Consider the following 72089-nt stretch of genomic DNA (forward strand, 5'->3'; position numbering starts at 1 on the left):
TTTCAGGGAAAGAGAGAATTCAGAGTAGATTGTCGTAGGTGTTTTAAAGCCATTAGAGGGTGTTATAAGAAGGTCATCATGGTGGTGTGCTGCAACAAGAAAGCAGAGTGTGAAATGCCTTGCAGTACTACTTCCTCTGTCATGTACTGTGGAGTTTAGTATTAATAATTGATGTAAATAATTTTAATCCTTCAGTTTAATTAAAGGTGAAGTGGACTTTCATATAGACCTTTTTCTGTACAGTAAAGAATATCTCGCAAACAATACCTAATTTTGACAAACTGCCTAACAAATGAATTTAGCTACACTAGAAGCAAAGCAGAGCCTGCTAGACGTAGCTGAGCTGTAGTCCCTCCACAAGGACACTCAAATCTCACATAGGTTGTTAACCCATTCCCAAAGGAAATTTAGAACATTTACAGCTAACTAGTGTTATTACTTATGCCGTTAGCAAGCAACTTAATGGGCGATAGCTTGTGGAGAATGAGCAGCCCAGTTCCCTGAATAGCTGAAGAGAGAGTGCTGCCACTGTGTGTCTCATGCTTTTTTAAACTGTGCTATCTTAAGTTGTCATAGATAAACCAGTACTATACTGTAACAGCACCTTCATTCAGCTGCAGGGAGACACCCTTCAGTAAATGGTAAGCACCACCTCTTTTCCAGAAGTAAAAAGCTTTGTAAAAAGCTTTAAATAGCAAAGACCGTTCCTAGATTTCTGCTTGTTTTGACACATTCTCTGTCTATATTCCTCTCTGATACTGAATTCAGAAATTATCTTTCCTATGGAGAATCAAAACCTTCTACAAAGGCTACAATTTCTTCAATAAAGTAGTTGTTCACTAGTGTTGTCACTAGTGTTATGCGAAGATGCCTCAGCAGTCATTCTCAAGTGGCTGGTGGTCTCAGCATTATAAACCAGGGGACTGAGCATCCTGATTCCTTAAATTGTTAGAAATGCCACTTCCCTTTGCAGCATTAGAGAAAAAAATAAATTGGTAGACCTAAGTATTCACTGAGTAGCATTTCCTACCACTATGAGCCTTGAACTCTGCCTTACTCAAACTCAAACAGAAAAACTGCTGTCTCCAAAACTCCTTGTATCCTTAAGGTCTGTAGCTAAAGAAGTGAACAGAGTTCCTAAAAATGCAAGGAGCCAGTAAGGTTTATCAATCATTCTCAATACCATTCTCAGCTGATTTTTGGGTATCTGTTGAAGATGCACTGGAGTAAAAGCTGCGCAGTGTAGGCATTGAGCCACGTTCTGGTTGATTAGAAGTGCCAGTACACGAGGCAAATGCAGACACTATGACTGTGTCAGTATTATTTTAAACCATATATTTTTTGAATACCCATAGGTCCATTTGTTCCCAAGAGATACTTAATTACTGAATTAATTTCTTCTATCAGTTAGGATTATATTACAAGCTATCTAGGTAATGTAAACCTTGCAAAATGGAAACGGAATAACTACATTTTGGCTTATGCTCGCAGTAATCACCATCCGTGATGGTTTTAACAGGCTGGCCATCACGAAATAGATTGTATATCCCAGTAAAAAAGCCCCAGATAAAGATTTTAAGATATAAGATTTCTTATATATTTTCCAAGTATTTCAATAACCTTGTTCACTGTTTGATTCTTCTCTCAAGTACACAGATTGGTGATGTTGATGATGATGATGACAATTGTTCTGCAGCTTAGCTGTTGCAGTTGTGTTTTTCTTGGCATAACCAGGAGGACAGCAGAGAACCAGGATAAATTCCCTCCTCTGTTTTACTCCTTTATCAGTGAGACTGCTGGTGAAGTTGTCCTTAGCTCTTGGCAAAGGGGAGAGAAGATTCAATGCTTCTTCATTTTCAGTAGCATCTTCTGCCAGCTCTGTAGTATCCAGGTACACTCTTGTTCCAGGTCCTGGTAACATTTCTTTTGAAGTAACTGGATCACCAAAGAAAGCACAAAAAGAAGTTAGGTATGAGAAATTGACAGTGTTTGATAAACAGTGGGATACAAAGCTCTGCATATGTCTCATGGTCTTTAGCTAGTGGCCTGCTTAAATTCTCTCTCAGCATTGGTATTTTCCATCACACATTTTAAATCATATTTCCTGAAGTTAATACTTTATAGCTCCTAATGCTGAAGAATTACAGAACATCATCTGAGAAGATGAAAACTGAATAGCCAAATGAGGAGGGAAAAAGGTATTTTTATTCCTGGCCAGTTCCTTACAACCATGGATAATATTAGAACTGAAGAATCTCTGGCAGGTTTAATTGATTTAGTATTGTGCAATGGAGGGACTCTGTAATCTATACTTCAAAAATCTGGTGAAGTTTGTATTAAAGTGTGGTGGTTTAGCTTGATGTCCATCCAGTCATAAAATTACTCCCCCTCCTAAACTGGACAGGAGAGAGAGAGAAATATAACAAACGGCTTGTGAATTGAGATAAGGACAGAGAGATCACTCAGAAATTAGTGTCACAGCCAAAACAGACTCAATTTGGGGAGAAAAAGGTTTGATTTATTAAATAAACAAAAAGAGCAGGGAGATGAGAAATAAAGCTGTCTTAAAAACACCTCCTCCCACCCCTCCTCTTCCCGGGACTCCCTTTCCTTCCCCCTCAGTGGTGCAAGGGATGGGGCATGGGGTTTGTAGTCAGTTCATTACAGATGGACTTTGCCATTGCTCCTTCTCAGGGGGAGGCCTCCTCACACTTTCCACTGCTACACTGTGGGGTTTCTCCCCATGGGAGACAGTCCCTCATTAACTTCTCCAGTGTGAGTCCCTCCCATGGGCTGCAGCTCCTCACAAACTGCTCTGGCATGGGGCCTCCCACTGGGGCAGCTCCTCACACCCTGCCCCTACCTGAGTCATCCAGCAGGAGAACAGTCCTTCAGGGACAGACTGCTCAGCCTGTGGTCCTCACAGGACCACAAGTCCTGACAGCAAACCTGCTCCAGTATGGGCACCTCCCCCACAGACTCTAAGGTCCTGCCAGGAACTTGCTCCAGGATTAACTTCTTACAGAGTCACAATCTTCTTCAGGCATCCACTCGCTCTGGCGTGGGCTCCTCAACAGGCTGTGGGTGGATCTCTGCTCCCCAGTGGCCTCCATGGACTGCAGGGGGACAACCTGCTTCACCATGGTCCTCACCACATATCACAGGGGAGCCTTTTCAGTGTCTAAGCACCCTCCTCCCTCTCCTTCTCCACTGACCTTGGTGTCTGTGGAGATGTTTTCACATTCTCACTCCCTGTTGCTGCTGCAGTTTTGCAACGGCACAACCACTTTTTCTCCTTCTCAAATATGTTTTCCACAGAGGCATTACCACCATCACTAATTGGCCAGGCCTGGGTCAGGTGCAGGGTCCGGCTTAGAACTGAGTGGCCCTATGAGCTACATGGGAAGATTCTAGCAACTCTGTTTGTTTAAAGAAGCCACTCCTGTAGACCCCTGCTACCAAAAAACCTGGCCCAGGCAAAACCACTATATAAAGCCTAAGCTATTTGTTTTACAGTGCTTTCAGTCTCTGTTGTTAGTCCTCTGCTGTTCTTTGAAGGCTATTTGGATAGAGGGTCCTCACACATCCTCAGCAGCTGTTAAGTAGGAAAGAAATGATTGCTCTGATTGTAGAGTCTCCTCTCATCTGAGGACAAGGAAGTCCAGTTTGAGAAACTAGGAAGGTGCAGTCTGGAGTTGCATGATGACACTGTTATTTTATAGCATACCACACTTTGAAACATACAGGCTGTGTCTTACATCACCTAATGGATAAGCCACATTTTCCTTCAGTTCTAAAAGCGATATGTGCCATTAGCATAGGTGTTTTAAACACTTAGGTGTGACTGCTGCTTGTTAGATCGTCTCCACTGTCAGTCCAGCTACCTCTCTTATAAAGCACAGATTTTTGTTCTGCTACCATCAGCATGGCTAATAATGGTCCTCAAAAAAATTTGACATAGCAATTTCAGATAAACGAAGGCTACAGCACACTGTGCGTAACAGCTGTCTCAACTTCATCAAGAAAATAAAATAGCATATCCACATTGTGAAGTTTTGTTTAGAAGTGATGATGATAATGGTGGCAGTAATAACAACAACAATGGCTGATGTGAGATAAGCAAAGATTGAGCCAAGAGAAGAGAGTTTTTGAAATATCTGTCCTGGAAACAAGGGTTGTGAAGTCAACTCATCTTCTTTCTTAGCTGAGACTGACAGTATTAGACATTTATTATAATGAGTAATGTCTTAAGACTATAGATTAAATAATATTTTTAAAATCTTGGCTTCTGCTTCCCTTTGAGATATTAGAAGCTATTAAGGTATTTTAACATCAGTTGCCAAATTTTATAATCTGTTGCAAACAGGTTTCTGAAATTACATGAGGCAATGCCCACAACAGTGGATGCACTAAGAGTGTATGCACCTGCTGAAATTCCAAGAAGTATTCATACTTCTTGGAAGTAAGACACAGAATCAAGTTGGAGGCCTGTGGCCAATGGGGTTCCACAGGGATGGGTTCTGGGACTAGTCTTGTTCAACATCTTCATCAACAACCTGGATGAGGGGACAGAGTTACCCTCAGCAAGTTGGCTGATGACACCAAACTGGGAGGACTGGCTGATTCCCCAGAAGGCTGTGCTGCCATTCAGCGGCATCTCAACCAGCTTGAGAGTTGGGCAGAGAGGAACCTCATGAGGTTCAACAAGGCCAAGTGCAGAGTCCTGCATCTGGGAAGGAACAACCCCATGCACCAGTACAGGCTGGGAGTTGAACTGCTGAAGAGTAGCTCTGCAGAGAGAGACCTGGGAATCTTGGTTGACAATAAATTAAACATGAGCCAGCAATGTGCCCTCATGGCCAAGAAGGCCAATGGCATCCTGGGATGCATCAAGAAGTGAGGGCAGCAGGTCAAGGGAGGTTCTACTCCCCCTCCCCTCTGCCCTGGTAAGGCCTCATCTGGAGTACCAGTTGATATGTTGCTGAATGGCAGCACAGCCTTCTGGGGAATCAGCGAGTCCTCCCAGTTTGGTGTCATCAGCCAACTTGCTGAGGGTACACTCTGTACCCTCATCCAGATCATTGATGAAGATGTTGAACAAGACTGGCCCCAGAACCCATCCCTGCGGAACTCCACTGGCCACAGGCCTCCAACTCGATTCTGTGCCATTGATCACCACCCTCTGGGCTCTGTCATTCAGCCAGCTCTTGATCCACCTCACCATCCACTCATCCAACCCACATTGGCTGAGATTTTTGATGAGGATGTAATGGCAGACGGTGTCAAAAGCCTTGTTGAAGTCAAGGTACCTGACGTCCCCTGCTCTCCCCCCATTTAGATAGTCAGTTATGCCCTCACAGAAGGCTTATCATGTTGGTCAAGCATAGATTCCCCTTGGTGAATCCATGTTGACTCCCCCTGATAACTGTCTCCTCCTTTGTGTGTTTAGAGATGGCATTCAGAATGAGGTGTTCATTACCTTTCCAGGGATGGAGGTGAGGATGACTGGCCTAAAGTTTCCCACGTCCTCATTCTTGATCTTTTTGAAGACTGGACTGATATTGGCCTTTTCCTGCTCTGTTGTTCCCTGAAGAGGCTCCTTAGCTCTTGAACTGACTCCAACCTTCCTTGCTGAGCTGAGATTTTGACACTAACATAGGCTTCACATCCACCAGGGAGAGGGGTTACTTCTTCACAATTCTTTCAAAATAGGACAGAGGTCATGTATCTGAGCTTATGCAAAAACAGAACAAACAGGCTTATTTTGAGAAATGTCACGTTTTCTAGCTCTTAAATCCTCTCTATATATGAAAGAGGGGCAAAAGAAAATTTAAATTTACCCCAATAATAAATAAATATACCAGAAGCTTAATGCTATTATTGATTACTATGCAGTATGTAACCATTCTTCTTTCTTTTTACTTCCATCATACAATCTAGTCTGAAAAACCCAGTGTGTCAAAGATTTTGAAGCTCAGTATTACATAGTACCAGAAACTCTTTACCAGGGCATGCAAAAGAAGCAAAAGATGGAGTTCCTTCATCACTGACAGGGCTGCTGTGCAATCCAATTTTGTACAGTAGAATCAGCTAGAAATGGAAGCTACAGATAGAGTAGGAATTGAAGGAGATCAGTACTAGGAGAAAGAAGAAATAAATAGCCATTAAACAGAGAATGAAAATGGAGAAGGGGCATTTGAGAAATCCTAGCAGGAAACATATTTGTATCACTGGCAATTCAATCAAGCAAGGTGTTAGAAATGGAGAAGGTGCAGAAAGCAATAGCATGCCCTGATAAATTAGTAAGTTCATGTACCCTTCTGTCTGATGAACTTTTGACTGGTTCTCTTTCCTCATCCAGAACAGAAGATGAAGGACATTGTAAATACAGGCCTACCATTCCAATTAACTTGTCTTTTTCTTGCTCTCCCAGTATAAGCCAAAGCAAAATACAATGCTCACAAAGGCTGTAGAACATAATATCCCACAAAAAAAGAGAAAAGCTTAATTCTCACAACACAGCCATGTAGCTGCTAATGCTAGCACAAAAGAGGTGGCACAAATGTACGGTCCGGGAGTTAAGACTACTGTGAACTTGCACACTGCTTGTGAAGAGGCCCATTGTACTGTCACTCCAGGAATACTGTGTAAACAGATAAATGCATGAGTGGTTTTTTGAGAAGCCATGATTTTTCATTTGCCAAAGGTTTGCTCTAACCTAGTCTTCCTCTTTGCTCCCCCAAGAACACATGAAGTGGTGTAAATCGTAAGAAAAGGAGATGGGGTTCATTTCTGTACAATTATTGGTTATATAAATCTGTCTCCCAGTAGGACAGGACTTGGTGGAAATTCATTTTATGGTTTTGGAGTATTTTGCAAATAAGATGGTCTGCTCTTTTTCTTTCATCCAAATGAGTGAGGACATACAAGTATTTAACAATACACAATGTCAGAAGTACAAAAGCTACCTATAAAAATGTTATTAAATAGATCATTCAACGGTATAGGGGCATGCAAAAACCTAACTTTATGACTGCTTAAATGTTGTGGCAAAGGTGATGAATTTGACTAGATGTAAAAGTAGACTACCTCATGTGCTGGTTAACCTATTGTTACTAAGAGGTTATAAAAGTATCGGAAACCTTTGACAAACAAGGTTTAGGATGGAAAAGTTATGAGCCTCAGTTCATACAGCATTTTGGGTAACTGCAGTCTTTTTATGTGGAAATCATAAGCAAAGACTGCAATGTCTTAAAATTCATAGGTGTTCAGATATATATTTGTATATGTGTGTATAGGTACATATATATATGTATATATATATATAGGTATACATAGGTACACCTACATATGCCAATATACATATATAGAGAGAAATATCTGTGGTGATTGCTGTAAAGCTGTTCTCTTAGGCATAGACTAGAAATAAAATAGGAAGTCTAAGGATCTGAGTTAGGTCATGTCACTAAATATCTTCGATGAAGATCAAAGTAGCTGAGGAAGGTGTCATGTGCCACCTGTTTTTACCATATAGTACAGCTGATTTATAAGATGGTACATTTCCCTAAGTTTTATCACCTCTTTGTGACAAAACAGATCCTTGGATCACCCTAGCTGAAGCAACATCACAACTAAATAACTTTGGAGATCTTTCATATGAGGAAAGACTGTGGGAACTGGGGCTGTTTAGTCTGGAGAAGAGGAAATTGAGGGGTGATCTTATTAACATTTATAAATATCTAAAGCGTGGGTGTCAGGAGATTGGGACATCCCTCTTTTCTATAGTAGATAGCAACAGGACAAGGGGTAATGGGATGAAGATGGAACACAAAAAGTTCCACTTAAACATAAGAAAAACTATTTCACTGTGAGGGTGAGGGAGCAGTGGCACAGGCTGCCCAGAGGGGTTGTGGAGTCTCCTTCCTTGGAGGTCTTCAAGACCCGCCTGGCCATGTTCCTATGCGACCTGATCTAGGTGATCCTGCTTCTGCAGGGGGCTTGGACTAGATGATCTCTAAAGGTCCCTTCCAACCCCTACGATTCTACGATTCTATGATTTGTTTCACCATTCTTAATGGAGGATAAGGAGACAAAAAAGTACATCTTCCTGGGCAGCTCGAGTGTCTGAAGGTCACATAGAAAGGTGCATCCATTCACATGCTTAAAGGTCTCTTCCAGATGAAATGATTCTATGATTCTGTGATTCTACGATCTGCACTGCCTGGCTTAGACATACTCTCATACAGCTCCATTTATGGATAAACTCTTAAACTAGAGGTCTTTGCTTACTGCGTAGGCTTTGGTGGTCTGGCTTCAGGCACAGGCTCTATGCTACACTTCAAAATCTGAAAAAGTTGTCTCCTTGAATTACAGCATATCAAAACAGTGGAATACTTACACCTTGATTCAGAGACAGTTACATGCTGTGGCAGAAAGCATCTGTTAGGCCATGGTTTTAGGTAGAGCTTTCTGTTCTTTCACATTTATAGCCTCAGGGGAAACAACTGCTAGAAACTGTTCTCAGTACTGTGTGAACTTCCAGTGCAAATGAAAACTGGGGAAAAAAGGACATTGTGAAATGACATCCCAGACTTCAAGTTTACATTAAAAAAAACAAAACAAAACAAAAACACCATAAACTAAGAAATATTTTAACCAGGTCTAGAACCTGACCATGTTTTCTCAATCTTTGTCTGGAAATGTCTCATTGACTAAAAAACTGAAACAGTACCTCTTGACCTGACTTCACAAAAAGTAGATTTGGTAGTTTTAGACTTTTGAAAAAAAATTTGATTTCAAGCTTTTGTGTTGCTTGCACACTAGCTGCTAAATCATTGTAAAAGGTAGCTTACAAGAACAACAAAATCCTGCTAGATATAAACAAACCATCTCTTTCCTTATTTTCTTCCCTATTAAGACTTTTTAAAATTATTTTTGGCCAGAGGAACAATGCTACTGCTGAAAAGAAAATTAGTCATGCAAGAAAAACATCTCCTTACCCATTACACCTATAAAATTTTTCATTCTTACAATAAATTCTTCTCAGGGAGCTAATTAGAAATAGAAAGTTCTTTAATTGATGAGCATCTGACCATCAGGGCATTTTCAATTTCTCACAGCATCCCAGATGACACTGTTATAGAAAGGCATAACTGAAAAGAAAGAGAGACTAATTGAACAACTAATTGAAACAACATACAGTTAATTTCAATTATAAGAATCCTGACTGCTCCCTCATCCCTTCTTGTGTGGCCTGCTGAACTGGGGTGATGTTCCTACAGGCTCCTCAGCAAAAGCTGCATGAGGATCTCATCTGTTGCTGATTATTCCTGTATTTACTATTTGTATTATCCTAACACACATCAGCTCTGCTCCTGCACACAGTTCTCAGTGTAAGGTGCTCCATAAAAGCAGAATAGGAAGATTCATGACTGTAGACATGAGCATGGCTTTGAATGCTTGAAATGCCCCTTCAGCCAGGAAAAAAGTTCAGTCAGTCACTTGAATGCTTTGGTTTTTAGATGTCTTTAATGCAGATTCCCTCAAGAAATGTCAAAGAATGCTTCTAAGCAAAAAGTATCTTTCCAGCTAAATTTCCAGCTTTGATACTTACCAGTATCTCTTGGGAAAAGTTCCAGAATGTGCTTTTTACAGGCAAAGTTTTCATGCCCTGATTTGGAGACTCACAAACAGAGAGCTGCAAAATCTTATCACCTGCTGATCATAAAGCAGGAGGTTGCTTGCTGTCATTTTACTGCACATCACCATTTGTGGTACCCTGCAGAAGTTGGGTTTGTACTGACTAATACAGTACAGAACCCTGTAGGCTGATCTCAAAGGGACGCTGCTCCATGTCTCCACCAGCTTCTGCTAGCCATAGTGATTAATAAAGTTACGATCCCATCAAATGCATGGCAAGGTTTCCGCTTGATCCTGTGAGGCTAGGATTTCATGCTGTAACTTTTGGTCAACGCAGTAGCTTTTGTGGAGTGTGCACTGATGCCATATTCATCTGTAGAAATTATCCCAGTTCTAGCTTGAAATAGCGCATGACTCTTGCATCTACATGCAGCATCTCTTGGTCTCAAGACTTTAGCTGTGCTTTTTATGGGAGAAACTGATTTTTTATACTAGCATTCATTTCCTATACCATGACTCTCAAGTCTGCTGCAGGGATGTTATATAAACAGCCTATTCAACAAGTCTGTGCTGACTTTGGGACATGACTAATTATAATTTAATATGGTTGAATGAATCAAGACCATAATATTCAAGAAAGGGCTGTCTGGAGAGTTGTGTTTATTCATAACATCCACCAATGCTTTACCTTGACTTTTCATGCATTATTTTCCCTGTAATAAATGAGAGATACTGTTCCTTACTCACCTCTGTCATGGTTTAGGCCCATCAGGGAACAAAGACCACGATTAGCCTCGAGTACCTGGAGTGGCTGAGAATTGCTCAAGGGCAGGGAGAGCTTAATTGCCACTTAAGGTTCAGGACAAAACAGACCAGGCCACTCGGTTTGGGGAAGAAAACAGAAAAATAATTTAATGCAATGTCAACTAAAACATACCCCCAAAAACCCAAAACATAACCAAAATGAAACAACACAGAGTAACACATCAATGAAGAGTCCAACCAGCCTTTTTAAGAACACCTTCTTGCCACACCTCCCCTCTTCCCGGGCTCAGAGCCCTGATCCCGGTGTTTTTACCCTGTCCCCCCCGAACGGTTCGGGTGGGCAGGCAGTGGGGGTCTCAGTTAGTCTGTTCCCGATAGCTTCTGCCATTTGTCCCTCCTCAGGACGGGTGAACTCCACGCCAGTCCTCCCTGCGAGTCCGTGGGGTAACTCACACGCATGGCAGCCCTGCACGGGCTGCTCCGACACACACTTATTCCAAAGGCTGCAGCTCGTCTCTGCCTCTCGTGTGGGGCTGCTCTGCCGCGTGCAGGCTCTCCAGCACGGCCTGGGCCATGGCCGTCTCCCCACACAGTCCCTCGCCCATCCGGGCTCACTCACACGGAGCTGCTGGTGGCTCTCAGTCCTGCCATGGACCTCCATAGATTGCAGGGGCACAGCTTGTATTCTCGCCACGGCTTGCAGAGGGGTCTCTGGTCTATTGCTTCTCCTTCCTTCCTCCTTCTCTGGCTGAAGGGTCCGCGTGGTTGCCTCCATCTTGTATCACTCTTACACCTCCTCCCTCGCATTCCAATTCCCGTCCCTAAATAGTGATGGCAGAGGCGCCAGATTGGCCCAGGCGGGCCGGAGGTGGGTGTGAACCCAGGAGCCGGGGGAGAGTCCACAAACTCTTTACCGGGTCTTCACTGCAACCCACTCCCCCTGTTACTAAGCCAAAAGCTGCTCCTTGCTAAACCAGAACAACCTCATACTAATTTTTCCCTCTGCATAGTTCCCCATAACCTTCTCATGTAGACTTTCACAGTTTTCTACTTCTAATCCTTTGCAGGAAATAAAATCTGAAGCTGAGTTTCATGTTGGCATAATCTCAGCTGCTGGTAGTAGAGTGAGCAATCCTCCTGATTATCAACTTTGTTAGCAGTTCCTGGGCTTTTAAGTCACTGTGAGGATATGATCTGTGGATGTGAAAAATATAAAGCTTGAATAATTATACTGTCTTTAAAGTATGTCAAAGCCTTAATCTTTTATTTTGAAAACCATGGATCACCACCTATTGGAAAAGTAACATTTCTTTGTAAATACATTCTATGTAAGTAGGCTTCACATTGAGATAATCCTATTCAGGTATTGATTATCTGAGTGTACAAAAGCTACCCTAATGCCCAAGTACCTACATCAGGAGGATAATCTGAACTTTCTACAATTAAATGTGTGAAATATATTTATTGAGATTGGTCTAATCTTAAAATAGTCTTAATTAAGACAATTGTGGTGAAGTGACCTTGATTAGCTGCCAGACTCAGATGATCTTTCACTCCACCCGCTCAATAGGAAAGATAGCCAAAGTAAGATGGAAAAGTTCCTAGGTTGAAACAAAAGCAGTTTAATAAGTAAAGCAAAAGCTGCTCATGCAAGCAAAGCAAGAGAAATTTACTAATTCCCATCAGCAGACAGATGGGAAGCAGAGTCTCAGCACCCATAATGATTGTCTGGGAAGACAAAAGCCTTAATAAAGAATGTTCCTTCACCTTCTTCCTTTCTTTCAACTTTTGTCACTAAGGATGGCGTCATATAGTAGGGAATGTCCCTTTGATCAGTTTGGGTCAGCTATCCTGTCTGGGTCCCCTCCCAACCTCTTGCCTATCCCCAGCCTACTGGTCTTTGGGTGTGGAGAGGTGGTTTGGTGAGAAAGCCTTGACACTGTGCAAGCACTGCTCAGCAATACTCAAAACACTGGAGTGTTATCATTGGTTTTTGGGGGTATGTTTTAGTTGACATTGCATTAAATTGTTTTTTTCTGTTTTCTTCCCCAAACCGAGTGGCCTGGTCTGTTTTGTCCTGAACCTTAAGTGGCAATTAAGCTCTCCCTGCCCTTGAGCAATTCTCAGCCACTCCAGGTACTCGAGGCTAATCGTGGTCTTTGTTCCCTGATGGGCCTAAACCACAACAGAGGTGAGTAAGGAACAGTATCTCTGTTGTGCCAGGTCTGGTGACAGGTGGAGTTCATCTCTCAAAAGGGAAGAAGGATCCTTGTGAATGAGTTAGTAGGGCTCATAGAAAAGGCTTTAAACTAATTTTGAAGGGGGAAGGGGATAATAAAAAGGGCCACTAGAGTTGAGCCTAAGGGTGGCAAGCCAGTGCCAGGGGTGAATCCAATACAATCAGCCTCTTTCTTGAAGTATCTCTGTATCAATGCACGTAGCATGGGGAATAAACAGGAGGAGCTGGAAGTCTGTGTATGGGCAAGGGATTATGATCTAGTGGCTACTGCAGAGACACAGTGGGACAGCTCACATGACTGGAATGTTGTCATGGACAGCTGTGTCCTTTTTAGGAAAGACAGGCCAGCAAGGCGAGGTGGTGGAGTTGCTCTTTATGTAAAAGAACAGCTGGAATGTACTGAATTCTGTCCAAGTGAGGATGAGGGGCAAGTTGAGAGATTGTGAGTTAGAATTAAGGGGCAGGCTGACATGTGTGACCCTTCTGTGGGTGTCTCTTACAGGCCACCTGATCAGGATGGGGAAGTTGATGAGGCCTTCTACAGGCAACGGGGAGCAGCCTCAAAATCACAGGCCCTAGTTCTCATGGGGGATTTCAACTACCCAGACGTCTGCTGGAAGGCCTACACAGCTAGCCACGTACAGTCCAGAAGGTTCCTTCAGTGCATTGGTGGTAACTCTTGAGGCAAGTGGTGGATGTGCCAACTAGGAGAGGAGCACTGCTGGATCCTGTACTCAGGAATAAGCAGGGTTTGGTTGAAGCAGTGAAGGCTGGGGGCAGCCTTGGTTGCTGCAACCCTAAGATGGAGGAGTTCAGGATCTAGTGTGGTAAAAATTCTATGAACTGAATATCAAGCAGGATTGTAACCATAGACTTTAGCAGAGCCACCTATGGCCTTTTCAAGCAATTGCTAGGAAACATCTTGTGGGACAAGATATTAGAGGATAAAGGGGCCCAAGACAGTAGGTCTCTGTTCATTTTTTCCAGGCTCAGGATTAGAGCATCCCAAGGTGTAAGAAATCAAGCAAGGGAACCAGGAGACTTGCACGGGTTGAAAAGGGAACTGTTGGACAAACTCAAGTGGAAGAAGAGATTCTATAGATCAGGGAAGGAAGGGATGGCCAGTTGGGATGAATATAAGGCTGTTGTCAGAGAACGTAGGGAGGCAAGTAGGAAAGCTAAAGCTTCACTGGAGTTGTACATTGCAAGGGAAGTCAAGGACAACAAGAAGGGCTTCTTCAAATGTATTGCAGATAAAATTAATATTAGAGGCAATATAGGCCCACTGTTAAATGGACTGGTTGCCTTGGTGACAGGATACAGAGAAGGCAGAATTGCTGAAAGCCTTCTTTGCCTCGATCTGTACTGCTGGAGACTGTCTTCAGGAGCCCCAGACTCCAGAGGAAGTCAGATTAAAGGAGGAGTTTATTTGGTTGATGAGGACTGGGTTAAGGATCAGTTGAGCAATCTGGATGTACATAAATCCATGAGCCCTGATGGGATGCACCTGTAGGCACTGAGGGAACTGGTGGAAGTCATTGCTAAACCACTCTTGATTATCTTCATGGAGTAAAGGAGAGATGCCTGACTCCAGTCTACAAAATGGGCAAAAAGGAGGAGCCAGGTAACTACAGACTGATCAGCCTCACCTACTTCCCTGGAAAGGTGATGGAACAACTTATGCTGGGTGCTGTCTCCAGGCATTTAAAGGACAAGAGGGTTATTAGGAGCAGTCAACATGGCCTTACCAAATGGAAGTCATGTTTGACCAACCTGATAGCCTTTTATGAAGATGTAACCAGGTGGATAGATGGTGGTAGTGCAGTGGATGTGGTTTATCTGGATTTTAGTGAAGCATTTGACACCATCTCCCACAGCATCCAGCAGCAAAACTGAGAAGGTGTGGGCTGGATGATCAGTTTGTGAGGTGGATTGTGAACTGGTTGAAGGGAAGAAGGCAGAGAGTTGTGATCAATGGGGCAGGGTCTAGTTGGAGGCCTGTATCTAGTGCAGTCCCTCAGGGATCAGTGCTGGGACCAGTACTGTTCAATGTATTCATTAATAAACTTACTGAGGGAACAGAGGGCACTGTCAGCAAGTTTGCTGATGATACTAAACTGGGGGGATTGGCTGACACACCAGCAGGCTATGCTGCCATTCAACGAGACCTGGACAGGCTGGAAGGCTGGTCAGAGAGAAATCTAATGAAATTCAACAAGGGCAAGTGTAGAGTCTTGCATCTGGGAAAGAAGAACCCCATGTACCAGCACAGGCTGGGGAATGAACTGTTAGAGAGTAGTGTAGGGGAAAGGGCCCTGGAGGTCTTGGTAGACAGCAGGATGAGCATGAGCCAGAAATGTGCCCTCGTGGTCAAGAAGGCCAAGGGCATCCTGGGGTGTATTAGAAGGGCTGTGATTAGTGTGGTAAGAGAGGTTCTCTTCCCCCTCTACTCTGCCCTTGTGAGACCACATCTGGAATATTGTGTCCAGTTCTGAGCCCCTCAGTTCAAGGATAGGGAACTGCTGGAGAGAATTCAGCACAGAGCTACCAAGATGATGAAGGGAGTGGAGTATTTGCCTTATGATGTAAGGCTGAGGGAGCTGCAGCTCTTCAGCTTGGAGGAGACTGAGGGGTGACCTCATTAATGTTTACAAATACATAAAGGGCAGGCGTCAAGAGGATAGAGCCAGGCTGTTCTAAATGATGTCCAATGATAGGACAAGGGGCAATGGGTATAAGCTGTAACATAAGAGGTTCCAAAGAAATACAAGGCAGAATTTCTTCACTGTGAGGGTGCTGGAGCACTGGAATGGGCTGCCCAGATGGGTTGTTGAATCTCCTTCTCTGCAGACATTCAAAACCCAGCTGGATGAGTTCCTGTGTGACCTACTGTAGGTGGTCCTGCTCTGGCAGGGGGGTTGGACTAGATGATCTTTTGACGTATCTTCCAACTCTTAAGATTCTGTGATTCTGTGTAAAATCATCTGTGAGTCTCATCTGTCCTGGACTTTGAAAGAGCACTGACACAGTATACAGTGAGAAAACAACAAACTCCGTGGGCACAGGAACAATATACATTGCAGCAAACTCTGCAAAATTCCACATGTCCGAACTTAAGGAAATGAAAAATCAGAGAGAATTGAAATATGGGATACAGGAAATGGAAGCATTTCAGAATTTAATTAAGCTGAGCCATCAAATAACAGGCTTCACACTGCCAAGCAAGTAGCACTTTGATTCTTCAAAGGCAAAGAAGAGTTTAAATTCTCTTGTTTCCATCATCATTTTTGCATATTTCTATCTTAGTCTATTACACTTCTGTAGTCAGAGAAACTAACTGTAATATGTTGTCCAACCAGGCTATAGATGAACTTTGCTAAAAGATCAACAGTCTCTGCAGCATTAAAAATCACTAGGAAACATAAGAGAACTGTGGACTTAAAAATCCAAATGAGAAAACACCTTATATTCTCACGTTCATGAATGCTTACAAGGGTTAGGGAGAGGGTCAGGGTTCTCTTAACCTCTTGGATCCTCTGTTCAATACAGTCTAAAGCTCAGGACCTGGGTGAGAGATTTCATAGATTGATGAAAATTCTTCCAGGGGCTTTAGATAGAACCGAAATAAGCCCCACATGTATGTCAGAAGGGCCTTACCTATTTGTCAGGTTTAGATATCAAAAAACAGCTTTCAAAATAGGGTGGCATACGTTTAATTTACTTTTGTCCTACTAGTGTGTTTCAGCTAGTCCATCTCTGCTATTCAGAAGAGATCAAAGAAAACTGAAAGCTTCAAATTGTTCACTCAAGCAGCAAAATAAGGGTAGTAAAATCTCATTTATTGGCATAAATGGATCAATCACAAAGGCATTTGCACCTATTGCACAGTTGGTTAGATGCAGACAACAGCAGGTGTCTCTTAACACTAAAATATTGATTACAACTGCTAACGATGACTGAAATCAGTAATCTGGCCTGGATTATCAAGCCATATGGTTTTATATTTCCAGGCAACACCACCTATTAACACTGCTCACATATTTATGCTTACAATAGTATATCCTAGGTACTAATTCAGAAATAATGATTTTTCTCTGAGGTCTTTTGGCAAACATAAAATTTTAGACAGATATTACTTTAATTAGAAATAGTCCTTTTCTACCAAAGTACCGCAGCAGTCACATCTGCATGTGATCATCAGAACTGTGTAAAAAATCTGGTGGAGAGTACATCATTGCTTTAGCCCTTAATCCATTTTATGTTGTTTCTATGTACAAGAAACAGAACCTGTGGTTCTGGTTGCCATACCAAGTATTTACTGATGATTTATTGATCCAGCAGTAGTGATTAAAAGTTAGCCAAGTGAACAGCAAAAGTGGCGTCTGTGCAGAACTGGGAATTGAGTTTTGCTTTATAAAAGATGCCTCTGCTAGAGTGCAGCACATGGAAGAGGCTGGAAGCCCATCTCATTGTCGGATAGATGCTGCCTGGATTTGATGGGTATCAGACTAACATCTGGCTCTGTTTATTCAATACCTTAGTTACTGTCAATGGGTGCTAATCCTGTTTCTCTTTCACTGATTCAGATGTAGGCATGAGTCCTCCACCTCTTCATGGCTCTTCTGCACTGTGCTGGCAACACAAATGACCTGCATAATGCAAAACCTATAAACATAATTTGACAGGACTTAAACGCAACTTTTACCACCATTACTATGCCTTGGTGATATAAGGTAACCTTCCTGTCAGTGAGGGTTTGTTATTATGCAGTTTCTATGCTTGTGGGTAAGACACAAGTAATAAGAGCTGAAAAAAGTTGCCCACAGAGACAAACTAATATCCAGAACACAAGGCTAATCATGACTTTTTTTGTTGAAACATATTACAAATATGAATAGTATTAGATCAAGAGTCACTGCAGGAACTCAAATCTATGTGGAAAAAGAACAGTATGAAACCTGATGGAGAATCTGGGGCATTGTGCTGGCACTGCCATGCATAAAATTTCATTATTATTTTGAGTTTCTATGCAGACCTATGACCCACTTCTGTTCCCACTGAAATCCATGGCAGATTTAATAGGTGCTCTATTTTTTCATTTTAATAGGCACTCTATTTATAGAAAAATGTGTAACTTAAAAACTATGTGAATTCTGGTCTTGCTTCACCTTCTGCCCCTCAAGGGATACCCCTTACTGAAGAACTAAGTGCTATTCCACAGTAGTAACTGCAAAAGAAATCATACATTGTGCCTAAAATGCCTGTCACAGCATGTTTAGCAGATTATCCTACATTCAAGATCAGACTTCTTCCTACCTACGAAGATACCACAATCACAGTGCCTTGTTAAGGCTGTGCTTGGTTTTGATAGATCATACCTTAAATTATTTTCTATTTCCTCATCTTTCACTTCCACCAATCAGAATTCATCAGAGTTTAAGGTTACCTGAAAAGGTACTAATAATGAGGCATGAAAGCTGAAAAATATGGCACTGCCTCCCTTTAGTCAGTCTTCCATCCCTTTCTGCAATGTCACATGTTAGAAGTTAATTCTTTAGGACACTCCATTTTATCTATCTATCTATTTATTTATTATTTAAAGTGATTTGAGAAAAAATCTTTCTTGCTAACATATTTGGGAAATACCAAGGTCATTTCCATTCTCTGATGCCACGCTGAGCTTCAGTTTCTACGATAGGCCTAATAGACATCTGCTTTATAAAATTCAGTGTATGCATATATATAAAGGTAACTTTATAGATAAATTTAAAGGTAACTTCAAGATAAACTGTAGTGGTACTTAAGCATAAATTTCAAGTTACTCCTACTTGTTGCAAATCAGTACCTGCATTCAGTATAAGGCAGACTGGGACTCAGTCTGAAACACCTGAGTGATAGCACTAGCAACAGTGAAATAGCTGGGTTTTAGCTACAGTGGTCCACCAGCTCAGTTCTCCATGGGGAGAACTCTGGGAAGCCATGGGGATAAGAGGCCAAGCACAGAGACAAGCATGGTTCCCTCCCTTTTGGAGCAGCCTGGACTGTAGCTGATGAAGCAGCTGGAGAGCTGCAATTGGGTAAAACTCCTGCAGGTCAAGTGTGCCTGTAAACCCTATGCTGGACAAGGCTGGCGTAGCAGTACCTTAAAGTATGTGTTAATCTGTTTTTCAGTAAAAGCTTTTATGCTTCCGTTACATGGCCTTTAAAACTATTTGAATGACCCAGTCTGCAACTAATTTACAAGCTTGCTTAACTAAAGCCGTTTTGTTTCAAAGAACTCCTGAGCATACTATTCCCTTTTCTCAACCTCAGTGTTACAATGGATGCTGGGACCCTGGTAAACTCTCACGGGACACACATGAACAAGCTATGACAAGCAGATGTGAGCTCCTTTTGCTTGCGCACTAATCTAATGGGCCTTCAGCCAGCTCCAAACTGAAAAACCTTGTGACCTTGTTAGGGTGACACTGTGCCCAAGCTAATAAGCCGTGCTCACAGGCAGAGACATCTGGGCTGGGCTCCACAAACATGCCTTTGAACTGGAACTGGCTTGTGTCCAGGCGGCTGACTGTACATGCAGAGGGAATTCATGCATGAGTGTAACCAACCATGTAGACATTCACAGTATCATCTGGCTGAAGGCTACAGCTTATCGCCAGAAGATTTGAACACCTGCAAAGCCTCTCTTCTAGACGTCAATGTCTATGCACATTATTTCTGAGTCAACAGAAATCTTTCACATTATAAAAACTATCCAGTCATCTTTTGGCATGGTTTATTTCTAATAAATCCTAGAATCAATTTGTCTGTCCCTTGTTGCAGGAACTACCTACTTCCATATGGTTTGACAAATACTCCTGTAACTACCTCAGTTTTGCAAGGCATATGAGACACGATTAGGTGTCTTCCATTTTTATGACTGCCATGTCTCGCAAAGCTAAAGCTTGACCATCTTGGTCAATAAACCTACGCATATGGAAGTCCTGTTCAGTTAAGCTTAACTTTTTATGACATCAATAAACTTGTAAGTATTTTAAACACTAGCATAGTTAAAAAAAAATGTTTTGGTTCACAATACTTCAATCACTGTTCAGTACACATAAAGGCAGATATATTTTATAACTTGACCATTATTGGTTTTACCCGATTCCTACTGGATACTTCAGTTAGGCTCTTTCAACTATTTCTCCTTCACCATTGGCATAAAAGCAAGTATTTTTATCACTTGCATTGCATTATAGACACCACTGGAACTTAACTCCATTCTTTCCTTCTCTTTCTCTCTCCTCTAAGACTATTGACACAGCTGGATGCCCTTAATGCTCCATATCTCTGAAAACATGTAAGGTTATGCAAAATAAGTATAGAAAAACAAATTGAAAAGCAAGACAATATTCTTTCTAATGTAAGAATAATAGACTATATAAAAAGCAGAGCAGAAAATTACATCTTTTACTAGATGTTTGAGAGTATTTATAGCAGGCAAGAGAAAGCTAAAAATCAGTACAGGAGAGGGTGGGAGAATTAGGCCTACCATTGTCTGGCTATCAGAATAGCTGTTTCATTATCAGAATAGCTGTCTGGCTGTCAGGTACAAATAAAAATGTGCTATTTCAAGTGGGGCATAGGCACATCATGTATGTTAGGGAGGTATCGGAGAACTTATGCATGCCTAACAAATATCCGCATGCTAGATCAATGTTGGATTTTCTTTGAGAGATAAGTTTGTACAACTAATACATGTAATATCTCAAAAAGAAATAGAAAGATTTTTCTAAGTTACACGATAAGTACACGCCTTTGCTGTATAATCTACCTAATGTTAAGAGAGGCTAGATTTAACATACGATACTAAGACCTATTTAATTTCAGACACATTTGGTCACAAGCAGTTGCTTCTTTCTATTTGAAATTGCCTATATTACTTATCTTGCAGCCTTCTCTTCATAATAACTTATTTAAAATTTAATTAGAAAGTGTGATTCATAAGCTGGACACCGTGAAAGCAAAACTCTATTCAAAGGCACCAGTACTGTCATGTCTTTAAACAGCCAGAAAAATTTCACTGGCACACACAAAAAAATATATATTTAAGCATATCAACTGCCACAATTACATTAGAACCTTTGAAATTATTTAATTAAGCAACTGAAGTTACTGGCTGAACCCAGTTTGCCAGTAGTAAAGGACACAGTTTAGTTACCCAAAATCCAATAGTAAAAAAAGAAATGATCAATATTTTTCCCCTCTGGGAATGCAAGTAAGTGCCAGCTGATTCAAGGACCAGTGTTCAGATTTTCACTAGAATGAGCAAGGAGTCTTTTTAAACTGTCTATGTGTCTCGGGAACAAAAGTGCTTGTAATGAGAGTAAAACAAACAACATAAGCTTGATCCCTTAAACTGTCCCTGGTTAGTTTTACCCTAACTCACTTAAATAGGTCTGTAGGAGATGCCTTCAACGGGAGTGACAGGAAAAGAATATCACTTGAAGACAAAGGATCTTAACTGCTGCTATCCAAACTCTTTGTTGCAGAGATCCTGCCAAGATATTGTGACAGTTGTTTTGTCCCTTGTCATCCCTCAACCTGTAAAGGTGAGGTAAAAGAACATCTCACCTCCCGTCGCCATCCTGATGAGAAATACTGAGCTGCTCAGCTTGTGATATAGGACATGGCTGAACACTGTAGCCACACCACTATCCTTAATCTAGGCTATTATGAGTATATTCATATTTTTCTGTGTCTTCTGAGTTTCCAGAAGCAAGAATTACAGGATCTTAAGGGTTGGAAAGGACCTGAAAAGAGCATCTAGTCCAACGCCCCTGCCAGAGCAGGACTACCTAGAGTAGATCACACAGGAACTCATTCAACTGGGTTTTGAATGTCCCCAGAGAAGGAGACTCAACAACCCATCTGGGCAGCATATTCCAGTGCTCCAGCACCCTCACAGTAAAGAAGTTTTTCCTCACATTTCTTTGGAACCTCTTATGTTACAGCTTGTACCCATAGCCCCTTATCCTATCATTGGACGTTATTTAGAACAGCCTGGCTCCATCCTCCTGACACTTGCCCTTTACATATTTGTAAACATTATTTAGGTCACCCCTCAGTCTCCAAGCTGAAGAGCCCCAGCTCCCTCAGCCTTTCATCATAAGGCAGATGCTCCACTCCCTTCATCACCTTTGAGGCCCTGCACTGAACTGTCTCCAATTGCTCCCTGTCCTTAAACTGAGGGGCCTAGAAATGGACACAATATTCCAGATGTGGTCTCACAAGGGCAGAGCAGAGGGGGAAGAGAGCCTCTCTTAGCGCACTAACCACAGCCCTGACCCATTGATCACCACTGTCTGCCTTCTTGCCTTCAACCAGTTCACAATCCACCTCACTACTTGAACATCCAGCCCACACCTTCTCAGTTTTGTTGCTGGATGCTGTGGGAGATGGTGTCAAATGCTTCACTAAAATCCAGACAAACCACATCCACTGCACTACCACCATCTATCCACCTGGTTACATCTTCATAAAAGGCTATCAGGTTGGTCAAACGTGACTTCCCCTTGGTAAAACCACATTGACTGCTCCTAATGACCCTCTTGTCCTTTAAATGCCTGGAGACAGCACCCAGGATAAATTGTTCCATCACCTTTCCAGGGAAGCAGGTGAGGCTGATCAGTCTGCAGTTACCCGGCTCTTCCTTCTTACCGTTTTTGTAGACTGTAGTGACGTTTGCTTTCCTCCAGTCCTCAGACACCTCTCCTGTTCTCTATGAATTAGTGAAGATAATGGAGAGTGGTTTAGCAATGACTTCCACCAGCTCCCTCAGTGCCTACAGGTGCATCCCATCAGGGCTCATGGATTTATGTACATCCAGATTGATCAACTGATCCTTAACCCAGTCCTCATCAACCAAATAAACTCATCCTTTAACCTGACTTCCCCTGGAGTCTGGGGCTCCTGAAGACAGTCTCCAGCAGTATAGACAGAGGCAAAGAAGGCATTCAGTAATTCTGCCTTCTCTGTATCCTCTGTCACCAGGGCACTCTCATTCAACAGTGGGCCTATGTTGCAAGGTACCTCCCTTGCAAGGTACAAATCCAATGAAGCTTCAGCTTTCCTAGTTGCCTCCCTACATCCTCTGACAACAGTCTTATCACAGAATCACAGAACCTTAAGGGTTAGAAGGGACCTCAAAAGACCATCTAGTCCAACCCCCCTCCCAGAGCAGGACCACCTAGAGTAGGTCACACAGAAACTTATCCAACTGGGTTTTCACTGTCCCCAGAGGAGACACCACAACCCATCTGGGCAGCCTGTTCCAGTGCTTCATCACCCTCACAGTGAAGAAATTCTTCCTTGTATTTCTTTGAAACTGCTTATATTCAAACTTATACCCATTGCCCCTATCGTTGGACATCATTGAGAAGAGCCTGGCTCAGCCTTTTTTTATTCATCCCAGGAGTTCATCCCTTCCTTCCATGATAGACTATAGACTTTCTTCTTCCACTTGAATTTGCCCAACAGTTCTGTGTTTAGCCATGAGAGACTCCTGGCTCTCTTGATTGATTTCCTACCTGCTGGGATGCTCTGGTCTTGGTGCTTGGAAAAAGTAATCCTTTAATATAGACTGACCATCCTGGGCCCCTTTTCCTTCCAGTACCCTGTCCTATGGGTTTTTTCTTAGCAATTGCTTGAAAAGGCCAAAGTTTGCCCTGCAAGAGTCCAGGGTTGTGATCCTGCTTGGTGTTCTGTTCTTAACACACAAGATACTGAACTCCATCATATTGTGGTCTCTGCAGACAAGGTTGCCCTCAACCTTCACAGCTTCAATCAGACCCTGCTTGTTCGTGAGTATAAGCAAGCTATTTTCAACATGAGATGCTTTTTAAACTTTTTAGCTTGTATCTAACAACAAAAAGAAATCAGATAAAGCAAAGCTTGGCTAAGCAGTATGGGTGAGAAGCATCAATTAACTGAAATATTGTATCAGTTAAAAGTGGCAATCTAAATAACACCAAAACAAAAATTCCTTTAAAAATTGTCACAGGTCACTGTTTCTGTGCTATAAAAGATATTCAGCTGTCCTACTGTGCTAGATGTTAATATGTAGGTCTTCTTTTAAACTCAAATTAGATTACAATGTCAGTAGGTCATCACGTAGGTATTGTTCTGCCATATTCCCATGTCATTCTGCTCCTGACAACAACTGAAATCGGGGAATTTAGGTGGAAGGGGAATGCTATACCTTTATGTCAATCTGAGTGTAAATAAATGATATATTTTAAAATAGCAAGCACTCAGATGTTTCCTTCTTACATTACCACTGAAGACAATCTCAGGCATCTTTTTGGTCTTTACAAAAACCTTCCCAGTCTGACTTTTCAAATGGAACGTGTGAGGCTCACCACTGAAAAAGAGAACAGGGGAGACCTTTATGCAGAAGTTAGTTCAGCCATGAATGCAGTATTATCACATTGCCGCTTCACACACACTTTGAGATGCTCATGTTTCAAATTACAGAAATCTTGCCCTCCCACATGAACTAGATGAAGCTACTACCTGGAAAAGGTGGGACTGAGAAAGAGAGATGTTTGCACACAGTGCTGGCTCTCTACCAGTCACGGCACTGTGACTCAGTGCAGTGGAGAACTGCAGTACAGGACTGTATCTGCTACCACATGGATCAAATACTTGAAAACAATCCTTTAGAGCTTGCAGAGATCTCTAGCATAGCAGTAGCTGTCATTGCACTTTGTTTTTGCTCTGTGTGAAAGTATAATTTTGTGGAAAACTCTACCCTGGAAACAGACACAGAAGCACAAGCAGGAGTCTGGGAGGGGTAAAGCTTCTTCCTCTGCAGTACCATGAGAGGCTGGAGTGGGACAAGCGTGGAGATAGGCCTCACTGCCTGAGCAAACAGGAAAGGGAGCTAGCTGATAGCTGCCTTTCACTCTCTGCCTTCTGCCCTCTGTCTAGCAAAGGGTAGATTTCATCACCTGTCTGTGCCATGACTTTTATGTGCAAGGAATTGAGGCAGCAGTTCGTACAGCAGGCATTTTATTCACAGGACTCGGATCTTTTGACTTCTAGTGTGACATTTTTGCCTAGTCATACTTGGATCAATTCATAAGGTAAATTTATGCATAGTCCTAAGACTGCTTCTGCCTTGTAGAACAGCTGTGACTGAAGTTTCCGTCTCTGCTAAGTGTCTTTGAAAATTTCTCCATACATTTGATAAGCATGCTGTAAGCATCTGGCTTGTTTAACCAAGAATAAAACTGTTCAATTTAAATCGGAAAGACACACCCACAGCTTCTTGTTCTTGTACAATCATAAGATCAATGGAGCATCCTTAGAATACTGTTAACTTCCTTCCAATAAATCTTAATGCATCTTAAATATCAGGAAGAAAACCGTAGACAACAAATTGAAGAGTTAAGAACATCTTGGTCTTGTAGAAAAAGACCTGGAATCTCCATTGTTGGAGGGTTTTAAAAACCTGTTAGATAAACATCTGTCAAGAGCAACACAGGAACACCTCAGCGTTCCCTAGAGGGAGGAGCTGGATCAGCCAACTCTGGAGGGGTCCTTTTACTCCAGTTTTTCTGTAGATCTTGGCATGGGTTTGTGTGGAGTTGTTTCTGGTAATGGGGAAGGGACTGTAATGGTGACTCCTATAAGAAGTTGGTGGAAACTTTCCCCAGCTCTAAGTCAGACCCACATCTGAGGCTGAGCCAATGGTGCACCTCTGTGATCACTTTTTAAGCAGTAGCCAGAAGAGGAGAGTTGTTGCTCTTTCTGGAAGGTGGTGGAAGGAGTTGGATGCATTAGAGACTCTTAAGGTTCAGTGAAGTGGCAATAAGTGGGTAAACAACCAGAACAGCTTAAGGTGGCAATTGCCTTCCTCCCAAACCAGACCTGTGACTGTCCCTCAGGCTTCATCTGCACGAGTTCTTTCACAGAATTGTTGCAAAATTTGAATTATTGATATCTCTGAAGCACATCATGCCAGGGGATACCCAAAGACTTCTCTCACTGTAAAATAAGTAAGAAATAGAGCAGACCTGACAGGCACTAACAGCGCACTGACAAAAGGCTGAATCTTGCTCTGACCTTAACCCTGCAGATGCGTCTTCCAGCTCCAGTTGTAGAGCAGCACGCAGAACCAAAGCTAGTCACATTCCCATTTTGTAGTTACAGTCACATCCCCAGGTTGGGGTTTTTCACAGAGGATACTTATTTGAAGCCTTACATCATATCTGGGCTAACTTTCACATTAAAAGCATGAAGTCTCGCTGTTTGCTACTCATTCAGAGGAGTGTAGCAACCACAAAAACTATCAAGTACCAGTCTCTTAGTGACACACATGGACAGCACAGAGACGCTGGCAACTCACACATGTTGAATCATGCACTTTCAGCCTTTTTCCCATCACAGGAATGATTAGCTTTTTTTTTCTTTCTTTTTTTTCCAGCTTTTCTCCTCCAAATAACCCAAGTTGAAGTGCAGATAAACCCCACAGCTGTATGTGCCTGCTGGAATTAGTCAGAAAAAGATGGTGTCACTAACAGAGCAAAAAATGGAGCAATACACATGGGAAGAGGGCCATACTGGACATTTTTTGCATGCTGGCTTCAACCCCTGCATATAGGTGAAATATCAGAACAAGACACAGCTTTTGCTTAATATCTTTCTTAACTGAAGAGGGTCCTTTGGTAACTTGCCACCAGCGCCAGTTAAACATAAGATAAACAGTGCTCTTGATCAGGACAGTAAACATGGTGTTGAGAACTTACTCTCAAAGGGCTGAGTAAACAGCAGTCAGAGAGAGATGGGATTTATTGGGAAAACTAAAGCAGAAAATACACTTATTTTCAATGGAAAATGCAACAAGATTAACCTTTGTCTCACTGAAGCCACTGGAACTTACTAGCCTGGCTGCAAACTTCAGTATGATATCTCATTGGAAGAAGGTGACTAGGAGCTGTAGAAAGATTTGAGATTCTGTGAATCACGGTATGACAGGATCTTAAGGGTTGGAAAGAATCCTGAAAGATCTAGTCTAACCCCCTGCCAGAGCAGGACCACCTAGATTAGGTTACACAGGAACTCGTCCAAGCAGGTTTTGAACATCTCCAGAGAAGGAGACTCAACAACCCATCTTGGCAGCCTATTCCAGTGCTCCCTCACCCTCACAGTAAAGTTTTTCCTTGTGTTTCTTTGGAATCTCTTATGTTCCAGCTTGTACCCACTGCCCCTTGTCCTATTGGACATCATTGAGAAGAGCCTAACTCCATCCTCCTGACACTCATCCTTTATGTATTTGTAAACATTAATGAAGTCACCCCTCAGTCTCCTCCAAGCTAAAGAGCCCCAGCTCCCTCAGCCTTTCATCATAAGGGAGATGTTCCACTTCCCTAATCATCTGTGGTTCTGCATTGAAAAGTGATGATGATGATGAAGATGATGTAAAGAATCAGACTGACTTTTGTAAGCTTTTGAAATGACTAGTAGCTGGAGAAGCTCACCTACCTCACCTAATCTGCCCAGCTCCACTTCACAGGAATGCCTGCTGCCTCAGTAGCCCATCTGCAGTGACACTGCACTGCCTTCTTCTTCACCACCCAGTTACTCTCATTACAAGAAATACTTTCTAAATGACTTGAGATTTTCCTGTTTCAGCTTCAGGCCATTGCATCTTGTCTTGTCTTCTTCTGAGAATGTGGATAATTCCCTTCTTTCATTTATACTACTATCTCTGCAATTATTTATAGTCTGTAATTGTAAATCTCCTGAGTCCTCCATATAACACAGTTCTTTCAGTGTCTTTTTCTGTAGTATGTCTTACTATTCAACCATCCTTCCTTACTGGCTTTGTACCCTCTCCATTTTTAAAAATAAATTTTCCATTATGAGGACTCAACTGCATTTACCATCCAAAATTACAGCTCTATGCAGCAGAGCCCAATTTTTAAAATACTACCACTTGAGAAAAAGTGAGTGTGTTTTATTTGACAGCAAAGGACAGATTCAAAAGGCACAGACAACTTCATTTTCAAATGCCAAATCACACACCCTAAGCTTGGAAGAGTAGAAGCAAAGCTCTGAGTATTCTCAGAATGTCCAAAATACTGCAGTATTTTTCAACCATGCATTAAGAAACACAAGAACAAGCAATCCTTGTTAAATTAATAATGATGAGAACATTAGTCTGAAAGCAGGATCTCCTAACAGAAACTTTTAAAAAAACCTTTACTTTAGGTGACAGTGATTCACTTTTACATAAATCAATATAATTGATTTATTATATTAATGGAGCATATTTCTCTGGAAGGAAAAAAAAAACGGCCAAATGCTCCAACAATAACTATTTGGAAAGGCATGGAGAGAGTTTTTTGTCCAAAATTGTTGATGTATTATTAAATTTTCCTGATTTTTTTTTTCTAAATCTGACAATCTCTTAACTGCTGTTCTGAAAATTCAATTATCCAGTCACTTTAGGATGTATTGCAAGCCATAGACTCTCTCTATTTCCACAGTATTTACTACTAAATTACTTGGAACACTTGCCAAAATATACCCCCTAGAAATGCTTTCTGACACAGGGAAACATTTTTGTCTCCATTTTACCAGGCAAACAGAATCACAGAATCGAAGAATGGTAGGGGTTGGAAGGGACATCTAAAGATCATCCAGTCCAACCCCTGCTAAAGCAGGTCCGCCTCAATTAGGTCATACAGGAAGGCATCCAGGCAGGTTTTGAAAAACTCCAGAGAAGGAGACTCCACACCCTCCTTGGGCAGCCTGTGCCAGGGTTCCCTCACCCTACAGTAAAGAAGTTTTTCCTTAAGTGGAAATTCCAGCTTTTGTCCATTACCCCTAGTCTTATCACAGGACACTACAGAAAAAAGTATTGCCCCATTGTCTTGACATCCATCTTTTAAATATTTATAAGTATTAATGAGGTCCCCACTCAGTCTCCTCCAGGCTGACAAGCCCCACAACCCACAGCCTTTTGTCATAAGAAGAAAGCATAGAAAGAGGCGTAGAAAAACTGAGATGCGCAACAACATTTGAAAAAAAACTGACAAAGCCAAACCATAAATTGAACGTAGAACTTCTGAGCTGCTGATCAAGTATTTTCACAGCAATATTCTGAGGAAAAAGCTGACAAGATAGCAGGAGTTGAAAAGCCTAAAGAATCACTCGTTATATGCAAGATTTGTATATTGCATATAATCTTACATTATATGTAAGATTTACCTTCTTATATCAGGATATGTTTTGCTGTATTGAAGCTGAAAGGACAAATGCTAACTATAGAGATCATGATTAAATGGATCTCCAAGGAAGAGACATGACAGAATAGAGATCATGACAAAACCACAGCTTTGAAGGGGTACTTGCCTATATTTTAAAGGATTTGGGTAGAATTAAATAATGGTTATGACAATGTAGTAGTTTAGCATATTAATGATGTGGCAGACCCCAGGAAAAAAAAGACATTAAAATCAGTCTGGAAAAGTAAGGCTCTAATGGGACAGAGTCTACTATGGTCCACCAGACACAGCAACAGATAGGCACAGCTCTACACTGTTTCAAGAGAGAAAGATGTGTCAGCACAGTGTATTATTGGAGAAGATTTCCCCCACACAGAAAACAAATACTACTGATAGCTGGCGGTTCTGATTACTTCCAGACATGAGTGATGGGTATACCTTCAGAAAATAGACAATGCATAACAGCTGCAATTGAGTTTTGTTTTCTGTTAAGTTCTCCACATTGGATTTGCTAAGATCAGATCAGAATGATCATGGGCTGACTCACTTTTATCAAATTAAATGATATACAGAATTAAGTTCTCTAACAAATTTTTAATATTTTAGAGAGGTTTAAGAGTTTGGAATTCCTTCAAATGCACATAAAATATATTCATAAAGAAAAAAGAAAGTTTATTGCATATGATGCTAAGATTAAAGATCTTTCAAGTATAATTCTTTAGCTAAATTAATACTTGATTCCATTCTTAACAGAAACAATGACTACACAGCAAAAGGGTAGGATGGTTAAACGAAAAAATGGGTACAGAATAAGAATCATCAAAACAAAACAGAGGTGAAACTCTAAAGATCATGCAGTGGAGTAGACTGCCTACCCTAGGACACAAGGTATAAGACAACAGAATGAACATCATTCAAGAAAGAAAAGGGGAAAAGTTTCCCAAACTGCACAGCCAGTCAGATCTTTAGTCTGAATAAACAATATACTCAGTTTCAGTACAAACATGGAAGAGAAGACACCATAAACTTCAACGTTTTGAAAATGGGAAAAAACACAATGTGGATTTACCAGAATTAGACTATGCCTAGCTAATTTGAGTCCTTCTTTCTGCAAGTCATCTGAATTTTTTGACAAATTATCTAGACTAAGTCCACACGGGCCTCAGCAAAGCATCTCACTGAGTTCAGCACAGGAAACTGTTAGTTAAGCAGCAAATGCTAGCAATTTCTACAGGAGCTGCCAGGTGGGTAACAGATACCTTAAAGGGAATATGAGGAGTAACACTGAAAAGAAAACATTAGGATAAAACTATGACAGTTCATCTGTGATCAGCTATGGGACCAATCTTGATTAATATCATCACTGATGAAGTTAAACAGCACACTTCGAATAGGCAACTGACATAATGAACTAAAGACGGAAATTGCCCAAATGTCTGTGCATGGCCACGAGAAGTGTCCATCTTTCCCTTTTAATTACACAGGTAATCCTGCACCTCAAGTTAAATACTTAGGGAAAACAGATACTTACAACAGGAACCATGACACCATCTGATGCAGCTGGCAAATAGGTACAGAGTGCCAGACAAGGTATTTCTAGAAAGGGCAGTATTAATGTCAGCTTCGTGTCAGCACAGGAGGCTGGGATGAGACCTACTGTGTAGCTCTTTGCACACTGGACCACCACTTATCTCTCTGCTCAGTCAAGCCCAGGAAAAGTGGATCTAAGCTGAGAGAGGGAATGATGACCCCAAGTACAATGGGTCAGAGGTGTCATCTGCTATTAGTGAACTGGCCAAGAGTTTGTCAAATACATCTTGAAAAAGGGGGCTGAGAGTAGAGGGAAGAATATTGGGCACAGCCACTGAAAGTGAACGTCAGTCTCAGAAGAAATAGAAATAATATGAACAAAAATAAATTCTCTGTGGAAATTAGAAGATAACTAGGTATCCCAATAACAAGACATGAGGGTACTGAGGATAAGGTTACAATAGATATCATTGTGAAAAGAAAGAAAAATAAGGAATAATCAAGAAACTCACCACAAACAAAGATCCCTCTAAAGGGCTGCAGCACAATGCATAATCAATTTATGGTTTATCCATGATGTAGGTTTCCACAGCACTAGACTAGACTTAGTCTTCTCTTCCCGTCTTCTGTTTGCTGTTGTAAAAGGGTAATTTTCCTTTCAAAAACGGTTGCAAGAATAAAACATTCATATCTGTCCTATCCAGGTTTGTCCTAAGATAGTGCAGGCTATCAATCAGCAGAAAGGAAGTTAGAGTCTATGTATTGCTACAGACACACTTACGCAATATTCTTGAAACAGACAGAGAAGCTATTTCATGTCATCATTTCATTTCACAGAAGCAATTTTCCTTGTATACAAAATCTAACAATATTTCAAGCATGAAGAGCAATATTGTACTGCAAATAAACGCAAAGACATAAGTACTGATCAATTTCAACATGTTAAAATTTAAAGGAAGTGCTGTTATACTGCATTTCCTCAGTTTGTAAATCTGTCTCCTACTACTTGAAAAACAGCACCTGCACCAAAGAAAAGCTTGACCATTTGCCCGTTTAATATTCCACTTCCTCCCAAATGACAGTATCCAAAAAAAGACTCTGAAACTTGAGCATATGGGGAAATGGAAGGGCTAGCTAATGAAAATGGCAGGAGTTTACAACACCCCTGGGAATGACAAATGAAATCTGCATTTAAAATGTGAGTAGGCGATGCACAACAGATCACTTTTGCAGCAACTATGGGACATGGAAAACACAATCCCAGTATTACTCCAATTACTCAGTGAGCCCCAGAGCAGCTCTCTGTCTACATGTCCTTAATTCATTCCTTTTTGACTACCATGCACTACAGCCTCTCTGCCCAGAACAGGGAGAACTCCCCCAGCATGGCTCTCTGCTGCTAACCCTTCTACAGAGGTACATTTTTCTGCTACATTCATTACCTTTCCCGCAAATCAAGAACATATTTAAAAATGTATTTAGTCAGACTAATACACTGTCTTTTTTTTTCCATATTATCCTCCAAATCTGAACATTCCCTAAATATTCCAGATGATCTGCTCACACGTGCATATGAAAGGCAAGAAATATTTCACACGCCTTCAGTGACACCCTCATCATTTCATTATCTGATTAAAAACATCTCTGCTAGTATGCAAGAACATTATGGCCCACTCCATGCTTTCCAGTAACGTGCTTCTCAAGCATAACACCGCAATCTGAAGTTTTAATCTGTTTAGTTATATATCCTCATTTTTCACTCTTTGCAAAAAAGAACACAAATATTAGTATCTTCCTCCACTAAATATACAGTTTTGGAACAGAAATGTCAGTTTTCCCAACATGCATGTGTACTTCCACAAAGGCAAACATATACACTGTTAATCATCAGCTTACAGCAAAAAAAAAAAAAAAGCCAACAAACTTAAAATTCCTCTTTTTCCACTAGAAAATTTCACAAATATGTACTTCTGGAGTTATTTTAATAAGTGTTTGTTTTAACAGTTATAAGTCTCACAGGAACAACTCATCAGAATATACTCCAGCCTACATATACTGCAAATAAGTCTTGCGGCATCAGAAAGATCAAATTGTATTTATTAATAAGCATACGGACTTGATGTCATATGAGGGTATGATACGCTAAAGAGTATCTCATTTCTAAAGATAAACATGAAAAAGTGGAAGTGGCCACACAGCTGCAAAATAGGAAAGGCTTTATTTCGAAACTACATTCTGTTCCACGTGAGACAGAAATGAAAGTCCTATTCCCATCACTAGTTTTGTCATACAAGCTTTTGTTCCAGCACATGATTTACAACTCTCTTTTTTGCAAGATTATGCACTGCATGCCCAGCACAGCACAACCAATGAAACATGGATTTGGGTTTTTGAAAACAAATTAAACACTTCCAGGTTCTAATCCTAACATGATTTTAACTATTATGATGTCTTCCAAAACTATAACACTAAATAAAATGTGCTTGTGCTCATATCACATATTCTAGGTCCTCACAAGCAGGGAAAGCCATTAGTGAGTGACTATAAAATCCATGAATGTGTAGCACAGAGGTGGAAATCCTGTCCTCACATAACATCAGCAAATTCCAATTGATGTTGGCAGGTCAAGAGCTAGATCTAATATTTTTTCCTTTATAAAGAATATATCCAAAAGAAATAAATGTTTTCTAATCTGTTTCAGAGGAAGTATCCATGTTCCCACCAAATAAAAAACCACAGTAAAAATTTGTATTACTATCATCAATGAGACATCAGTTCTCTTTGCCTCATTTTTACAACTCAGATGATGATGGGAAGGGTAGTGGGGACATTTTTTGTGAGTCTTAATTTACTGTTTGTTAGGTATCTTGAGAACCACACAGGAAAAGTGCTTTATTAGTGCAAAGTTGTTTGTTTGGCTGGTTTTCCCTAAAGCTGCAGACAAAACAAAGAATATGGATGTGAGTAGCATTTTTAACCATACTATAGACCTTCCTTCATACAAGCTTTGCAAAAAAAAAAAACCAAAAATACCCCCACCAAACAGGTGATCAATCCATCCCTTAGATACAGTCATGCAATCATATGCATTGGAAAGATTCAGGAACATACCTATTTTAAATTATTCCCAAAGGGTGCATTCTGTTTTTCTCATGCTCTGTACAGCTCTTCTGAAGTCAGTAATACAGATCCTGGCTCTGCACTTTCAGAATGCAGCCATGAACACATCTCCTCTGATTAATGTCGGTTCAGGCATGCACTGATCTTATGAGCAGTTCATGTCTTTGATGGCAGCACATAATGAAGAAAATATTCTGGCAAGTGATCCTAAGGCAAGATGCTATCCCACGACATGTAGCTGCTGCTTTTTCTACCCATGAGGCTTTCCTTTTCTTTACTGTAAGATTAAGCTGCATACTGTAGACATATCCTCGCTTCATGTCCTTCACCAGTGGAGTTAGAGGCAAAAGTCTCATTGATTTAAGACCTGAACGTGAATTAACAATCCCAGTGCTTCAGGAACTCATTCAGAAATGGAAGTTATAGGATCTTTAAGGTGAAAAGAGAAAGGAACACAAAACACACTGAATTCATATTACATATCCTCCAGAAGGTCTTTTTCTGCTCTTTATTTTCTCCTGTAAGTTGACTTTACACTCTGTAACCAACAGGGTATATGAAGTATTCCAAAGGATGCAAAAGTATTATCAGCCCAAATACATTATTGGGTGAATTGATGTTGGAAAGTCTCTGGGCCCCCAACATCCACCACACTTTCCAAAAGAAAATGTAATACGATGCCATTTCTTGTTACTTGGGTAATTTTTTAAAGCAAAGGAAATGCCTAAGTGGTTCACTTAACTTCATGGCAATCTTTTCCAGTTTTTTTCAAGGAGACATCCCTAGATGTTGATCAGTTATGAGTCAGAAAACAGGATGAAGACTTGGACATGTCTCTAAAAACAATTAGCAATAATAAAACTAATAAGCATCATATTTAATAACATATATCATTTGACATTTCACAGTTCTTTGTGCTCAGATTGTTCTGCACAATATCCTCATGAAGATGGCATGTACTATTATCACAAATGAGAAAGCTGCAATAGACCTTCGTGTCTGGTGAAACTCCACTGAATTTAAGTGTCTGCTCAGTACAACAGATGAAGCCACTGTTAGAAATATGGTTTAGGAATGCCTTTCTCTGGTGTCTCAGTCAGTCTGGTTAGTTAAAAACTACTCCTGCTTAATGTCCAAGTGGTTTTGGAAACATTACCCCAGTACTCAGCACATCCTATATATTTAAAGTACGTATTTAATAACATTACTACAAATAAGTATTAATGCAAATAATAACAGATTATGAACCTAAGCCAGTTCTCAGAACAGTACAGGAGCTGAGCACTCTTTGAGATTGTTGTTTACTACAGGAACTTAACTGAGGTGGCAATCCCAGCTTTCCCTTCACACTCCCTGCTGCGCTCCCTGAGGTTGCCCACTTTCTCATACACCTTCTGTCTGCAGTTTCCTGACTTCATGACAGCTGAAGAGTTCAACTCAGACACGGCAAAAATGACAGTCACTCATGAAAATAAAACAAATGCTAGTACGTTTCCCAGACTGATGATGAAAGGACTTGGTTACAAAAGGCAGCTCACATTCTCTATGAAATCCAGCACCCTTCCTAGACTTTAGACCCTCGTGGGCACTTTGCTCCAATATTATCACCAGCAGAGTAGGACTGCTATTCTCCTAAGTGTGCTTATATCCAATAGAAACCCATGATTTTATTGCAGTTTTCCTGTATAGATCTATTCTGGATTGTAGAACAAAGTGACATTGCAATTCATGACACATACGTCTGGTAGGATCTTCAACCTTCCTGTTTCCCACATGAAGGAAGCTTTTTACTGCCATAAAGGTACAAACCCTCAATGCAGGTGGCTCCTGGCTCTCCTGGATCTCACGGATCTCCTTGCAGGGGCTGGTAGGCTAGTTGCCCTTTTCTTAAACAGAGTTGCTGTAAGGATATTGCTAAGGAAAGAAAAGGACTTTTTTGTCCAAGAACCTTTCCTGGAGATTCCACCGCAACCTGTGAATGACCAGACTCATGCACTTACTTAGGCTGAAAGGCCAAAAAGGTATTTTATGGAAAGTTCTGCTTTGGAGTACAAACCTTCAGGTATACAAAGAGCTAGGTATATCCAAGTTGCTTCCCCATCACAAAGACAGAGGACAAAGATTACTTTTCCTCCCTCCAGTAAATCTGTATCCTCCACAGACAAACAAGGAAGACCATCAACTACTAGCTTCTGCTAAGCTATGTCCAGCCCTGTATTTCTGCATGACTGGAGTTGTCTTGCACATTGCTGCACTCTCTGTGTACAGCTTTTAAAATATTTCTGTAACGATAACAGGACATTTGTGAATGCTGTTGAGCCCAAAGCACAGCAGACCATGCACCAGCGAGCAACCAAGTGAATGCAATTTGTCACACTGAAGATCTTCAAGGAGAATGACATTTTCAGCAAACCACTCACACTAAGACATCTTCCTGAGGACTCTAGTCAAGCCCCTTGTACACAACAGATTCTTCTTGCTTAAGGCAGTACATTTGTAAGAATAATGATGTACCACCTAATGCCACATATCAGGCCAGCTGGGAAAGCAGTCTTTCTCACGCTGCCCCTGAGGAAGGCCATGAGATTGAAGTGCTATAGGGAGGCAAACACAAGGAAGTGTTCTGTTCACATATTACACATATATCAGAAATATAATTCTCAGGTGTATTTCAGTTACACAAAACCAAATTTTAACTTCTTTAACAAATCTCTGATATATTAACTCTCTGCCCATTTGGATGACACACGTATTTTTTCATTACAGAAACTGCAAGCGATAATCCACTCCGAAGTTATTAATGCAGTGGTACGATTTGTCTTTAGTAGAGTCATGATACAACTGGATGTGACGCAAAAGGGGCTTCACTCTGCAAATAAGGTATAAAGAAATATGTTATGACACTTAGGAAATGCAGAGTCCCAAAGATACTTGCTTCATTGGAGGATTCATCCACATTACTGGAAAAGACTTCAAACATTAGGCTAGTAATTCAAGACTTCATTTCCAATGAAAGAAACAATGTGCAGATTTTCACCAGTTTTGGATGAGGCTGACTGCTGTCTCCACTACAGTGTTAACAGTACGGCACACAATATTATGATAAAACAGAAAATCTCTGAAAATAAATGAAACAAACCCCCCCCCCAGAGGATCACTAAACCTCAAATGCAAATTATAAGAGTGCCATGAACAAAAAAAATTTGGAGTTTACCAACTCTTCTGTCTTTAGTCCACTGTGACATAACTGAATGTTCAGAATGCTACAAACGTGGAATACAACTACCAATTCTTCTCCTTAAAATAAAAGATTAAGTTTGCAATTACACGACTTTGGCATGTTATTTTATGCAATGACTAATTAACTACGATGCCTGCTCGGAGAATACAGAAGTACTGATTTTCTTCCTCGAGAGCTGCGCCTGTTTCCTTTTATGCCAAGTTCTGCTACAGAGCGAGGCCAAAACCCACGGACACGCAAGCATATGCACGTGGGGTGGCGAGATGGGGGGGCACCGATGGGAAGAAACGCTTCTTTGGAACAAACGATCCTGCTACTCGGGTTTCGGCACGCCTCGCCTCGCCGTGCCGCCCAGGACCCGCTACGCTCCCCCCACCCCGCCGAGGCGCGGGCGGCGGCAGCGGCGTTTCAGGCGAAGCGCGAAGAACAAAGCCGCCGCCGCCGCCGCCGCCGCCGCCGGGGCCGCCCCTCCGCTCCGCTCCGCTGCCGCCGGGGCCGCCGCACGTCACCGCCCTGGCCGCAGGGCCCCGCAGTGGGGTCGCATCGCCCCCCGGCCCGCGAAAGGAAGGCTGGGAGGGGGAGACCGTGGGGAGTCCTGTCCGCGGCACTGCGCCGCCACTCACCGTGCCGTGCCGTGCCGTGCCGTGCCGTGCCGTGCCGTGCCGTGCCGTGCCGTGCCGTGCCGTGCCGTGCCGTGCCGTGCCGTGCCGGTGTGCGAGCGCGTCGCGGCGTCCGCAGGTGCCGCGGAGGAGGAAGAGGGGGCGGGCAGCGCTGGCGAGCCAACCGGGGCCCGGCGCCGCGCCGTGAGTCACCAGCGGCCGCGCAGGGCGGCCGGGCGGCTGGTATAAGAGCGCCGCGGGGACACCCTCCCCCCGTGCATGTCTTCGTCTCCGTCTCCCTGCTCTCCTCCGCGCCTCTCTGACCGCGGCGCTTACGCGCCCGCCCGTCCTCTCCGCCCTTCTTCCCTCTCTTCGTCCCCGGTGCTGCGATGCGGCTAGGCCGGCAGTGCGGAGACCCGAGCCTGGCGGCGGCGAGCAGCAGCCCCGGGTGCGGTGCGGGACGGCGGGCGGTCCCGCGCTGCTGGGCTCTGTGCCTGCTGCTCGCCCTCAGCTGCCTGCGTGCCGCCGCTGACGGTGAGTGCGGGTCCGGCGGGGCTGGGGCGCGCTGCCGGGGCCGCTCCCTCCGTCGCCTCCTACAATAATTTGCTCTTCTCCCTTTTTGTTTTTTTCCTTTACTGTTGAGTGCTTGCGCGCCGCGGGGAGCGGGTCTCCGAGGAGGGGCCGCTGGGGCGGACCTGGATTGGCGGGGGGCCGTTGCCATCGGGGTCTACCCCGCCGCTCCGGGGGAGGCGTCGCCTTCCCGCCATGCCCCGTGAGGGTGGGCCTGGGCCGGAGCCTTAGCCTGAGCACCCCCGCCCGCCTGGGCCTCCCATCCCGCCGAGCGCCTGTCCTCGAGGCGACCCGGACTCCGCGGGAATGCTGTGTTTCCTGCGCTCTGCCTGGTGCCGAGGGGAGGGTCTGCGACCCTGCGGTTTACTGGGGGTGGGGGCCAGGTCAGAGGAAGGTTGGTGCTTTTTTGTGGAGGAAGAAGCCGGAGGAATTTTTGGAAAGCCTGCGGCGTTAAAGCTGCTGTCAAACTAGAGTGCAACTTTGGCTTTGTGGCATCCAGCAGCACTGGCGTGGCTCTATCTCAGGGTCGGTGGTAAGCACCATGAGAGATCCCCACCTGCTGGCGAGGTTCAGCCGTGCCAGCGCCAGGCCCCTTCCCGCGGGCTGGGCTCTGGCTCGTAGCGCTGCTGCTGGCGGGCTCCAGGGTTGCTTCCCGGTGTGGAAGCTGTCACCCCAATGGCAGAGGGGCCTGCACGTTAAGCCAATTGGATGGTCGATTAAAAATGTTTTTCTCTGGAGTGGAAGTGGTACTCGATTGACTGACTCCTTTCTTCCTTCAGGAGCTGAGGTCCAGGCTACTTTTCTTGGTAGGAGGTGGGCAATTGACATCTTCAACATTGTATGGCTCTAAATCTCCTGACAAGTGCCCTAAAGTAGGCCCAGGCTTGAGACCTTGGCTGTGTTAGCAAAGTGTACTTAAAGGTAATTGGACCTTGTTGTCTGAATGGTGTGCACTAATTCAGATGCTGGGTCTGTCAGGTAGAGCCAAACCAGGGAATTGTTGCATCCAGTCCTCATACAAGGAGGAGGAGGGGTAAATGTCTGCCTAGTCACTCCTCAGTTCCCAGTGCTGTTGGTTACTCCCATGTGCAGTCTACAACAGACATTAAGCAGCTGTAGTATGAAGGACGAAGCTGGCTGGCACTGAAACTGTAGTCAGAAATTATAACGTGAGCTAGACAATGGAGGTCCACCAAGTTAGTTGGATTCTTCCCTCAGTTTGAGTTAGTGACCCTACCAGCTCTCTCCAGCTAGTAACTGCAAATGCCAGGGTCTCGGGGGAGTCTGAGCTAGCTCTTGTATGAACTCTCACAAGGTTTCCCAATCACTAGTGCAGACTTTTCTGTGACTTGGTGTCAGATGACAGCACAGAGGTGTCACATGTTTGAGACTGTCCAGACAAGTAATCTGACAACTTGCTTAAAGGGCTGAGGCAAACAGCGACAGCAGAGGCATAGAGAAAGCTAGTTTGACTTGAGTAGTCATTGTAACTGTGCTCTCTCACCCGGCATATGTGAGCTAACTTCTAGTAAGGAGTTACTTGGGGAACAGTAAAATGATGTGTCAGCAATCGCAGGCTATGAAGTTTCTCTACAACTTTTGCCTAAGCCTTATCCCAAAGAGGAGAAAGGGTGTGAAGGTGATGTATGAGTAGCAATATACAGAGAAGCTTTCAATTAGTGGCTAATTGATGCTGATCTAAAAATTGTCTAGTGACTGAAGCTACAACTGAGGTGTGACTCAGTTGCTTGAAATAGCAGTGGATTAGACTGGTAGGATCATGACTAAAGGGTTACCTGGCATTGCTTGGTGTAAGATGGGAGCAGTTAGTTACTGACTGGAACCTTAACAGGACCTCACTCCAAGTGGGCTTTAGAGTGTTTTAGATCGGCATCTTCAGGAGTAGCAGCAGGTGGTGACCTTTACCTTTGCACATCTATCTGTATGGGTATTAGATGCTGTCAGTTCTTTACTTGTTTGTGTTCTAACAAAAGTAGTTGCTCTGATATGGTACCCGTGATCATCTGCTGAAGCAATGATACCTTCTTGGAATGACTTGTAAGGATTGTAAAGTTATAACTGTTACTCCAAGCTCAGTTACTATTTCCTTTAACTTTGTGTGTGGCTTCCCTGTAGCATTTGGTCAAAGTGATGCTATCTTTGTAAGTCACAATGTATAGGCTGTTTTAGCAAGCCTTTTCTGGTTGCTCTAGCTTGAAACAGAGTAACTAAGGACTGTGGAGTTATTTTGGGATCTCCTGAGTGGCAGGCTTAGTCTAATATCTCTAGTATGCTATTTTGGGAAAGGTTGACTGTTCTCACTCTGAAAGCCTGGATGAGAATGTCTCAAAACTAATAGGAGTCAGTCGTTGCATATTTTAGGTGATAGTACAGTAAGAATTGGAATAACGTGTGACCAGGGCTTGCAAGCAGAAAGCTGGTTCTGTTAGAGGTTACAAGAAAACAAGATACCAGGCTTAGAGACAGCTGATAGCTGTGGCCTCTGCACCCTCTCTAAGCCGTCTGGTCTGTGCCTTCTAGCACAGGGCAAACTAGTTGTTTGCTGTCTTTTGACCCAGTAGCATTGTTTTCTAAAGCTACTGCTATTATAAAGTGTCTGCTGGTGTAACTCCTATCCTGGAAAGGAAAAGAGGGATGGAAACACAGAGCATGAGAGCTGATGTGCAGTTTTTACCACTCTTGAAACAAAACTCCCATGAAAGGAACTGCTATGGCTTTATTCTGGCAATTGAATTAGTGATTTACTCTAACCATTAACTCTGCAGAGAGAGACCTGGGAGTCCCTATTGATAATAAACTAACCATGAGCCAGCAATGTGCCCTCATGGCCAAGAAGGCCAATGGTGTCCTGGGATGCATCAAGAAAAGTGTAGCCAGCAGATCAAGTGAGGTTCTTCTCCCCCTCTCCTCTGCCCTGGTGAGGCCTCATCTGGAGTACTGTGTCCAGTTCTGGGCTTCTCAGCTCAAGAGGGACAGAGAACTTATGGAGAGTCCAGTACAGGGCCACCAAGATGATCAGGGGACTGGAACATCTTCCTTATGAGGAAAGGCTGTGGGAACTGGGGCTGTTTCATAGAATCATAGAATGGTAGGGATTGGAAGGGACCTTTAGAGATCATCTAGTCCAACCCCCCTGCAGAAGCAGGTTCACATAGATCAGGTCGAATAGGAACATGTCCAGGTAGGTCTTGAAGACTCCAAGGAAGGAGACTCCACAACCCCTCTGGGCAGCCTGTGCCAGGGCTCCCTCACCCTCACAGTGAAATAGTTTTTTCTTATATTTAAGTGGAACTTTTTGTGTTCCAGCTGCATCCCATTATCCCTTGTCCTTTTGCTATCTACTATAGAAAAATGGGATGCCTCAACCTCCCAACACCCACCATTTAGATAATTATAAATGTTAATAAGATCTGCCCTCAATCTCCTCTTCTCCAGACTAAACAGCCCCAGTTCCTGCAGCCTTTCCTCATATGAAAGATGTTCTAGTCCCCTGATCATCTTGGTGGCCCTGCGCTGGACTCTCGCCAGCACTTCCCTGTCCCTCTTGAGCTAAGGAGCCCAGAACTGGACACAGGACTCCAGATGAGGCCTCACCAGGGCAGAGTAGAGGGGGAGAAGAACCTCCCTCAACCTGCTGGCCACACTCTTCTTGATCCATCTGTCATGGTTTAGGCCCATCAGGGAACAAAGACCACGATTAGCCTCGAGTACCTAAGAGGCTGAGAATTGCTCAAGGGCAGGGAGAGCTTAATTGCCACTTAATTTTCAGGACAAAACAGACCAGGCCACTTGGTTTGGGGAAGAAAACAGAGAAACAATTTAATGCAACATCAACTAAAACATACCCCCAAAAACCCAGAACATAACCAAAATGAAACAACACAGAGTAATACATCAATGAAGAGTCCAACCAGCCTTTTTAAGAACACCTTCTTGCCACACCTCCCCTCTTCCCGGGCTCAGAGCCCTGATCCCGATGTTTTCACCCTGTCCCCCCCTGAACGGTTCGGGGGGCAGGCAGTGGGGGTTTCAGTCAGTCTGTTCCTGATAGCTTCTGCCATTTGTCCCTCCTCAGGACGGGTGAACTCCACGCCAGTCCTCCCTGCAAGTCCGTGGGGTAGCTCACACGCATGGCAGCCCTGCACGGGCTGCTCCAACGCGCACTTATTCCAAAGACTGCAGCTCCTCTCTGCCTCTCGTGTGGGGCTGCTCTGCGACGTGCAGGCTCTCCAGCACGGCCTGGGCCATGGCCGTCTCCCCACACAGTCCCTCGCCCGTCCGGGCTCACTCACACGGAGCTGCTGGTAACTCTCGGTCCTGCCATGGACCTCCACAGGTTGCAGGGGCACAGCTTGCATTCTCGCCACGGCTTGCAGAGGAGTCTCTGGTCTATTGCTTCTTCTTCCTTCCTCCTTCTCTGGCTGAAGGGTCCGCGTGGTCGCCTCCATCTTGTATCACTCTTACACCTCCTGACTCGCATTCCAATTCCCGTCCCTAAATAGTGATCGCAGAGGCGCCAGATTGGCCCAGCCGGGCCGGAGGTGGGTGTGAACCCAGGAGCTGGGGGAGAGTCCACAAACTCTTTACCGGGTCTTCACTGCCACTTCACGTTCAAGAAAAAAATAGGTTCCATTGAATGACAGGGTCATATAGGTTTAGAGCTGAAGATATTCTAGAAAGTGCCCTGTAACTAAGCACCATGCAGAAAGCAGTATCTTAATCAAGACTTATCAGCTGGGAAACAAAAGACTTGATTCCAGAGGATGTGTTAAATTATCTCTCTGTTAGCATCACACTTGATCTAGATTTAATAGGCAAGATCCAGAGAAGTAATCATACTGCATGTATACTAAGGAATGTCTCAGTGTGCCCTGTGTTTGAGGAATGACTTAAATAGTTAAATGTTGTTTAGGCAGATATCTAAGCTATTTTTAAAGACATGTTGGAGATTCTGCTGTAATATGGTAGTGGAGTACTGAAATGCTAATCCAGCTTAATATTAGTAATGTTTAAACCTAGTTTACTTAAAGTTTGATGAATTTTGAGAATCTAATGCTAGGCTCTAGACAAAAGAAATCATTGTGTGCACATGTCCATCTGCCTTGCAAACTTGACCCAGCCTTAAATAGGAGAACTCAAGAGGAACACTGAGGCTGATTTATTGTTGTCTGGCAGGTGGACTGTTGAAGTCCTTAAGCTCTGCACTTCTACGGGAATTGAAAGCTTCTGGCTCTACTTTCATGATCAAATAGGGTGTTTACAAAGATCTGAAGGTCAGATCTGGTTTCATGCTGATGTTTTGCTGTTTATTAAGCTGGGTAACTTCTTGGTCAGCAGCAGGGGAAAGCAAGAAAGTGTTCCTAAACAGTATCGAGGCTGAGGTTCCTTTTTTCATTGAAGGTGTAAGAGCAAAATGTGAGGAATCCCAGTACCCATGTAGTAATGGAAGATGTATTCCTTTACTCTGGAAATGTGATGGTGATGAGGACTGTTCAGATGGCAGTGATGAGAGCAGTTGTGGTAAGTAAACGAAATTAATAATACTTCTGTGGTAGTACGTGCTAATTGGCAGCTGGGGCTTAACACTGGATAGCAGGAGAGAACCTTATCCATTTCTGACTGTTAGAATACACAGTAGAGGACAAATTCCCTGAAACAGCTTGGAGGGGCTATCTTTATGTCATACCATGTCAATCTGAGGCAGTAAAATTTTCCTGAGTACCATGAAAGTCTCCTTCTCTGGAGGTTTTTGAAACCCTCCTGGATGTGTTCCTGAGTGACCTGAGCTAGGTGGACCTGCTTGAGCGGGGGGTTTGGACTAGATCTCTGAAGTTCCTTTCCAACCCTACCATTCTGTGATTATGTCAAAGTCCCCCAGAATTAGAGCCTGAGAGAAACTCGTGACCAAAACTCTTTATTTCTGAGGATAGTGGCTGTCAAGAACAGAATGCAAGTGTGTTCCCAGTTGTTGCTCGAAGACATAGTAGAAACTGTTTGCTATTAGCACTTCGCTGTCATCTATTCCATGGGTAAATGCCCTGGTCTATGTGTGAAAGTGATTCTGCTGAGTCATCAATAAACGCTTAGTCTAGCTTTGACTGCCAACTCTTGCTTTAAGCAGACATAGAGGCCAAGGTACATGACTAGATGTACTTGCACATGAGGCAGAATGGACTCAGTATCCAACACTGAGATGGCTGAACTGCTAGTCTGCTCAAAGCAGACCTAAATATTTACCTTAAGGTTACATAGTACCATACTCCCCTAATGACAAATCATATCATAATGACTTGATAATAAACTCAGTTTTTTTTTTTTAAACTCAGCAATTTGAGTTAAAAATCTGAATATCAATATCCATAGGCATTCCTCTTGCTCAACTTGTGTTGAAAGCAGCATCTATTCTAAGCAACATAGCCTCCATTAGCCCTGGCAATCCTTCAGTGCCTGCAAACAATGAGATATGCTGTACCTAGATAAATGTTTAACTTCCTAGGAAGTGTTAAACAGCACTGTCATTAGACTGGTGGAAAATGACACCAGACATCCAAGAACTAAGGATGTTGCATCACTTTCCTAAAGGAAGGCAGCTTATGTTTTGCTGCAAGAAACAAGGTAAGCTCTGATCTCTAAACAAGAGGCTGGCTTTCTCTCTTGCAGTGAAGAAGACATGTGCTGAATCCGATTTTGTGTGCACCAGTGGCCAGTGTGTGCCTAACAGATGGCAGTGTGATGGGGATCCGGACTGCGAGGATGGGTCTGATGAAAGTGCTGAACTGTGCCGTAAGTGAGCCTGGCTTTTTGATGCAGGAGGCCTTGCAGGGAGTAGTGTTTTGACTTCATGCCTGCTTGCAGCCCTACTCCCCTCCTAAAGGAAGGATGAACTTGTGCTGGAGAACACCTTCCTAAGTGCCAACTTGGTTTTGGCCACATCAAGGTCTTGATAAGACCTCTTCCTGCTTAAAAAGGTGCTGAACTGAAATGGAGACTCTGTAGTTGTACCCGGTGAAAGATAGCAAGTACAGGTTTTACTGAGAATCAGAAGCAGCAAGCACAACATGGCAGGCTTGACCATTACTGTGGCTTGTTCACCATGTGATCACTGTCCTCCAGGACAATTGCTTTGCAAGATAACCAGAGCTAGTGTAGGAACTGAGTGACTGACTGCATTTTGTGGGGTGAGAAGCAGAATTTGAGTCTTGGATGTGAAGTCTTAGAGTTAGCAGCTCCAGTATTAAGTGTGATAAGTAATCAAGAGTATAGATCCACAAAGCTTCATTTTTCTGTATCAATAGGAGCCACACAAAGGAATACTTCAGCCCCAAGTCCTACTGCACTTTGGCATTACTCCTGCCTACTACTATGTGTTATAGCACAAGCTTCTACTGTGTAACTGGTGTGCAAGCACAAAGCTACCACTACAAATATGCTCTTAAAACACTAATCTGTTAGGAGCTGGAAGCAATTCTTATATTTTTTTTAATTGAATACTGAAAACTAATATCACCTGTTCCATGACAGAGCCATGAAATTAGGTGGATGCTGGCATCTAATTTACTGCAACTTTGGCCAGAGCTGAGGCCTTTGGGTCTTGACTTTCTGGACAACTGCTAAAACCCAAGACCAGTATCTCTTAAATTTCAAAACTCTTAAATTGAACTTAAACTTTTTTCAATAGATATGAGAACATGCCGCGTAAATGAAATCAGCTGTGGTCCTCAGTCAACCCAGTGTATCCCAGTGTCCTGGAAATGTGATGGTGAAAAAGACTGTGACAGTGGAGAAGATGAAGAGAATTGTGGTAAGGGAAGAAACAGTGGCTGCATAGCTCTATTTGAAATTGACTTGTCTGGAAAGGAGCTAGCTGAACAGTATACCTGGGAAGATAAATTTCCCCCAGTATCTATCTCCTTAAACTTACATTCATCATGTATTGCAGGCTGCTTAGCAAAGTGGACTCATTCTTACATTCCCCTGTCCTGCCAAGTTAAGAACTACAGCAATATAAGCTATTCAACACCTGTCCTTGGTCTATTATCTAATTTCGGCAACAGATATAATCTTAGTCACATGTCAGGTAAACCATCAGAACTTGCTCTCTGCAGAGTCTCTCAACGGGTTGTTCCTTACATTTACAAGTCATCTTCTAAGGATGTAATAGTGACTTGTAGCCAAGGGCACGACTGATCTGCTTTATAGCCCTATCCCAAAGGATTCTGTGTGCTTGTATGAAAGTGCAGGCCATAGGGAACAAGATTCCAAGTGCTGGTGGGGCAAGCACACAAGTGAAGCTTCCACTGCCAGCATTAGGGTGCAACATTCCCGGCTTGTTCTAAGGAACTTGTGTATGCATGAGGTGTCCTGAGATAAATTTGCTGCAACCAAAGTCACAGGACTGGCTTCTATCAGAGCTGCCTTACCTGGATGGCCTAGTGAGACACATGTCTACAGACTTATGCTATGTGTCTGCGGAGTTGCTGCCTTATTCAGCAAGCAAATGCTTTAATTTGATGAGTGAAACTACAGACAGCACTTCTAATGAAGCTGATAAAACTATCAGCCTAGGCATACTGAGCTGCTAGCTACACTGCTGTTAAACCAACATAATTTGTACTGGCAGAAGTTCTGTGGGTGTGCTTAATGCCACAGGATCAACTGATGTAAGATCTTGATCTGTTATCTGCAGTGGTCCAAGGCAATTGGGCCACTACTGTCCTGGGAACCAGCACAAAACACTTCAATTTCAAACTACAGTGCATGCTGACCATCTGACTACCTTAACCTTAGTCTACAGAGTTAGCAATTCTCTTACCTTCTGTCTCTGGTTCACAGGGTCTGAGCCTATTGTCCAAAAGGCTTGCACTCTGAAGCAGAAGAGCATATCTGCTTCAGAAGGAGGTTATTTTTACTCAGTAGCTCAAAACTGATGCTTTTCAATCATAACATCCAAAGGCAAGGAGGGCAGTCTATGTAGGGCCTGGGTGTCCTGTAGGAGCTCAATTAGATTCTCCTAGAGCTTTATATAGGACGTTGATCATCTTACACTGACAGAACCTGCAAAGCAAAACTCTTATGAAAGTCTGCAGTCTTATGATAATCTGCTAATCACTCTTACTCCTGTTACTTCAGGCAATGTGACTTGTAGTCCAGCAGAGTTCACATGCAGCAGTGGGCAGTGTATTTCCAAGAGCTTTGTCTGCAATGGTCAAGATGACTGCAGTGATGGCAGTGATGAGCTGGAGTGTGCACCTCCTACCTGTGGAGTTCATGAGTTCCAGTGCAAGAGCTCCACTTGCATCCCCATCAGCTGGGTGTGTGATGATGATGCTGACTGCTCTGACCACTCAGATGAGTCTCTAGAGCAATGTGGCCGCCAGCCTGCACCTCCTGTCAAGTGCTCTGCCAGTGAGGTGCAATGCGGCTCGGGTGAATGTATCCACAAAAAGTGGCGTTGTGATGGAGATCCTGACTGCAAGGATGGAAGTGATGAAATCAACTGCCGTAAGTTAACTTAGTCCTTCTCTAGGAAGTGCTTGTTGGCTCTTGTTTTACTTTCTTTCCTTCAGCAGACCTCAGGAGTTTCAGTCTGTAATGGTTGTGTCCTCAGCTTCTCGGACCTGCAGACCAGACCAGTTCCGTTGTGAAGATGGGAACTGCATCCATGGGAGTAGGCAGTGCAATGGTGTGAGAGACTGTCTGGATGGCACTGATGAAGCAAGTTGTAACAACGGTAAGTATGGAACTACTAAAGTCTTTACAGAACATTTGTTGAAGCTGGCAGCTGCTCTCACAGTCTTTGCTATCTCAGTTATCCAGTGCTCTGGACCTGGCAAATTCAAGTGCAGAAGTGGAGAATGCATAGATGTCAATAAAGTATGTAACCAGCAGAGAGACTGCAAGGACTGGAGTGATGAACCTCTCAAGGAGTGTAGTAAGTGAACAACCTCATTACATGGATACAGCTTCTGAGCTGTCAGATGTCAACCTGGAATGCTCATCTGCACTTCTTTGGTAGTAAACAACCTAGTCAGTAGTCTAGTTTTTATTCTAGCCAAACTGGCTATTGAGATGACTTCTATGTGGCTGGAAGGCGCTTGTAGGCGTTTGAAGTTCTGAAACTTCCTGTAGCTTCAGTATTTGTCTGCTGCCACCAACTTGCAACTCAACTGAGATGGTGATAGCTGAGCAAATATGAATTCAGGGATGGTGACTTGCATGCAACTTCAAGTGTCAGAGTGGTTTATCAGATGTAATGGGCATCATTAAAAAATGGAGGAGTAACTGGTAAAGCACTCTGTGATTAAGACTTCAAGACTAAATATGTGTGCTGTCTCAGGAGTGGACAATTCTTCTCTTCTAGACATAAACGAATGTCTGGTGAACAATGGTGGATGCTCTCATATCTGCAGAGATCTTGTTATTGGCTATGAATGTGACTGTCCAGCTGGGTTTGAGCTTATAGACAGGAGAACCTGTGGAGGCAAGTATCACAGTAGATTAACATAGACAAAACTGATGATGCTGAAGAAGAGAACAAATCAAACTGTCCTCTTTACAGATATCGATGAATGCCAGAACCCAGGCATTTGTAGTCAAATCTGCATCAATCTGAAAGGAGGCTACAAATGTGAATGTAGCCGTGGCTATCAGATGGATCTTGCTACTGGGGTATGCAAGGCCGTGGGTGAGTATTGGCATAAGACTTCTATATCCTCACTTTAAAATGAGGTAGCAAAGAATGTACTGTTCGTTATTGTGGTTTTGACAGTAGTTGTTGTGCTACTATCAATATAACTTGTACAGATCTGAACACTTCTAACACTTTGACTGATGCCCTGATACAATACTTAAAGCTGCCTGACATAAACTGCTTGTCTGCTCCCTGGGTAGGAGGACCCTGCCCATCAAGTTGTGGAGGGAGAAAAGGATGAGGTATGGTACAGCCAAGATTTGTCAGCATCTGCTAGCAAGTGTGGAATAGCAAATACTAAACAAAATGTCTCTTAAACTTTTCCATAAAAGAACACTATGTGACTGCACATCTGTAAGTACAGATAACACTTAGACTCTTTTTGCAGGGAAAGAACCATGTCTAATTTTCACGAACCGCCGGGATATCAGGAAGATCGGGCTTGAGAGGAAAGAATACATTCAGCTAGTAGAGCAGCTAAGAAACACTGTAGCTCTAGATGCTGATATTGCTGAGGAGAAGCTTTACTGGGCTGACTTCAGCCAAAAAGCAATCTTCAGGTAAACGAATTCAGCCTCTGAACCCTAGTGTGCTCCCCTAAACTATCCCTCACTTTACCCAAGATACTTCTTTGGTCTCTGGCAATGAGAACTAGATTCCTAATGTCATGAAGACAAAGCACAGTAGATGCAAGTTCCCACAGCTAGCAATGTGTATGTCTATTACATTTCCTAGTATCTGCTGCTACAGTTCCACAAAAGGTGCTCTGTGGAAGGTGACAAGTGCATCTGCTTTGTCTGCCTAAGACGTGTACTTAGATGAATACTAAGATGTGTTTGCCGAGGTATACCAAATGGTAATGTCTTTGGACAAAGGGGTTGAAAGTGAGTAATTCTTGTCTTCCAGTGCCTCAATTGACACCCGGGATAAAGTTGGAACACACCTGAAAATCTTGGACAACATACAGAGCCCAGCAGGGATTGCTGTTGACTGGATTTATAAGAACATCTACTGGTCTGACTCAACTGCAAAGACCATTTCAGTGGCTAGCCTAGATGGCACAAAAAGAAAGGTTTTGTTTCACTCTGAGCTGAGAGAGCCAGCTTCTGTTGCTGTAGATCCAATCTCTGGGTGAGTATTTGTCCTGATTCTCTTAAGAGTGGACCTACCACTTTACTCCATGTCCAGATAACTGACTTACGTAGCCTTTGTTAGTTATTGATCATAATTAAGAGTGATACTACACAGTACTATAGTGCATCATACAACATAAATTTTGCTTCACAGCTTTATGTACTGGTCAGACTGGGGTGAGCCAGCAAAAATTGAAAAAGCGGGAATGAATGGATTTGACAGACAGCAGCTTGTGACAACAGAAATCCAGTGGCCTAATGGAATTGCTCTAGGTATGTTGAATTTGTCTCTGTGCCAGAGGTATTCTGGAGCTTTGGCAATTTCTTTGCTACAAAAGCCAAGGTCATCCTTCAGAGAAATATTTTCAGTTTGAGAGTGGGAAGTTCCTGCATGCCTGGAGATACTACAGCAGGCACAGATAGCACTTCTCAGATACTGAAATGGTAACTTTTCTCACACTGCACTATATCATAGTTGAGGCACAGGCTGTTTAGGCAGCACTACAGCAGCCTTCTGCAACCTGGTGTGGTAAGAAAGTGGGGCAACACTGCAACAATTCTTGAACCTGTGGGTGTTTCAACTTCTGCAAGAGGCTTTGGAGGGTTTTGCTGTTTTAGTAAGTATGATTTGGGTTTTTTTTTTCCCCTTCTAGATCTTGTAAAAAGCCGTCTGTACTGGCTTGATTCTAAACTACATATGCTGTCAAGTGTGGACTTAAATGGCCAGGACCGTAGAATTGTGCTGAAGTCTCATAAATTCCTTCCTCATCCTCTTGCTCTAACAATATTTGAGGTAAAAAGTACTTCCTTTAGTAATTGCCAAGCACATGGTCTTGCTAGTAAGCGGCTAGCAATTATGGTGCTTATAGCAATACAGAGGTAATGAGGTGCAATGACTGTCTTGTAGGACCGTGTGTACTGGATTGATGGAGAGAATGAAGCCGTCTATGGTGCCAACAAATTTAGTGGATCTGAACCAGTTACCCTGGTGAACAACCTCAATGATGCACAGGACATCATCGTATATCATGAACTTGTTCAGCCTTCAGGTAACTAATACAGCTTATAGTTATGCTAGCATATACTCCTAAGAAGCCCACCGTGCTTGGGTGGTAGCGAATGATTTCCCTTCTCTGTATAGCTGTCTGTCTACTATTTGGAGCTTCTAACATAGGCATCCCTGCTGGAGTTGAGAGAAAGTCCAGTTGCAATTGCTTTTTTTTAGGCAGAGAAGGTACAAATCTGTAATCTGCTGAGACAAGTAACTCTGTTAATGCAACTATTGAGGCAGTAATTACACCATACATCTGGAGTAGGAATGCTCATTCCTGTCACTTGCTGTGCTAACAGGCAGGAACTGGTGTGAAGAGAACATGGCAAATGGAGGCTGTAGCTACCTGTGTCTGCCTGCTCCTCAGATAAATGAACACTCTCCAAAATACACCTGTGCTTGTTCTGTTGGATATGTTTTACAGGAGGATGGTCTGAGATGTGCAGGTATGCTAACATGATTGAAATTTCTCCCTGGATGGATGGGGAAGGGGTAGATGTACTGAATGTGTTGAAGGCAAATACAGCAGTATAGGCTGACAGCTTTGCATGAATTAATTTGATGTAATTAATCTTTGAGGGGATGGTCTTCCAGCATGCATTAGGATGGTCCTCAAAGTCTGCAGGTGCTGTTCAAAGTCCATGCTTGGCTTTTGCATCATCATCATTTGCAACAATACCGTGTATGTTCATGGCTTTATGCAGATAGCAAATGTCTGCACAAAACATAGCAAAACCCTTAGTTATAAAACAAGTGATGTAAAATAACATGACTCTACTATATAAATAAACATTATTGAAAAGTTGGTAGGCTAATCTTGCTGGCCCAGGAAGTTTGTTTGCACCTCCTTTTGCGATCCAAATGAACATGTTGCTACCGCTACCCTGAGCACTGACTATATGGTAGGCTTGTTTGTCCAGCAGAGTGGAACTAGAAACTCTTAAGGTGTTGCATTGCATATTGATTCTGACTGCCACAGTTAGAGCACCAAGTGCAAGGTTGCTGTCCTCAGCTTATTGCTCTAAAGGGTTGCTGTAGGTATCAGACTGTACTTAACCAGTAAACTTTTGGAATTAACATCTCCCTCAGGAATCCTGAAGTGAGAGATTGGATAGCTTGCTGTTGTCATGACTCTAAATACTTGTAATTCATGCCTGGTTAACTGTCTAGCCTTGTTCTTGGAATTTTTTGAGCAAAAGTCCTCTGCTAGTGAAATAACTGATGTCAGGGTTTCCAATAAAGCTAACAAGCTGCATGGTCATTCTGCCATCTGCTAAACTTTCACTACCATGGCACTCATAGTTAAGCCATTGCAAAACTTCAGGATTAACTGGGTTCTTGATCTATAATTAGTTTCAGGTACTGCAACAACTGTGGCTTACACTGAGGCTAAAGATACCACCACAACAGAAAAATCTCCAACTGTTGGACTAGTTCCTGGAGGTACTGGTCCCAATAACTCAGACTGCTAAACATTAGAGAAATTAAATGCAAACTGACCCACTAGCCTACTTGAAGTTTTTTCCTTTGCATGCAAGTAGAGAACATGGGCCAGGTCATGTGTGTAGTGCAACAGCTGGAGCATGTGATAAACAGAATTAGTACACTTATGGCAGTGTGGAACTTACAGGTTCCATGAAGTCCCAGGAGTGCTCAGAGAAGGCAAGTAATTAAAAAATCTTTCTACTAATACAGGGTGAAAGCTGTTGAGCTGTTCTTCCAGTGTGTTACTGAGAAGCTAATATAGGATAACAGCTTCTGGGCTTGGGAAGTGCTTGTATCTGACAAAATCTGCCAGAATGTCAGTAAGCAAACTCACTACTTCAAATTCTCATGCAGGATTCAATGTTAGTGGTACAGCCACCGTAGTAACTTCAGCTGGAGGAACATCAGCAGTTTGGATTGTTCTTCCTGTCTGTGAGTACAGCATTCACCAGCCTTTGGGACCATTGTGGTGGGACAAACCACTTAGTTGGGAGCTTGACTTTACCCTACTCCATATTTGCAATCTATTTCTCTCCCTAAAGTGTTGATGATGGTGGCTGCAGTGTCTGGCTACTCAATGTGGCGTAATTGGCAGCGCAAGAACATGAAAAGCATGAATTTTGATAATCCTGTCTATCTGAAAACTACAGAAGAGGACATCACAATTGATATCGGAAGGCACAGTGGTTCAGTAGGACACACCTACCCTGCAGTAAGTAAACTTATTTACATGTCTGAGGCTCTGGGTCAATACTCAGTAGACAGATATGAGGACTCCTGAATGGTATCTGACTAATCTCAGTGATGTCTGACTCATGATATCTGCGTTTAGGAGAGGTCTCTGCTCTTGAAAGCCGCCAACTGCGGACAAATCACTGGGCTGAATCAGCTGAGAATTTGTCGTTTTAATGAAGGTTAAATTTGCAGTAGGCAACTACTGGAATAATCAGTGCTGAATGTGGCCACTGGCCTGCAGAACTAACCACTATTTCAAACTACTGTGTAGTGATGATATGCATGTTCCTGTGTCCAATTTCACTAACTGTAACTTGTTTTGTACAGATATCTGTTGTAAGCACGGATGATGATATGGCCTGAGCACTGGATCAGCAATCGCTTCCAGTTTGTGTTTTACACTCTTTGGGGATAGTAACAAGGTTTGTGGCTGAAAGACTTCCTCCATTCTTGGAAGAAAGAAGACACTTTCTATATGTATGTAACACTTGTGTAAATAACTATTTTATACAGCATAACAACAAACTGTAAATACCTGTCCTCAACAATTCAGCTTTTAGTGGTTACCATTTTATCAGTAACCCTTGGATTGGTCAGTCAGTAACATCACTGACCAAATATAAAGCACTTTCCATAGAAAGCCATATTCCAGCCACAGCTTGTAACACCTGTACATATGTGTATAGGCCACTTGTAAATATTATTATTGGAAAATCACTATCAAGCACTTTGAAATATTTCAAATGTAAATTATTTTACACTATCTTTTTCAATAATTGGGGCACTGGCAATAGGAAAAAAACGGGTTACTATGATTGCCAAAAATTTGTAAACATGACTAATTTTGTATATGATTGAAACAATCTTGTCTGTTACCTCTTAGAGGTACACAGGTATGAATGCTTTTTAAGAAACAACTGTTAAATTTGAAATAAAGAAAAGGAGACAAAGTAATAAAAAAAAAAAAAATCAAGTAGTTACAGTTTTGGTCTCTGTTACTCTATTTTATGTCAGTGCTAAACACAATATCTCCTATGTTGGAAGTTTTATGAGGTTTTTTCAACAGTACTTTAGACTGCTAAGACAGTACTGACGTGCCAGGTGGACAGAGGTTCATATTTGAGACTAACACTCTGCAGAGTACTGGACTGAGCGAGTCTTCTATCATAGCAGTCCAGCTGGATTCCTAAGTTAGAACTGACAGTGGCCAAAAATACTGAACTACTACTGAAATTGACTGGGGTGCTGTGTGGAGACAGGTCAAGGCATTGTCTGACAGGTAGTGGTAAGGTCCTTGCAAAGGAGGTCATGCACAAGCTTACAGTAGTGTCAGGATGCAAGCAGTTATTCCCCAGGTCACTGCCAGTATAAGTTGGATCTTGGTGGCTACTACACTTGTTCAAAGGAATAGCAGAGCTGTGACTGGAAGCTGATCATGGCCATCTGCCACTGTTGCTTACAGGTGCAATGACAGAATTCCCTTTTCATGAACTAGTGTCCCCTTTCCTGCGGGAACTCGGTTCTTTGTAGTGGCTCTTTGATGCTCATCACTTGGAGTGCTGGAACCTTTCCCTTGTGTGACCACAGGAGTGAAAAACAAATTGTACAACTCTTCTGCATCCTGATGATGACCATTTAGTTCCACACTGCTTAAATGCTAGTTTGAGTAGCACTGAGTATGTTCCTTATCCACTATGAATATGTAGCTCACTCAGGTTCTGCGTTCTTCAGACATTTTGCTCTGTGAACTCAAGTTCAGAGTAAAGAAAGGGGAAGCTTTTGATCTTTATGGCATAAGTACTAGGTAGGTGCTGACTGAGTAAATGTAGCTTCCCTACCCATTACTACTGTCCTTAATGACAAATGATTTTTCTGGGCTGAAGTCATTGTTTCTTCCCTGACATTGCAGAATCTTGGCCTTTAGTTGCCACCCCATAACTACTGTAGCAGGAGGTGCCATTTCACTGTTGCTAATCCTTCCCTCTTCAAGGTGGAGAAGAAATTACTTCTGATTGGGTGCAGGCTCAAGGCTAAGATATAGCTTGGAACAAGAACCTCTTTTCTGTGCTTTAGTGATGACTTATTAAATCATTCACAATCAATAACGTGTTTATGTAGTAACAATAAAAATCAAGTCAGAACTTGGATCAGTTCCTTGTCTTGGTTCTAACATCTGTTCTCATTGCAGTTACAGCTTGAGTCTGCTCTGTGGACTCCTTTCTTGACAGATGAAGGCACCTGCCAACTTCTGCAGATTTAAAAGCAGTTTTTTCTAACAAGCTAACTTTTCTTTGGGGAACTGAAGCTTCTTGCCAGCTATCCTCAGCAGCTCTTCTCTGCCTGCAGCCATTCTCAGTATCTGGAAAGCATGTGGACTAAAATGTCTTGTAAAGATGAGGATGCAAGGAGACTTCTAAAGTTTCTGGCTGAGAATCCTGTATCTTTTTGCTGGGTACTTTCTGGGATAAAGTACCTTTCATATCAGCCTAATTATGTAAGGATTATTGGTTATTGGATAGAATTAAACTTTTTCAGTTAGAAGGTTGCACTTGAAGTACTAAAAATTATTCCATAGGATGATTTCATCTGGAAGAGAGCTTTAAGATCAAGTCCAGCCTTTGTCTCGGCCCTAAGTGCAAGTTAGGGAATTATATTTGTACAGTTTCCCTAAGTATTTGTGTTGAAATGTTTAGGTGACAACCTAAAACATAACACTTAGTCTGTTTGTTGGTTATAAATTTGTGCAGGAGCTAAGTACAGGCACAATCCTCTGCATTTTTTGTCTTCATATAGAAGATGGATAGTTCTACTTTGTTGCTAAAGTTCGTTGCTGTCACCAGTATCAAACCAAATGCCATATACAACAGACCACTAAAGCTGCTTCTTCCTGAGGTTAACATTCACTTAAACCAGCACCTTCATTCCCTTTTGGGAACTTGAATTAGTTTATTCTTACAGAAATTGTGATGTCTAGGATCTTGTTTTCTGACTGTAGTCCAGCGTGCTGTCATGGTTTAACTTGAGCCAGCAACTAAGCTGCATGCAACCGCTCACTCACTCCTCCCTGCTAGGGACTGGGGCAGAAGTGGGAGGGAGAGAGAAGTCAAACCTCATGGGTTGAGATAGTGCAGTTTAATAACTAAAATGAAATAAAATATAATGGTAATATAAGTATAATGAAAAGGAATTTAGCAGAGAGAAATAAAACCCAAGGGGAAAAAAACCCCCACAAAACTGCAAGAGGCCTGAACGAAGTGAAACAATTGCTCACCACCTGCTGACCTGTGCCTGAACAGCAATTAACCCCTCCTTTATACACTGGGCATGATCTTTTCTGGTATGGAGTGTCCCATGGCCTAGTTTGGATCATCTCTCCTGGCTGTGCTCCCTCCCAGCTTCTTGTGCATCCCCAGCGCACTCATTGGCAGGGCAGGGTGAGAAGCAGAACAGGCCTTGACTTTGCAAGCACTGCATGGCAATAACTAATGTGTCCCTGTGTTATCAATGCTGTTCGCAGCACAAATCCAAAACATAGTACTTTGCCGGCTATTAGGAAGAAAAATAACTTGACTGTAGCTGAAACCATGGCAACGCTGGACAAAGTTGCAATAACAGCACCTTGGCACACAAAAGTAGGTTCTATAGTCTATCAGAGACTTAACACTTTATCAGATAAAACTTCTGTACCTCCAAATAAGAGGAGAAAGAAGTGGGGAATATCACATTACTAATATTCAATATATCAGAATTTAGAACATCATGCAGGAGATGAGATGGCCTGTACATAGTTGCAGATGTTTTGACTCTTAATCTCGCTAGATTTATTTTGCCCTGCCCCTCTTCATTTTTGTGTTATGAAATCGTTGTTTACTTCCTCGGTAGACTTGGAGAGTAGTCAGGGACTTCTGTGAAAACAAAGTCAACTCGCATAGACAAATGCCTTACTATTTTTGAACATCTTTTTTTTCCCCTACCATCTGTGAGTGTTTGACTCTGTTTTATTGCTCTGTCATGTGACTCTTTTGGCATCTAATGAAGGTGGTATAGCTGTACTAAGCACTCCTGCAGCAGCAGCCTGTGGCTGTGCTGGTGGCCACTAAGTGAATTCTCAGAGGTCATCTTTGTCTTGGCTTTTCTGCTGCAGTCTCATGGTCTCCCATGACATGTTTACAACCTGTTTAGTCTGGTTTCACTGTTAAGTTGGCCTTATATTCTCTTGAAGAATTTGCTGCTAATGGATAGTTAAGTATAGCTTTAGTTGGTCACTGAAGTAATATTCAAGGCAGTGGCGTAATTTTTGTTTCTAAGCTGAGTACGAAGCCCTCTGGTTCTAAATGCTGCCTATTTCTGTTTGACGTCTGCTGGCCAGTTCGAACGCAAAGCAAGTTTCAAAATTTTTTCTCTCTTACAAATATTCAAATTTCTCTTAGTACTGTCCCTCTGCTCTCACATTCTTTTCTGCCTCCTATTTGATCTGCCTGTGAGAAATAATGTAGAATACCTGAAATGCCAGGAGAAACGGGAAAATGAATGTAAAGTGAATTGAAGTTGCTCTACACCTTATTCCTCTTCAGATAGATGCAATGTACCTTTTCCTAACCAAATGTATTTGCTTATATTTTTAATGGGCATACCTTTTTTTTTTTTTTCCTCCCACCAGATCTTTGCTGAATCAGTGAAGATCCTTTCATCTATTTTTATGTAAGTGAGGAATCTTGCTAGGTTAGGGAAAAGGGACAGAGACAATGACTCGGGCTGGAGTCCTTGGACAGGATGGGAGACCTCAGATAAGGGAAAAAGAGCTACAGAAGTACTCTTTGGTCTATAACCTTGGATACAAGTGAAGGCCTGCCAATACTTTCTGTAGATATGCCACGGCACATCTGTGAAGAAACATGCTCCTTTTCCTTCTTTGAGCTGGCTCATGATAATAGTTGGTATTGTCCCTCATTGGAAGTGGGTATTTGAAGAGGTCTTCTCTATTGAAATGCAGAAGCTAAATTACTACATTCTTGGCTTGCTAGTTTTCACTCTTTTGCTCCTGAAAAAGCATCAAAATTTGCCCATATCAAATGAAAAATTCTCAAGAGTGAGGGAGGGACAGAAAGGCTGGTGAAACCACAGTTAGGCTGCTGAATATCTAGGCTGTTGAACATCTGAAATAGTGACTGTGGAAGGGATGACAGTCTTAATTCTCCCTTGCACAACCCTGGTCAGGACACTTAACACCGCTCTGACAAGCAATGGATAATGCTTCATATCGTATCATATCATATCATACATATCATGAAAAAAAAAAGTAGCGCAACCTGAACAGAATGCTGAAGGCTGATTTAACTAAGACAGTCTTTGGTCTATAATTAATTGCTTGAATGTAGGAAACACTAAACATTAAATCAAGAGAAATGACAGGTAAACCCAAATATTTAGTCAAAATATCTTTATGTTGTTGAGATGTCCTCTGTAGAAAACTAAGCAGTTTTCAGGTCCTTTTTCCCTGTGTTTCTTAGACATGCTTTCTTGGAGTCAGACTTCAAAATGGGAAAGTTTTACTAGACTGTCAGTACATGGATTTAAAGCTCAAATAGTTGGATAGCAACTTGAAAGGATTAACTTAGCGTTTAGAATAATTGTTAGCTGCCAGTGGAAAGTATTTTCCTTTGAAAGGTCTCTTGGAAAGGCTGATCATTGAATACAGTGAGTGCCATAACAATGTAGAAGTGTTGCCTGCTAAAAATCCCTTTTATACAGGTATGCAAATGAGAAATGGTGGTTTTGTTTGGTCAACTTATTGCTTATTCCCTTTTTTGTCCCTTAAATATGTAAATTCTAATCCATTTAAATTAAGATTTAACTTGCTAATTCAAGAAAGTTAGCCTGTGATTTGGCATAATGTATTGTGATTGCAGTTTTTAGCTCATGAACCCAGCAACAGAGTATGTGCTTGAAGAGGTTGTTCATTACTCTCAGGCCTGGTTGAAAGGATGCTTAGAAGTCTGTGTTTCATGGAGACTTAAATAAGTAAATTATTTTGTGAGGGACATTAAAGAAAGGTTTTGGGTGTTCTCAATTTGGGCTTTAGCTGCTCTTCCTATGCCAAGGTACTGACAGAGCTACTGACTTGGGAAGGCTTGCACAGGTGTGAGGAAGGGGCTGACAGGGATCCAATGAAATTCATCCAGGGCAAAGGCCAAATCCTCTGAGAAGGCAGAGTTCTGCAGGGATAAAGGCTGCGGTGAGATAGCAACAAAGGCCAGCAGTGCCTACAGTGGGTATGTAAACAGGACATGGTCTTCAAAGCTAGGGATGGGCAGGAACTGTTCCCTCTTCTCAATGCTCATTAGACTATACCTGGGCACTGCATCTGGTTTTAAGCCTCCAACAGAGGAAGGGCATCAACAAACATGGCCAGGTTCAGCAAGCAGCCAACAAGATGGTCTGGGATTGGAGCTCTTGGCCTGGGAGAAGAGGCAACAGGACCAGGGCTGGCTCAGCTAGGAGGAGACACAGCTTTGGGGGCATCCAGCAGCATTCCTGGCACCGTTAGGAGGGGATGAAGGGCAGTCAGATGGAGCATTACATGATGGGAGTACAACCTGTAATATGAGGGGCTCAGTCTGGAGATAAGGAGATGCTTTTTCCCCACAAGAACAGTCCAGCAGTAGGGATGGGGCCTAGGAGGTTGAGACTTCTTCCATCTTGGGGGATTTCATGCCCTAGCTGGGTGAAGACCTGAGCAGCCCAGTCTGAAACCATGGCTGAACCTGTCCTGGGCAGTGGCTGAGCCTGGAGACCTAGGTATGAAGAAGATACTGTGATTCTGTGGTTTGTTTGAATAATGAGGAAGCAAAGGAATTGAACAACCTTGCAAAATATTCCTCTTTTGCTAATAAATATTATCTCTCTAGATGAGAGTTCCTGTGGCAGATGGAGGGCAGGCTGTAACAAACATTCATATTACCTTGGCAAAAAGTGGTATAGGTCCAGTCATTTGAGCACTCCAGTTGCTGGCAGCAAGCTGAAGTTCATGTCTATCACATGATGCCGTTTTCTACCTCTTGGTTATCCATGTCAGTTGTCACTAATCCGCTTCTGTCAGTGGGGTTTCCCATGTGATCTTTCAGTCCTATTTTGCAGCAATAACTGGCCAGTTAAGGAAAAATTTACAAAAGCAGAAACATGGCTTTTCAATGTCTAAAAGACCAGGCGCTTGAGGAACGATTTGTCTTCCTAAGGTGGCAATGATGTTGCCTAGTCTAGTGTCACTGCAAAGTGTAACCTGCAGAGGATTAGAATAATGAGACAAAGCATTTTCCTCCAATTCCAGCTCAAGTTAATAGCTCAAGAACTGTATACTTCAATATGTATTTCTGCTTCAGGCTCTTGCAGTCTGTAAGTTAAATGAAGCCTGAAACTTGTTTACTCCCTGGTGAAAGCATTCCCACCGTGTGTGAGAAATACTGTGAGTTCTTAACTTTCATCTTGTGCCTCTAGTGGAAGAGGTTCACCCCACGGATGTTTTTCAAATAATGACACCTAATAAATCTTCAGTACAAACATTCAAATTACATGTGCAATTATTTATACAGGAGCAATTTATTCTGGTTTATGCAGGAGCAAGGTTGTTCTGGTTTTCCAAGAAGAAACTTTGGTAATTCTTTAGTGATACAACATCCAACTTACTCCCCCTGACGTTTTGGTTGGAGAACAGGACAAAGTAATTGGCGGGGCTGGGGGCTATCCATAGAAGTTATCTATTGTTGGTTGTAATCCCTACGTATAAGGTTAAAAGGCTACTGCTACCAGGTAAAACCCAGCAATTCTGGTTTTGTTATAAACCTGTTATCTTGCCTCAGAAACAAGAGTTTAAATAGTTGCTTGGGTGGAAGCAGATAGCCGACAGACCATAAAACGATCTATGTACAGAGAAATAACTAGCCCTTCCTAGTCTTTTTTCTTTTTCAGCAGCCTCCACTGCTGATATAATTTATGCAAGTCTATGCAGAGAAAGAAAGGATGTAAAGATGCTTATTTACAGAGAGCATTAATTCAAATACATTCATGAGAATTGTATTTCAATATTTGATACAGTGCACACGCTTGAGTAAAAAAACATTCAAATAAAGCCAATTTTCAGCATCTTAGATGCTAGATACAAATAGCCACTAACTGCGAAGGCTAACATTTTGTTAGCCGTCTTTGTAATTCAAAGGTCAGCAAGCAACAGGCATTCCCAGTTATATGACACCACCTGAAGGTCCCTTCTTGACCAGTGGGAATCTCTAGCAAGAGACTATTTAGTGCTGCATGTATAAACATAGCTTATAAACATAGATACGAGTTTCACTAGGAGCTACCCCAACACTTCCATCTAGCTTTCAGCACTTAAAAAAGGATCTGCTTCAGAGTATGGCCCCTGCAAGCAGCTATGAAATACATCAGCATTAACAGTTAGACCTGACATTTATTTTGTTCTTCTCGTCTGACACTCCACTGTGTTATCTAATTTAGAAAACACTATGCAGCACTTTTTTTACATGGCTCTGTAGGGACAACTGAGAAAATGAATCTGTCTTTAAATTATTTCAGAATGGGAGGAAGTCAAGCAGCCACACTCACCATTTAGAGCTTAACAATCATGGTAATGAATCAATGAAGAATGGAAATAACCACAATTTGTGTTACTCGATTCAGTGTTTTCAGTGTTCTCGCCAAAGGGAGAAAGTCATACTTCATACTCTGCCTCAGGAGATGAGGCTGAGCCATAAGACTGGTATGAGGAAGCTAATCATCAGAAGACAATATTCCAGGGCCTCTGATGCACCTAGATATGTGGCACGTTCCCCTTTGCCTACACTTTTTCTTTTAGTTTTCTTGGAAGGCTCTTGATACTCTGAAAGAAGGTCTAGGAGACAAGAGAAGTACAAGGTGGGTAACCAAAGAGGGATGAGCAACTTTTAGTTCTCAAGCATTAAAGAGCCTGTTGTGGGCAGTAACCAGAGTGGTAACTGCACTGTGAGGTGGTGGTCTGAGCTACCTCATGGTTTGGGTTTTTTTTTTCACCATTAGATAAACTTTAAATCTGTTTTGTGCTGATCATAGATCATGGGCAGGAACTTGACCCAAATCCATAGCTATCAGAAGCAATTGCATGGGTAAATCGAAGAACATAAGTGAGACATGTGAAAACCCCACTGCTCATGTTGCAAAAGGTAGGGCAACCCAAAAAAGCACAAAAACTCTGGGAGGTCTCCATAAGGCCTGCAGCAACAACCTTAGGTACTCTTTGAAGGATGAGTCTTTGCCAGAGAGTCTGGGTCTTATAGAAAAGCTCCAGTCCTCTTCTGAGGGCAGTGTACAATGCCTCATCCATCTGCTGCAACAATGGAAGAAGGAATAATAAGCAAGCAGAAAGACATCATGCATTATTTAATTTTTTCCAGAAATCAATATTAAAAATGGAGCAGTACATTACAGATGAGAGCATAAAGCCAGTTTAAGTCAAAGGTGACGCTGCCATATTAACTTGTTCTGTAGGGGATCCTTCTCAGTGTAGGCTGTCACTTTATGAGCCACATTAAGTATATAGACGAGAGAAAAGAGGGATTGTCGTTCTCTAGTTTGTGAATGAAAATCCAGAAGACCACAGAGGCATGGCTCAGTTACTGAAATGATGAGAATTAAGAAGGCCATAACCCGTCAGTAGCAGGTAATATTTATTACCAATGCTTTAGTTCATTTTGGTGTTTTTATTTGGTACACATAGGAAGGAAAACACCATATTTCCCTCTAGACAAATCTGTAATGTGACTTGCTTGGAGCTTACAGTTTGCTGCTAAAAGAGGCACATAGACAAGTGTACCCTTTACAACATTCCTGAGAGAGGAAACAAATGTGCAGAAGTCACAGAAATCCGCAGGCTGGCACAGAAGAAAATGCCTCTCTCAGCAACTTGTCTTCTTAAGCATACAAGCTGACACAGTTAGCAACAAAGAGGTATTGTCACAGGACCTCCTGGCACTCCAGAGTTTCTGTCCTCCAGTCCATCATGTTCGACTGTTTAAGCTTCATGAACCTTAGAGGTATGACTAGACAATACAGTCTTGTGCTTTGTGAGGAGTCACAGCTGCCTTCAGATCAGGTGCGTATGAAAGGCTATTAAATAGCTCTTGTGATAAGTGGAAAGTGTGTGCCACACATTGTGCTATTTGTTTCTGGGTTTACTTAGGACAAATCTCTTTTCTATGCCTCAGTTTTTCCAGCACTGAGTAACAAGTCACAGGGACACTGTGAATACTAACCAGAGCTTGTAAAGCTCTAGGGGAGTACAGGCGCATGCACATACGTGCATTTCTATGCACAAGCACACATGTGTAAGTAGATTTCACTTAAATGTCACCAATGCATCACTTGATTAAATTTTAGCAAAGACTTGAGGTGAGTTCTAGTCTTCTGCTGCTGCATTTTTTCCAGCGGGCAGCATAGGTGATGTGTACCATAAGGCCACTTACTTCACTGTTGGTTGTAAGATTTTGCATTAATCATATTGTGCTTAAGGAGAGAAAAAACAGAAATTATATGTGTATGAGATTTAATCCAACCACATAAGTACGTATATATGTTCATTCTGCAAGATGTACTACACTAATCTGACATGGAAGCAGCAACTTTGAAAGTAACAAAAAGAGTAAACAGAGAATACTGTCATTAACTGGATTTGTAACAGAGAACTACAGAAAAATCCTTGGAGGTCATCTAGTACAGCCTCCTGCTCAGAGCTGGACTCGTTTCAAAGCTAACTCAGATTGCTCAAGGCCTTGTCTGGGCAAGCGTTGAAGATCAAGGGGATGGTGTTGCCATGACCTTGGGACAGTCTGCTGCAGGGCTGCATCACTCACACTCTCAAGGATTCACAGTTTGCAACTTAGATCAGGCTTTATATCTCAGTTCTTGATCAACATACTATTAGGATATTAGCTTCTTTTAGCAATGTGCCAGTAAGGCTTTCTGGTACAGGGCCACAAAACAAGACATTGTTCTTTGAAAACAGTAATGGACTCCAATGCAGATGTCACCAATCAAAGTGTTATTCTTTGACATGACTACCATAATGCTTTTGGTGAAAGCAAATATACTTAAGGACCTGTCTCAGTGAGGATTTTGAGTACATGTTTACATGCTTAAGACAGGTTTTCTTTTAACTCATGGCACTGAGACTGATCAGCCTATCTGTTCACATTACATGGGAAATTGAAAAACCATCTGGATTTGCTTTATGTCACTTGAAATGTATTTTTCACACATTAACATACTCAGCATAAGTACATTTAAAAATAAACCAGTGAATAGCATGAGCAAAGGTTTTACGGATGTAGAGCTGCTGACCTTCAGGTGTTTCTGTTCAGTTTTATAATATTTTGACACTCAGAATAGTTAAAAATTCAAGATTCCTCTTCAGTGTAACAGAATCATTATACATTGCTGTGATTGTGACCTTTACATTATTAGAATGTTAAACCATCTTTATCCCAAATGAAAGGAGATTTTATCTGAAGTGTAAGCTGAAGGAGAAAAAAAAGAAAGTGTCTTGGACTGATTAGCGTATTCATCCCAAAAATGAAAGGTAAAAAGTCAAATTAACACAACTTGTATCATTATATCATTTTGTCTAAAGGATAAAGGACACTGACATGGAAGCTGGATATACTATACCAGCCTGTTCATCTGTTGCCGCATTAAAAGTGAACATCTGCTGTTAGAAAACCATCTGATGGCATTAAAAAAATCAACAATTCATTAACTCCTTGCTAAAGCTATACTATAGAAAATGAGTATGGTTCCCTGTCTTGGAAGATAATAATTTTCATTCTGCCTATCTTAATTCGAATCCTGCACTGCCTATTCACTGAGACTAGGCACATTTCCACCACAATTGGTCATTTTTAAAACAATCACAATGAAATGGTTTTCTTCTGTGTTAATATTGCCTTCATGATACTTTAATTTCAAGTCTTTCCAGTGCTATTCTGCTTTCTCAACAAGCAGCTTAGGTCATTAGCAAACATGAGCAGTCTGGGATAATCAGTAATGTGGTGATAGACAGCCTTCTGCTAGTGGCTAGGTCACCCCTGTATTGTTGACAATAGCAAAGCAGTCAAAGGCTTTTTTTCACTTTGGAAAACAGTGCTGAGCATTCAAGTTGTGGTGGTGAAGAAATAAAACTGACCAGAAAGCTGGGAGTCCACTCCTCACCTAACCTCTACTGTTTTGCCCTACTGCAGTAATGAATAAAGACCACAGATCTGCCTATGGGAGAGCTGAACAAATTTGGTGGATGACGTGGCAGGATATGGCACTTAACCAGAGCATTGACACAGCCTGGCAAACCCTGTGCTGAGCGGTACTTCTGTGGGACCAATCCGATTTGTGCTGGGGCATTAGGCCAGCCCTGAGGAAGCAGAGAAGCACAAAGGTTGTACAGTTGCTTAGTTCCTTCCCTCACAGCTGGGACTTGTGCCAAGCACAGGGAAGCCCTGAGGGTTCGTGCTGTCTCCTTCCCTCCTCCCTGCAGCAGCTGTACACTCCGTCACGCAAATAAATCTTAATCACTCCATGGTGGCTCTTTTGTTCACCTGTTCTTAAACTTGGAGACCCATTTATACAGTCAAGTTAACACAGCAACCAAGGCTTGAATCTTCATTGTTGTCTGCTTTGTGTAGTAATTTAATGGGATGCCAAACAGTAGTCAAACAGTACTACACCCTGAAAAACTTTTCCTATCTTTTGTGTACAGACAAGTGAATGTACAAGAGGCAAAACAAAATAGCTTGCTTGATGTAAAACAAGCTGCAGATCTTGCCGTACTGTTGTAATTTCCATCCTAGATACAATAAATTAAAATTCACTTCATCCAGCTGAAAAAAGAGAGACACATAGTAGGATAGATGCATAATTGTACCTGGGCATAACCATCAACATTGTGTGTAGCACTGTGCACACTTCTGCTGGAACAGAAAGAAATTTTCTGAATGTTCATGAAAGTTTATACTGTTTTCAAGAAAACCAAAACAAAATTATTCAGTCTGGATAAGAGGAACATTGAAATATCACAGATTAGAAAAAAAAATATCCTGTGTTAGGAATGTTTTGAGATTTTTTGAATGGATCCCACTTCAGAGTTAGGTGTCATTTCCATTATACTGATGTCACAGCACAAGAATATTAATTTTCTGTGTGTGAGGACCTACATGTGTGATATGTTTTCCTGGAGTCTGGAGTACAAACATTTCTCAAACATCTGCAGAAAACATGGAACTCTGAAACTAGAACCTGTTTTCCTGAAACTAGTAGCTTTACACCCACAGTAAGTGCGTGAAAGTAACAGTTAACTAAGTTCAGCAGGACTCATTTTACAGAAGAGAAATCTTGAGGGTCAGAATTGCCTGAATGGTAATTAAGATAAATTGGTTAAATTTTACAGCAAAAGCATTCAATTTTACTTAATTGCCAGGTAGCTTGTTGACTACTCTGTGTAGGGCACAACACAATCTTCGCACAAGTGAAAAATGTCTACAATACTATAAAAGTCTAGAGTGTATATTTATTGCGTAATAATTTAATCTTGATTTAACAGGCCTTGCCACAATTACACCAGCTTGAGAAACTGGTAATGCTTTAAGGTCACACTCTGAGTTTAGAACATCTCAGCTTCAAGAGAAATTTCCATGTGCCATTAAGAAATAAAAACAAGCTTTCCTCTGTTTTTCAGGCTGATCAATCTGTTGTTACCACATGGTGTCAAATGCCAGAGGGATTCTCTTACTTAAAATTATGTAAAGAAAACCATACACCTGAATATCAAGACCTATGAAATTAAAGGCATGTGACTGATTTAAGGAAAGGATATGATTTATATGTTCTTATGCAACAGAATATAAACATTTAATGGAAGAAGAATAATAAGTATAAGAATGTAAGCGAGTAGTGGGAGCAAGAAAATTTGCACAGACAAATAGTTGTTTTGCAGCTTTTATTTTCTGTACCGTACATCCAAGAGAGGCTAAAACTGTGACACCGTGGATGCTTTGCTTGTTATGTCACCACAGAGTACAGCATGATAAAGCTCAGTCAGGCAGCCTGTCACCCAACTGTCCCACAGTGACATATTATATTGTCAGAGGGCAAGCCAGTAACAAAAAGACAGAGACACACTGTTTTTCTGGCCTATGACCAACACTTTAGTTATGTTAATCTACCAAATTAAATGCAAGAATATCTACTTAAAAGGCAATGTTATGTTCCAGCTGCCAAAAACATCAGAAATTGCAGTCTGATACTGCTTCCAAAATGTTAACTCTGTGCCCTCTCCATGTGTGCACACACACACAGAAAGTGGTTATGTCATCCTCAAAAGCAGTGCCGAATTTTCCGTTTAAGGGGAGCCAAATGTACATGTGAGTGGATTAGTGTTGTTAGAGCAGCTGGAGCTAGATTTTTCACAGTCTGACCCTTTTTAATTTATTCTTTTATATTGCATTAGTGTCCTCTTTTCCTTCTTAAGAAAGACAGGAAAGAAGACCAGGAGATAATGCGTTCCCAGTTTACCATTTCCATTGTCTTTCATGTTAATGGCTTTTCCCAGACTCATGGCTGCACCTTATGCCACAGGACAGCCTATAATAATTCCTCTGAACACTAGCTCTTACACTTGAGTATTAAGCCGTAGGCTTAATTCTGCATAAGGGAATAGATCCGTATTAGACTATTTTCAATACCTTTTCCACCATAGAATATCTGTTCAAAAATATTTTATCTATATAGAAATTTATATACAGGATTTCTTCCCCATTATTGAAATAAACATTTGTTTCTACATTTTTATCGTGTAAGAATCCCCAACAGATAATTGCAATAAGGCGATGATCTTATTTCACTTTCTACTATTTTAATTACAGAATATGTTCTAAAGGCATTAAATGGTTGGTTTATCTAATTAGAATAGGACTATTTTTACTATACTTGTAGATTTTTATCCAAGTGCTTGTTCTGTAGAAGCACAATTCCCTTGTGGTTATATTGTAGAATCATAGAATCACAGAATGCTTTGAATTGGAAGAGACTTGAAAGATTATCTGTTTCCAATCCCACTGCCATGGACAGGGACACCTTTCACTAGGCTAGGTGACTCAAAGCCCCATCCAACCTGACCTTGAACACTTCCAGACAGGTGACATCCACAACTTCTCTGGGCAACCTGTTCCAGTGCCTCACCATCCTCATAGTAACAGATTTCTTATATCTTATTAAAATCTACCTTCTTTCAGTTTAAAGCCATTACTCCTTGTCTTATCACTACATGCCCCTTTTAAAAAGTCCCTCTCTGACTTTCTTGTAGTCTCCCTTTAGATACTGGAATTTGTCTTTCTTGGACAAGCTGAAAAGAGGTTGTGTCACTAAACTGTGATTTTTTATTTGCCAAAAATTTTTTGGGGTCCAGTAACAGGTAATGACTGAGGCCAAGCACTATGCCACAAATCTGAATAAAAAGTAGCTTCTCCAGTCAGATTCCAGCTCAAATAATTCAAAGATGGCAAATAGGACATTGAAGCAGAAATTCTTTGAGCTCTTATACAACTGCAAAGGTGAAACCCTCCAGTAGGCTGTGATTGTGTTCCCCTCATGGAGCAGGGTGGATATCTCTTAACAGTTGACAAACTGTGTGTGATAGGTGGTACGTTTCCACATAGAAAAACACGCCAGCTCAGCTAAATTTGTGCAAAACTGTTTGTGGTCCCTGGTGTTGCTCTTTATTTTGGTTGTGGTTAAATGTGCCCTGAACCGGTCAAACTAAAAAAAAATGTTCAACCAAAAATAAGCCAGATTTAAACTTGAAGTACATGCTTCCAGGCTGATTTATCCACCCAATTACATTACAGACAGAAAGCACTGAATAAAGCCATCCCAAGGGAATGTTAGAGAGAACATGTAGATCTTCAGCTCTTCACAGTATGGCTACACATAACCTCAGCTTTTTGGCTTTTTTTTCAGTGGCCCTCAGCCCTTCAACAACAGATTGGGAAATGTCTGAACCAGCAATTGCAACTATTAATGACCTCATAAGCCATAAATCTTCCAGAATTATTATTTTTTAATTACTAAGATACTTGGTGAAAAACATCACCTCCTAAACAACCAGCCAAGCGTACCACCATTAAAGACACAAGCATGATAGTGGAGTTGATAGGAAACATAGATTCCCATGACTGACTTGACATAGCAACCATAGTTTCATGTTCATTAGGTTCCTTTAAAACACCCCTGAAAAGCTGCAGGCTCAGTGAATGTCTTGGAGCCCAGAACACCAATAGGCAGGGTGGCCTCGCTGCAAGCACAGTGACTGGGCTTAGGCCTCTCCACACTGCTTCCACCTGAAAGCAGGGGACCTGGGAGAAGCACTGCTATTCATCACTGCTGCCCAGGGAAAACCAGAAGTCCCTAGGGCTTAACCTTCTGAGAAAGCACAGTGTGCCAAGATTTAAAACCTGTCATGGCTCTTTTGGTTAGATACAAGGAACACTGCACTTACCAAGCACGGGAGTAATGAGTTTTCCCTTGGTGGCTGTTTGCCTTTCTGTCTGGCAGCTAGTTGACTGGGGAAAATCACACCAGGTATGACAGGCTTGTACACCCAGGACAGCTTTTAAGGTGTTTGTGTCTTAATGAATTAAATGTCTTCAGGTTACTAAGAATGATGAGCCTATGACTTTTCAGCCTATTGCTAAACCATGGCTTGTCCATGTAAGACAAGGCCTTTCAGAAACCTTTACTACCATCAGTTACTTTTACTCTCCCCCAGCCTTTCAGACGTATTTTCCATATTCTGTCATTTCCAGTTTGACTGGCACAGCAATTGATTTCAGGGAATGTAGTCTTTAATTAACCATCACAGTAGCAGATGTTTTCTGCAGGCTGTAATTTCTTGTCTAAGAAGACATTTCTCTTAGAAGAGAATAAAAAAATCAAGTGTTAGCTGTAAAAACTAGTAATATCCTCATTTAATTTCTCCAGTGATGTGATTTGGCAGACAGATCTTTGGGGTCTCTGTTGGGAGTGCCCATTAGTGTGCCTTCTAATCAGTTCTGGGATGTTGAATCACAGAATGGTGGGAGTTGGAAGAGACCTCTACAAATCATGTAATCCACACTCCATGCTAAAGCAGATTTACATTGATTAGGTCACACAGGAACGTGCCTAGGCAGGTTTGAAAACCTCCAGAGAAGGAGATTTCACAATATCTGTGGGCAGCCTGTGCCAAGGCTCTCTTACCCACACAGGAAAGAAGACTTTCTTTGTGTTCAAGTGGAGCTTCTGTGCCCATTACTGCATGTCCTGTCACTGGGCACTACAGAAAAAGACTCACCCCACCCTCTTGACAAACATATTTTCAGTATTTATAAGTGCTGGTAAGGTCCACTCTCAGTCTTCTCTTCTCCAGGCTACACAGCCGCAGGTCTCACAGCCTTTCCTTGTTAGAGACATATTTCAGTCCCCTAATCATTTTGGTAGCTGTCCGCTGGAGTCCCTCGAGAACTTCCCTGTCTCTCTTGAACTGACAAACCAAGAACTAGACACAGGACTCCAGATATGGCCTTGATTATCAGGGCAGAGGGCAAGGATAATTTCTCTCAACCTGTGTGCCACATTCTTCTGGTTACACTCTTCTTAATGAACCCTAGAGTGAACATTCACAAATAAAATAAATGAGATGAATGACTTATTTTTCACTGTGATGGTTGAATCACAATAGTAGCAATATTTTTTTTTGCTGCACTACTGACCATTGTGAAAACTAGAGTAGAAAAAAGGAAAAAGATATTTCCAAAGATTATAATGAGTCCTCTGAACAGTTTTATTGTTATTTACATATTGAATTGAAATGTGTGAATATATCCCTAGTTAAAGGTTTATCAATGTTAAGAAAACACTGTGGGCCTCTATTCTTTAGCTGAGTTTCTTCTAGTTGCTACCAAAAGCTAATCTTGATACATAGTTTTATGGATGTATCACCTGCAACACCATCTATTGACTCTTAGTATAAAGTCACAGCCCGTGGCTGCCAAAGAAAGCAAAAAATATTACACAGCATTTCCACAGATCTCTTTTTAAAGTTAATAAGAGGTTTTATATATTTATATAGCTACTAAAGTCAATACTATCTTTCTTACCAAAATCAATTGATCAATCCAGTTTATCCATATATCTATATATTGTTGTGTAGCATTCTAAGTTCAGCCTTTTGTTGCTGTGTAAAAATAATGAAAAATGACTGGAAATCTGTGCTACATCTCCAGTATGTGTATCTTTGGAGAGGCAAGGCCCAGTGTCTTCACACACTGGTGGCTGCCTGCAAAGGCAGCAGAGGTGAGGACCAGGAGTGGTGGTTGAAGTGCTGCGGCTCAAACTCGTGAAATAACAGTGAGAATCTGAGCACCAGTGGCTGCATGAAATCTCATGTCATGAGTCCAGAGTGGGTCTACTTTAGGAATAAAACCTATGCCAGAAGTTTTGGAATGTAAAATCTATCTGTCAGGGGTACTGGATAATCTCTGAACAGCTGGTGGCTATTTCCATTCCCACTAGCAGCTAACAGAGAACTGGAAAACACAGAATGTACCTCATCCTCTTTTTCATTTCCCTGTCTTGCCATTCATTTTGTGCTTTAATTTGGTTCAATAGTTTGTCTAAACAGACTCTGAATGGGAGAGCTCACATGAGAAAATCACATTTGAAAAAGTCATGCAAGAAGACAAGCCAGCAGAGAACTCCTGTCCCAGCTACCAGGGTCAGAAGTCAACTTTTAGATCCACAATGAGTAGAGGAAATTTAGGTTCAAGTTGAGAAATCACACTGGAATTCTTGTTAATAGAAAATGAAGTTATATCCCTGGACACTTCATAGCAGAGCACAGATGTCTTTTCTATCCAATTCAGCATTT

The 72089-nt window shown here is 42.1% G+C and overlaps 1 protein-coding gene and 1 long non-coding RNA gene across 4 annotated transcripts; one reads left to right on the forward strand and one right to left on the reverse strand.

The window, feature by feature from the left end:
- Nucleotides 1-1632: 1632 nt before the first annotated feature.
- On the reverse strand, nucleotides 1633-8548 carry LOC133628780 (uncharacterized). The gene is made up of 3 exons (XR_009820835.1): nucleotides 8399-8548; nucleotides 5480-5733; nucleotides 1633-1935 (listed from the first exon to the last, which is right to left on the reverse strand). It is a non-coding gene; the product is annotated as an uncharacterized LOC133628780 (long non-coding RNA).
- A 29045-nt stretch (nucleotides 8549-37593) lies between these two features.
- On the forward strand, nucleotides 37594-54042 carry VLDLR (very low density lipoprotein receptor). Of its 3 annotated transcripts, XM_062017976.1 has the most exons (19): nucleotides 37754-37944; nucleotides 43402-43521; nucleotides 44662-44784; nucleotides 45680-45802; nucleotides 47131-47502; nucleotides 47609-47731; nucleotides 47810-47932; nucleotides 48362-48481; nucleotides 48560-48685; nucleotides 49080-49251; nucleotides 49598-49822; nucleotides 49979-50097; nucleotides 50478-50617; nucleotides 50732-50873; nucleotides 51175-51321; nucleotides 52229-52318; nucleotides 52715-52792; nucleotides 52903-53072; nucleotides 53423-54042. In XM_062017976.1, the coding sequence occupies exons 1-19, from the start codon at nucleotides 37800-37802 to the stop codon at nucleotides 53456-53458; spliced, it is 2694 nt and encodes an 897-aa protein (XP_061873960.1). In that variant the 5' UTR covers nucleotides 37754-37799; the 3' UTR covers nucleotides 53459-54042. The 3 variants fall into 3 exon arrangements, with proteins under 3 accessions (XP_061873959.1, XP_061873958.1, XP_061873960.1); XM_062017974.1 differs by lacking the exon at nucleotides 52229-52318 and having other exon boundaries at nucleotides 37596-37944; XM_062017975.1 differs by lacking the exons at nucleotides 52229-52318; nucleotides 52715-52792; nucleotides 52903-53072; nucleotides 53423-54042 and adding an exon at nucleotides 52571-52689 and having other exon boundaries at nucleotides 37594-37944.
- The last annotated feature ends 18047 nt before the right edge of the window (nucleotides 54043-72089 follow it).

The sequence above is a fragment of the Colius striatus genome, chromosome Z, assembly GCF_028858725.1.
Source record: "Colius striatus isolate bColStr4 chromosome Z, bColStr4.1.hap1, whole genome shotgun sequence".
Classification (NCBI taxonomy): domain Eukaryota; kingdom Metazoa; phylum Chordata; class Aves; order Coliiformes; family Coliidae; genus Colius; species Colius striatus.

Excerpts from the sequence above, each read along its gene's own strand:
- VLDLR (XM_062017976.1), top strand. The coding sequence starts at position 37,800 with ATGCGGCTAGGCCGGCAGTGCGGAGACCCGAGCCTGGCGGCGGCGAGC. Across the intron at positions 50,618-50,731 it reads TTGCTCTAACAATATTTGAG|GACCGTGTGTACTGGATTGA; the intron begins GTAAAAAGTACT and ends ACTGTCTTGTAG. Across the intron at positions 53,073-53,422 it reads TAGGACACACCTACCCTGCA|ATATCTGTTGTAAGCACGGA; the intron begins GTAAGTAAACTT and ends TGTTTTGTACAG.